General features: G+C 35.4%; 2 protein-coding genes across 2 annotated transcripts; one reads left to right on the top strand and one right to left on the bottom strand.

Moving 5' to 3' along the window:
• Nucleotides 1-13,516: 13,516 nt before the first annotated feature.
• On the top strand, nucleotides 13,517-19,151 carry rnf223 (ring finger protein 223). The gene is made up of 2 exons (XM_073822572.1): nucleotides 13,517-14,491; nucleotides 17,751-19,151. Exon 2 carries the CDS (start codon nucleotides 17,785-17,787, stop codon nucleotides 18,427-18,429), a length of 645 nt encoding a protein of 214 aa, XP_073678673.1. The 5' UTR covers nucleotides 13,517-14,491; nucleotides 17,751-17,784; the 3' UTR covers nucleotides 18,430-19,151.
• A 151-nt stretch (nucleotides 19,152-19,302) lies between these two features.
• ptpn11b (protein tyrosine phosphatase non-receptor type 11b) lies at nucleotides 19,303-55,698 on the bottom strand. Its single transcript, XM_073822571.1, has 16 exons — nucleotides 55,627-55,698; nucleotides 49,050-49,172; nucleotides 34,998-35,192; nucleotides 32,992-33,184; nucleotides 32,783-32,899; nucleotides 31,716-31,829; nucleotides 31,254-31,350; nucleotides 31,048-31,127; nucleotides 30,737-30,892; nucleotides 28,318-28,449; nucleotides 27,974-28,128; nucleotides 27,745-27,812; nucleotides 27,517-27,668; nucleotides 26,011-26,111; nucleotides 25,525-25,639; nucleotides 19,303-23,630 (listed from the first exon to the last, which is right to left on the bottom strand). Exons 1-15 carry the CDS (start codon nucleotides 55,632-55,634, stop codon nucleotides 25,558-25,560), a joined length of 1,773 nt encoding a protein of 590 aa, XP_073678672.1. The 5' UTR covers nucleotides 55,635-55,698; the 3' UTR covers nucleotides 19,303-23,630; nucleotides 25,525-25,557.
• Between the last annotated feature and the right edge of the window lie 2,817 nt (nucleotides 55,699-58,515).

Below are 58,515 nucleotides of genomic sequence, written 5' to 3'. Positions count from 1 at the left end.
AACTCGTCGGCCAGCTCCACCTGCGATCCCCCACGATCTCAGCCGCCGGGCAGCCTCAGCTGCCGCGGGGCCAGAGCCGCATGGGGCAGATGGATGTCCCAATCCCCTCGAGAAAAGGGACAAACGAGAACGTAGTTTCTTCATGGAGAAACTATCACAGTGCGGGCACTCTGTCCCCTCAAGGACAGAGCGCGCGTGCTCTTCACCCAAACAAAACACACATAGGTCGTGTGCGTCATCAGGTGTCAGATTTCTCTGACACGGATCCGTGTGATGACGTCATAGGCTGGCGCCGGCCAATGTCAAAGTTCATTGTCGTTGTTCGATAACAGCTTCAGAACCGGTCATGCTGAAGGCAGTTCTCATAGTGTCCACCAGGACGCAGCGTTGAGTTCCCTCCGGAAGGGAACGATGCATACTTGAACAAACCAATACATAGTTGAGCAAACCAGTATATCTAAACCAATATATACTTGAATAAATCAATGTATAAATACACGAACCAATATATACAGACCAATGTATACTTGAATAAACCAATGTATACTAACCAATATATAGTTGAGGAAACCGGTATATCTAAACCAATATATACTTGAATAAACCCATATATACTAACCAATACATAGTTGAGAAAACCGATGTATCTAGACCAATATATACTTGAACAAACCAATATATACTAACCAATACATAGTTCAGGAAACCAGTATATCTAAACCAATATATACTTGAATAAACCAATATATAAATACACAAACCAATATATTCCTGAAGAAACCAATATATACAGACCAATATATACTTGAATAAAGCAATATATATATACACAAACCAATATGTTCCTGAAGAAACCAATATATACAGACCAAGGTATACTTGAATAAACCAATATATAATAACCAATACACAGTTGAGGAAACCGATATATCTAAGCCAATATTTAATTGAAGAAAACAATATAAGCTTAAGTAAACCAATGTATCTAAACCAATCTACAGCTGAACAAACCAATGTATACTTGAGCTAACCAATGTATCTAAACCATAATATACTTGAAGAAAACAATATACATACAAACCAATGTATACTTGAGGAAACCGATTTATCTCAACCAATACATAGTTGAGGAAACCATTGCATTATTGAGAAGCCCAATGTTTACTTGAACGAACCAACGTATACAGGAGCAAACCCATGTGCATGTGATCAGACCGATGTATCTAAACCAATACATGTCTGGTTATACCAATGTATTATGAACGAATGCATTTGTGATTAAACCATACATTCAACCAGTGAACCAATCCATATTCACACAATACACATGAATTTTTTCCTGAACGGCTTGCCATAGCTGTGACTCACATTACTGAGGGCTGGTACAGGTATCAGATGACATCTTGGTTTACTGTACCAGAATGTCGATGACTTTTTCAGTTGAGGGCGAATCAGCGAGGACGACACGACAACGCCACCCTGTTCAAACTCCAGGTGCCATTGTCATTACTCGGCAACAGCGCCTTCTTCTGGAACCTATTGACACAACAGCTAATAGTGCCATACGTCAATTACATTTATTCTTGCATGTCACCCAATAAATTCCGTAGTCCACAAATGTGACTCTGAACCACAAAACCAGTTTTAAGTAGCGCGGGTATATTTGTAGCAATAGCCAAAAATACATTGTATGGGTCAAATCGATTTTTCTTTTTTTCCCAAAATCATTAGAATAATAGGGCTAAGTAAAGATATTTTGTACATTTCATACCGTAAATATATCAAAACTTAATTTTTGATTAGTAATATGCATTGCTAAGAACTTCCTTTGGACAAATTTAAAGGCAGCTTTGTCAATATGTTGATTTTTTTGCACCCTCAGATCCAGATTTTCAAATAGTTGTATCTCTGCCAAATATTGTCCTATCCTAACAAACCGTACATCAAATAGAAAACTTATTTATTCAGCATATTTTGTGGTCCAGGGTCACAAATGTCACATAGCTAGCTATATATTTTTTAATTAAGTATTAAATTTACTGTGCTACATTAAGGTGATATTTCGCTTTCCTATATCGCCACCGTGTAAGGTTCTGTCTGTAGGCTACAGAACCTAGAACCTTTTTCAAATAAAAAGTCCCAAAATATACACAACTTTAAAAAAAAAAATCACATCATGTAAATAAGAATAAGACTATGTGAATAATTACATTTTTACAAAAATGAACTTTAGAATTACAAGGTGACATATATTAGATTTTCGTATTAGCTTTGATATAAATGGACGTTGAAATTGTTCCTAAATACCCACATTCCTGTGCAAAAGGACAATTCTAGAATAAAAAGCTTCACTTTAAAGACAGGACCTCAAACAAGGTGTATCAGTTTTATTTATACATTTTTATTTATAAATTACTATTTTTTTAAACAAATAAATAAATGAATAAATAATTAATAAAAAAACATTTGACAGGTACAAGCCATTTCTTTATTTTATTTTATTACTTTATTTTTTTGGTAAGAAGAAAATAGGGTGTGAAAATTATACCTTAGAAAAAATATACCAATATTTTACTCTCAGGATTTGAGTTTTTGTGAGGCTCCAACCTTTCTAAATGTTAATACATTAAAGCAGATATAATTTAAAATCAATATGATGCAACAAGAAGCAAAAGTGGGAGACTGTTTTTAATCGTCTTTGCTGCAGTTGAAATGCTACAAATTTTAGAGCAGTGTTCTGGTATGTAAAATGAACAAAAAAAAAAAAAAAAAACATCTGTGCCTCTTCGGTAAATTATTAAAAAACACGTCAGTTTATGGTAGTACTTAAAAAAAAATTACATACACTGTGGTCTACCAGCCCTAATCAGATTAATACAGTTCTACCAGGTCACCTTTTTTTGTGAGCAGTAAACTTTTAATAAAGTAATAATGATGACGGAACTTATGTTTAGTCGACGTCCCTGATCCTAGAGTTAGAAAAGCGCATCTTAGCCTTCTGTTGCTATGGTTACCTTACTAAAATCTACTGTACTTCTGTTCAAGAGTGTCTATTTAACACATTCTTAGTACGTTTGATTACGTGTGATTACATAAATTTGTTTGAAATTTGTGTTGAAACATGTGCCTATCGTTAGACTCGTTAGAATAAGCTAGGTTATTAAATATATTTCATGTTCTGATATTTAAATGGAAATCGATCATGAAACGATGTAAAGCGTGTAAATCATTATATTAGCCTAATTAAAAAGATAAATAAATCAGAATTACTCTTTCAGGACGAGGGGGAAAACGTGATAACAGAACTTTAACACAACCTCTCAAAAATATAGGCTAACACATGACCTCGAGTTATGGCACTATAGAAAACGAAATACTAGTTTCGAGTAGATCACTTTATTACAACCTCATTGCACTAGTCAAATCAAAGTTATTAATATGTTTAAATGACAAACTGCTGTATTAGTCCTTGATTGCATCAATGCTCCATGACCGACAGAGGGCGCTCTGACTGTTAGTGTTCATACAGGTGAGAAGGTGATCTGCCTGACGAGCATGAATTTTGGTACAATTTGTTTATTCTTTACATGTTTGGCCTCTTGCCACATACTAATTTGAATAAATATAAAACATTTACATGGCAGGTGAGTGTATGATAACTAATTCTAATTCACAGAGCCCATGGATTGCTCTTTTCAGAGGTGACTGAAGGACACCTGCATTTAAACGGGTTTGTCTTGTTTTCTTGAGCCTGGTCTGAATGCAGCGAGTGATCTTCTGAAAACTGAACATAAAAGAAAAAAACAAGGAAATAATGCTCTAATACTGGTGGTAGAGCCACTAATCAAACGATAGATGTTTCCATCTCACCATGATGAGTTTTGAAGCATTTTGAGCCAAACTGATTTGGTCCAGGAACAATCACTCATTGGTCTCAAGTAGTTTTCCTAAATATTAATCCTTCCTGGCAACCAAGATCTTCCTGTCTTGAAGTACAGAGCCAAAAGAAGATCTCACTGTTCACATAACAGCAGACACAAGCATTTTACTCTATTAGGACTAAATGTTTTTTGGAGAGAGCAGTTCCCAGCGAACAACAAAGAAATGCCTTCTAAGAATGATTCCCTAAAGTTCCCAGTAAGTTATGAAAACATGATGTGCTCTGAAAGTTTAAACCATCCAGGGTTTAACATACATTTGAAGTCATTAAGCAAACATGCCACTGTATCACTTCATCATCGAACATGATGGAATACCTTTGAATGTTCTCTGAATGCTCCTGAAACAAATAGTGAGTAACGTTTAAAAAACATTAGACTAATGTTTTAAAAACATTTGGACTTACGCCATTGTGCTATAATGTTGCTGGAAGAAAGTTTTGTTCATAACTTTGACAGAACCTTGTCAGAATGTTAGTTAAAGTTCCCTGTTAGCTTGATTGTCAGCTGCGCTGCTTAGCTGCAATAGAAGTGAATTTATGAATTTTAACATGCATTAATGGTTGTGAAAGATGTGTGCACAGCACACTACCAGGGTCTTGATTATTATTAACCAGAATATTTTATGCAAAGTGACTTCCTGACTCAGAGTTAGAAATGATCCAGGCTTATGTTCAAAAATTACACAAAAAAGTGACATTCTAATGGTTCACATATTTCAGATGTGCAACTGCAAAACCTGAAAACAACAAATTAAAATGTATTGTGAAGTTTGACAGAGCTGTTTATTATGCATTCTGTCCTCATACTGCATAGATATAGTTTATATGTAATATTATTTTTATTTCAATTGATATAAAAACATACAAAACTATATGATATGTGTATACAGTTAAGGTCAAAAGTTTACATACACCTTGCAGAATCTGCAAAATGTTAATTGTTTGATCAAAATAAGAGGGATCATACAAAAGGCATGTTATTTTTTATTTAATACTGACCTGAATAAGATATTTCACATAAAATATGTCCATATGCTTGATTCTTAATACTGTGTTGTTACCTGAATGACCCAGGTTTTGTTTAGTGATAGTTGTTCACGAGTATATTGTTTGTCCTAAACAGTTAAACTGCCTGCTGTTCTTCAGAAAAATCCTTCAGGTCCCACAAATTCTTTGGATTCAGCATTTTTGTGCATTTGAACCCTTTCCAACAATGACTGAATTTGAGATGCATCTTTTCACACTGAGGACAGCTGATGAGCTCATATGCAACTATTACAGAAGTTTTAAATGCTCACTGATGCTCCAGAAGAAAAATCGATGCATTAAGAGCCAGGGGTGTAAACTTTTAAAAATATATGCATTTTTTTTTTTTTTTTTTTTTTTGCCTAAATATAATATTTTTACATTTAGTACTGAAGCTACAAAAGATACTTACATGTTTCCCAAAAGACAAAATAAGTAAAATTTTCCCTATCTTCAAATTGCAAAAGTTTTCACTCCCTAGGCTTTTGATGCATAGTGTTTTCTTCTGAAGCATCAATGAGCGTTTGAACCTTCTGCAATAGTTGCATATGAGTCCTTCAGTTGTCCTCAGATGGATCTCAAAAATATACAGTCATTGCTGGAAAGAATTTATGGGACCTAAAATATTTTCATGAAGAACAGCAGTCAGTTTAACTGTTCAGGAGGACAAACAAGGGACTCATGAGCAACTATCACTGGACTACTGTATATGTAAACATCTTTTATTTGAAATATCTTAATCAAGCCAGAACTAAATAAAAATAACATGCATTTTATATGACCCCCCTTTTATTTTAGTAAAATAATTAACATTTTGCAGATTTTGCGAGTTGTGTCATCTTTTGACCTCAACTGTATGTATGCATGTGTAAAATGCACTTCAATGCCAAAATAAATGCCAAGGGTGTCTGTTTTGCCCCACTATAGCAAAACTAATTTTGTTGAATTCTACTTGTGCGCCACTCACACAAGTTTTTCCCAGAATACAATAGGTATTGAACCCTCCACAACCGTTTGGTTTCTAGTCTAGCCCAGATATTCAGGTTATACCACCCTTTACAGGCCATACCTGTGGTTGAGGTGTCCGTCCCCCTGCAGGTATAGCTACTAGACCAGTTTGTGGAGAAGTTTTCAAAAACTGTCAAAACTGTACCTGGTAATGCTGGAACTCATGTGCAACTGAACATGCAAAATATATATATATATATTTTACACATAAAGTGTCCCATGTTCATGTAGTCCATAAGCTGTCATTAACATGAAAGGCTAGTCAACAGCCAAAGAAATAGGTTGCAGAAGTGGTACATCTAAAAAAACAAGTACACACCAAGTACACACTTTTCAGAATACTTTTAGAATACTGATTACTTTAGTGAACCGTAAATGCCTATACAAGCATTTTTGTTTATATAGTTAGTCTGTTTAAATATTGTGAATGTGCAATCACTGTGACAGACCTAAGTGAAATCAAATATTACTTTACCAAATAAAAAAAAACGGCTTCGCTTTTTAAATACTTATTAAAGATTGTACAGTTAGAACTATTATGATTAATAAATAGTTATTCTAGATTTTATTATTTATCAATAATGAATACTCTTTCTTTGTCGTCTTAGATCTGTGCCAGAAATGAATACAATCTACAACTTCCTTCTTTAAAAACAACATCCTGGCAGCAGGGTGTTGCTTGAATTTGACCTTTTACTTAAGAACAGTATGTCTGTATTTGTTAATGAACTCTGGGTGTAAAGCTGGTTAATGTTGAAAATGCTCCAGGTGCACGTGGATATAGAGAGTCATAATGTCAGAACACGGAAGACTTTGCCACTGTTTTTTTCCGAGATTTTCCTGTGGAGGTTTATTATGTTTTTTTTTTTTAATTTATGGGTAAAATAAAGTCTTTGGTAAACATAATTTGACAATACTTCCACAATACTGTTCCACAACACAAACTGCACACTCTTACACCCCAAAGTGTCATATCTAGTTGCTTATTACAAACATACGTTTTTAAAAATAAACATAACTGCCTAAAAATTAGCATTTTTGGTATGCATGTGTGCAGTTTACATTGTAGAACAAAACATCTAAGTATCTTCATATTTACCACACACTTTCTTATACTCATAAATTTAAAAAAAGCCCAATATAAAACCCCATAGGAAAAATTTGTCTTCCAGATTCTTACGTCATACCTACAGTCGTGGCCAAAAGTTTTGAGAATGACACAAATATTAGTTTTCACAAAGTTTGCTGCTCAACTGCTTTTAGATCTTTGTTTCAGTTGTTTCTGTGATGTACTAAAATATAATTACAAGCACTTCATACGTTTCAAAGGCTTTTATCGACAATTACATGACATTTATGCAAAGAGTCAGTATTTGCAGTGTTGGCCCTTCTTTTTCAGGACCTCTGCAATTCGACTGGGCATGCTCTCAATCAACTTCTGGGCCAAATCCTGACTGATAGCAACCCATTCTTTCATAATCACTTCTTGGAGTTTGTCAGAATTAGTGGGTTTTTGTTTGTCCACCCGCCTCTTGAGGATTGACCACAAGTTCTCAATGGTATTAAGATCTGGGGAGTTTCCAGGCCATGGACCCAAAATTTCAACGTTTTGGTCCCCGAGCCACTTAGTTATCACTTTTGCCTTATGGCACGGTGCTCCATCATGCTGGAAAATGCATTGTTCTTCACCAAACTGTTGTTGGATTGTTGGAAGAAGTTGCTGTTGGAGGGTGTTTTGGTACCATTCTTTATTCATGGCTGTGTTTTTGGGCAAAATTGTGAGTGAGCCCACTCCCTTGGATGAGAAGCAACCCCACACATGAATGGTCTCAGGATGCTTTACTGTTGGCATGACACAGGACTGATGGTAGTGCTTACCTTTTCTTCTCCGGACAAGACTTTTTCCAGATGCCCCAAACAATCGGAAAGAGGCTTCATCGGAGAATATGACTTTGCCCCAGTCCTCAGTCCATTCACCATACTTTTTGCAGAAGATCAATCTGTCCCTGATGTTTTTTTTTTGGAGAGAAGTGGCTTCTTTGCTGCCCTTCTTGACACCAGGCCATCTTCCAAAAGTCTTGGCCTCACTGTGCGTGCAGATGCGCTCACACCTGCCTGCTGCCATTCCTGAGCAAGCTCTGCACTGGTGGCACTCCGATCCCGCAGCTGAATCCTCTTTAGGAGACGATCCTGGCGCTTGCTGGACTTTCTTGGACGCCCTGAAGCCTTCTTAACAATGCAGTGGAATGTTTTTTTTCGGGATTAAGTTAATTTTCATGGAAAAGAAGGACTATGCAATTCATCTGATCACTCTTCATAACATTCTGGAGTATATGCAAATTGCTATTATAAAAACTTAAGCAGCAACTTTTCTAATTTCCAATATTTATGTAATTCTCAAAACTTTTGGCCACGACTGTACTTTATTTTTCCCTCGCACATTCACAGAAAACAGCTTACTTTCACAGTGAAAAATAAGGTTAAATAAACGTTACATTAATTAATTAATGAACAACATATTTATAGACTAGAACAGAAGTTTCCAAACGTGATTTCCAGCAAGTATGTAATAAAATATAAAAAACTTTGACCCTGAACTATTTTATGAAAGTTTTTTTGATTATTCATCAATAAATCAAATTAGCTCTAGGTCACATGTCCACAAATCCAAAGGTCACATGTGTTCTCACACATCTCTAGTCTAGTTAGTAGATATCCCAGTGAGGAACTGAGCTAGTTTAAGCTGGTGATAAAAGCAGTTATACCTGTCCTCTGCTGTCAGGGGCATCAAGGGCATCTTAACGGAAATCTTGATCGGCGTCCATAATTATGTGGAGTTTCCGTAGAAGTGTGGGGCAGGGTGACAGTGTAGTTTTATTGTTCCAGTAAAGACTCACGTCAGAATCTGTTACAATAAACATCATGCAAACACACACACACACACACACACACACACACACACACACACACACACACACACACACACACACACACACACACACACACACACACACACACACACACACACACACACACGTTGGGTTTACATGTTTTATGGGGACATTCCATAGGCGTAATGGTTTTTATACTGTACAAACCGTACTTTCTATCGCCCTACACCTACCCTACACCTAAACCTAGCCCTCACAGGAGATTGTGCACACTTTTACTTCCTCAAAAAAACTTATTGTGCATGATTTATAAGCCTGTTTCCTCATGGGGACCTGAGAAATGTCCCCACAAGGTCAAAATCTACTGGTATTCCTATCCTTGTGGGGACATTTGGTCCCCACAACGTGATGAATACCAGGTACACACACACACACACACACACACACACACGTTGGGTTTACATGTTTTATGGGGACATTCCATAGGAATAATGGTTTTCATACTGTACAAACCGTATTTTCTATCACCCTACACCTACCCTACACCTAAACCTAGCCCTCACAGGAGAATGTGCACACCTTTACTTCCTAAAAAAAAAACTCATTGTGCATTATTTATAAGCCTGTTTCCTCATGGGGACCTAAGAAATGTCCCCACAAGGTCAAAATCTACTGCTATTCCTATCCTTGTGGGGACATTTGGTCCCCATAACGTGATGAATACCAGGTACACACACACACACACACACACACACACACACACACACACACACACACACACACACACACACACACACACACACACACACACACACACACACACACACACACACTCTCTCTCTCTCTCTCTCTCTCTCTCTACCCCTTGACTCTGAAGCTGTTGAGCCACATGCTGTTGTTGGTTAGATGCATATTCACAGATAACAGACACAGATAAACAAGTGGGCCATAAATATTTTTCTCCATATTATTAGATTGGCTTACAAATAATAATGTGGATCAGTGGATCACAAGACATGTCAAACATGCACTGTTCACACACTGAAAAACATTTGGAGAGCAGAGAGCTTAGCTTTGGACCCCAGGGGACATGTTCAACAAGTGTATTAATTTTGGTAATTAATTGTGAAATGAATTACTACGTGGAAAGGATAATTCATCCTCATAAGAGTGAGAAGGGCTTTTCCCAAGCAGTTTTTCTATTCATGAAAGAAAAAGTGCACTAATTGTTAAAGGGATAGTTTACCCAAAAATGCCAATTCTGTAATTCAATACTCACCCTCATGTCGTTCCAAACCAGTAAGACCTTCGTTCATCTTCAGAACACAAATTAAGATATTTTTGATGAAATGTGGTAGTTGCATTGCTGCCTATGCAGGGTCAGAAAGCTCTCGGATTTCATTAAAAAAAATCTTAATTTGTGCTCTGAAGATCAACAAAGGTATTACAGGTTTGGAACGTCATGAGGCTTAGTAATTAATGATAGATATTTCATTTTTGGGTAAACTATCTCTTTAAAGAAGTAGTTTACTTCCAGAACACCTTTTTGTCATCCAAGATACTCAAGTCTTTCTTTCTTTAGTTGTAAAGAAATTATGTTTTTTGAGGAAAACACTTCAGTATTTCTGTCCATATAGTGGACTTCTATGGTGCTCCCGAGTTTGAACTTCCAAAATGCAGTTTAAATGCAGCTTCAAAGGGCTATAAACAATCCCAGTCGAGGATGAACGGTCTTATCTAGTGAAACTATCATTTATTTTCTAAAGAAAAATACCATTTATATACTTTTTAACCTCAAACGCTCGTCTTGTCTAGCTCTGCAGGAACTCTGTGTATTCTGGTTCAAGACTGTTAGGGTACACTCTTAAAAATTAAGGTGCTTCACAATGCCATAGAAGAACCTTTTTTGTCTGAATGGTTCAATAAAAACCTTTAACATTTGAAGAACCTTTCTGTTTCACAAAATGAAGGTTCTTCAGATTATAAAAAGGTAAGAAAGAGATGGTTCTTTAAAGAACCTTTGGCTGAATGGTTCTTTGTGGAACCAAAATGGTTCTTCTATGGCATCACTGCGAAGAACCTTTTGAAGCACCTTTATTTTTAAGAGTGTATGTCGAAAAACTCCCATCCCATTTTCTCCTCCAACTTCAAAATCGCCCTACATAGCTGCAGAAATACTGGCCCAGTGTTTACAAAGAAAGTCAAACGCCCTAAAACAACAATGTAGGACGATTTTTAAGTTGGATTTTAAAGATTATGATTTTAAAGTTAAAATTTATTTATGACTGAAGAAAGAAAACACGAACATCTTGGATGACAAGGGGGTGAGTACATTATCTTTACATTTTTGCTCTGTAAGTGAACTACTGATTTAATAGCCATTGATAGCTAATTAGCTGTTGATTGCTATTTTTAAAGTATTTTTTATATCAAAGTCCCTTTAAGGCAAGTCATGTCACTCGGCGGCCATCTTTGAAACGCCTCTCGGGCAGGCAAGTGCTGCTCACATCTCTTTGAATGGGAAAACATCAAATTCTCGAAAACTGTTCACCAAGCTGAAGATTAAATATCATATTTTAAATTACCTAAGAAATCTGACAAGAACTGCCTCATAAATATGATTCCTTGTGCTCCTATAGCATTAAAAAAACGCTTATTTTTCAGGCTAGATCAGCCAGTGCGCATGCGAAGTACTGAGCTCACGTCTTAGAGCGCAGATTTTCTATAGAAACCGGGACTTCTAACTGCATCTGCAGTGATGATCTGACTTTACTAATCAACGATTGGCTCTTTCACTAAGAAGACGGGGTTTTGCGGCCATAATGAGCATTGCATTTTTCCCCATTCAAAACTATAGGAGTGACAAGTCTTGTGTATTCTATAGTCTTTGTTTATATTTAGGTCCAGATAGCTACTTCTTATCTCATCTTTCAGTATCTTGATAGTAAATCGAGAGCAGATACTGTCTGAATTTTTTTTTTTTTTCAAAAAAAGAATAATTTAACACAGAATACACAAATATATACATAAATCCACAATAATCTATGAACTGAATCCATAACTCGTTTAGAGGGGTTGTTTCAGGTGACTGAGGATTTAAATAACAAGATATTATTGCAAACAATTCTAAGAAAGAATATGTTGTTGATGTTACTCATCACTGGTTTAACGTCAGCAACAGAGCCTTTATTTAGCCCCATCAGTGTTTCACAGGTAATTGGGCAAGCATTGTTGTGTGATCATGTGAGACCATCAGAGAAGTATCGGTCATGCATTCTCTACATTCCTGCAGAATGAGATGCAGAGGAATGACAAGAGTCTAAAAGTGGAGGACTTGATATTGACTATTGGGGATTAGGTTATATTAGATGAACAGATTACCATCAGTTTGGCTCACTCTAAGTACTTTGTTGTCATTGTCTGTTTACTTCCTACAGATTGACTCACATTATAGTATAAATAGATAAAAAGTAGTTCATGAATTGAGTAGTTCATTGCTCTCTGTGATTGTTTTTATTATTGTCGTTTCATTTTTATTATTGTCAACTGTTTGGCTTCCTTATGTTTTCATGTATATAGGTGTGTGCTCGGTGTGTATTTTTATTTATTTTTTTGGTCATCTAATTTTTATTATTGTCAGCTGTCTGCCTTCCTTATGGTGTGGCATTAAACTAAACATAAACTTAACCTTTTTGCCATAAACAGATATTGTACTTTGGAATAGTTCACTTTCAGAATAAAAAAATCCTGATCATTTACTTATCTCTCTGTTTTTTTTTTTTCAGTCAAAAAGATTTTTTTCAAAGGTTTTTGAGAAAAACATTCCATGATTTTTCTTTATATAGTGGATTTCAATGGTGCCCAACAGGTTGAAGGTCCAAAGTGCAGTTTCAATGCCGCTTTAAAGGGCTCTACATGATCCCAGCTGAGGAATGAGGGACTTATTTAGTAAAAAAAAAAAAAAAAAAATTGATATACTTTTTAACCACAAACGTTTATCTTGCACTAGCTCTGTGATGTGCATGTGCGCCCTTATGTGTTACATAATCACGCTGGAAAAGCCATGGTTGTCTCTTCCAAAATATAGGATAAATCTCATTTTCTCCTCCAACTTCAAAATCATCCGACACCGTTGTTTTACCATTTTTTGAAAGGGAATTTAACTTTCTTTGCATGTTTGCTTTGTAAACACTGGGTCAGTACTTCCACCTACGTCACATGTGGGTTATCATGTAATAACTGAGGTCAATGTAGGAAATTACTTATCTAAAGTTAAAGTCTACTTATCTTTAGCTAAATAATAATAATAATAAGACCCTTATTCCTTGGCTGGGATTGTGTAGAGTCCTTTGAAGCTGCAGTGAAACTCTACTTTAGACCTTCAACCCACTGATCCCCATTGAGGTCCACTATATGGAGAAAAATCCTGGAATGTTTTCTTCAAAAACCTTCATTTCTTTTGAATACCTTGGATGACATTAGGGTGAGTATATTATCAGGATTTTTTATTCTGGAGATGAACTAATCCTTTGAGCTGCCATATAACCAGTAAGAAATCAGCAGTTGCAGGTATTTCTGAAAATTGCCAACATCTCATAATGTCATAAAACCAGATATAAGCAAACAGCTTAGTTTAATGATGCATTATCAATTTATTCCATCTCTTCCTTATAACAGTGAAACTAAACATAGAGTGGCAAATCACAGTAAAAGCAAATGCTACCTGAAGATTTTATTGTTGTCATTGTATGTTTACCTATTGTTAACCATAACAAACCCTAGCTCATGAATATATCTGTAATATCTTACAGATGAGTTCATATAATAATCATGACAATAACCCTAATACAAAAAATGAGATGCTATTAGGCTACACACAGAAAACATTAATGTGTTGGCCTCCGCTAAGGCTACAATGTTTGCTTTGGCGCTTTTATTGTAGCTTGCTTATGTGCACACTGAATGGACCGACATTTAAAAATACCTACCTAACTAGCTTCAAATATTTTTAGGTTTTGACAACTTCAGACAACTTTCTGAATGCATGATGGCTGACCGGTAGTTTCAGTTGTGAAGATAAAATGTCAAAAAAGTAAACTGTAAGTAAGTTTTGGTACTTCCCGTAATTCCAGGAAAGAAATAATACAAACAAATCGAATTATATAAAAGTTTGCAACATGCTGGGAAATAGTTAAGGAAGACCAAACAACAGGGAAAGAAAAAGGAGGATGGGCCGATGAAGAAAATAGAAATGTTATACTATGAATATGCTTTCCTTATCCGAACCCTCCGCCTCCCCCATCTCTGGCACTCCCTCAAGGCCATGTTATTGTTCCTGCCTATCAGTGTCATTTCCATAGCGAGTGCTGAAAGAGAGTAGATAAATTGAGGCAGGTGAGAGTGGACACGAGACACTGAGAAGGAGCGCGGCAGGCATCTGCAGCCCACCTGCGTTCAGCTCCACTTTTAACAGACTCCGAAGAGGAGGACATTACATTATCAAGAGGATTGCTGACAGCTCCAGAGCTGATAATGCATTTGTGTCCTTAGGGAGGCGAAGTGATGAGAAGATAAAAGAGGAATCACTGGAACAGGAATAACACTAGAGCCCAAGTTATCAGAACAGGTAAGAACATGTGCGATACTTGTCTGCCACATGTGGAGGTACTTCGGCTGATATACAGAAGGGCAGCTGTTTGGAAATAGAACTGAAGGGAAGAAAAACTGGATGGGTTACTCAATGCCCAAAGGGATGTTAACTTTAACTGCCTATTGTGTGATTCTAATCTAGGTTGAGAAGACTGGAGAATAATATAAGTATGATTTAGAATATCGGAGAACGTAGTGAAATTGCTTCAAGTGAAAGTGGAGGACACAAAGTGTTCTCAGGAGTCTGATAAAACTTTTAGAGTGTACAATGCACAATATGCATAACAATACAAAGAACTATATATAAAAATATCATTTTCTTTAAATAAAATAATTTATTAAGTTTTATATATTACAGGTGAATTTAGGCATCTCTAAATGCATTTTGATTTTGCATTGATTTAAAGTGGATCAACGACTACATATCTGATATCTCAAATATTGACTAATAACTAGCTATATTGTGCATACTTAGTTTGAGGTTTATAAAGTTTTTATGACCAAATACAACACAATTGACAACAGATTCAAAAATGCTTTAAAAAATTTGAAATCCTCAGGGTATTTTCAGTATTGATGTCAAAACAGGCTGATGAAGCCATTTAGATGCAAATGAAACTAAGGAGACCAAAATCTAGGGGTCAACAGGGCTTCACCTAAACCGTTTATGACCTTTCCCAGCTAAAGCTATTAGCTTGCTAACTGCAATTTTGTCCTTGGGCTTCGACCTAGACATTAAATCAAATTAATGGAGCTTCTTGCAAACCCCTGCTTATCTTCCCTAATGGCTCTTATAATCAAACAGAGGGTCTGCAGATTTAAGTGTGTCATGTGAAAGTTCAAGCATCAGGGCCCGCTGCACATGGGGAAGGAGAATCAGGTCAAGAACACTGTCAGCCCTTAGTTTGTTTTGCCTGGGGAACAACGGAGGCGGTTGAGTTAATGAATAACCATGAACTCGTGCACTAATGGTAGTCAAACAGTTTTGCGTTGAGGCGTAGATCATAAGAGGAGATAGGACTCGGACCGCAGGTGTTCTTGAGGCCATGGCTCTGAGTCTGGGGGTTTTACACAGTGCTGAGAGACTGGCTGCCTGGGCACCAGCCTATTCTCTAGGAATGCCAAAGCCAGACCAATATAATGGAGAACAAACAGGAGCATTGTGCAGTGCAGGGATGGAGAAAGAAACACACACACACACACACACACACACACACACACACACACACACACACACACACACACACACAGGTCTGCCCTGCAGGGCTTGTGAACAGGCCATCTGCTCTCAGCCAAACCCCCACCTGAACCTGTGCAGACACAAAACCACTTAAAAGAGACACTGGATTAAATGCACATATTATTTAGCTCAGGATGGGCTCTGTGAAGTGTATTATACAACGTAGTGAGCTGTAGAGTCACCTTGTTGATAAAATTCTTCTTGGCTCCAAATGCCAGGACCAGTGGAGCGATGGCTTTTAGAGAGCCTGGAAGGGTTTCTGAAGGACAGTGGTGCTGACGTTGGCAGAACAAGGACAACAAAGCAGTCTGTGTCTTACTAACATTGTAAGCATGGATGTTTGATGTAGTCTTGACCTTTACTATACATATGGACATTTATAAAAATAGATTGTAATTAGAACTAAAAAGAGAACCTTAGAACATTATAAACGTTTTATTCTCTAGATATTCTGAAAACCAAGAACATTTCGACACTATAAATCAGCAAAAAATGGTTCTTAACAGGACAGTTCTTTGCTGAACCTGCTGTTTTAAAGAACTCAAATATCAATATGTTGATTTGAAGAACCAACAATGCAACATTCAAAAACACTCTTGGTTTTCAAAGAACCATTTATCAACTCAAGAACCATATAAACTCTTAAAAAGTTTCAATGTTTCAGTGATTCCACAGAACCACCAGTTGGGTTCTTCAAAGAACCTTACAATTCCTAAATGAACAATTTTTCTTGTGTGAAGATTCTCCTTCCCCAGTATGCAGCAGAACCATAGACACCAGTAAATGACATTTAAGGTTTGCAAAGAACCATCAAAGAATTTTTTGAAGAACTTTTCTATATTTTTAGAAAACACATTGTACTGGTGCATCAACCCAGAAACCAATATATTAATAAGAATTGCCCTGTTAAAAAAAACAGCATATGCTGGTTAGGTATGTTTAGAAGCATGGCTGCTGATTTGAGCTGGTTTAAACTGGTCCTTAGCTGGTTATTAGATGATCATGAGCTGGTTTAAGCTGGTCATTTGCTGGTCCTAAGCAACTAGCTCCTGCTGAGTACCAGCTTAAACCAACTCAAACCAGCAGCCATGCTTTGAAACATACCTACTCAGCATTTTTTAACAGGGTGTAATCGTCAAAGTATTGAATAGCAGTTTTAAAAACTATTAAAAGGCTACGAAGTACCACTGAAGAACCTTTACCTTTAATAGTGTGTGGCAGTGGTCAAACTCAATTCCTGGAGGGCCACAGCTCTGCAGGGTTTAGCTCCAACCAGCTCCAACTCACACCTGCTTCGGAGGTTTCTAGTAATTATGAAGACCTTGATTACCTGGATCAAGGGTGTTGTTTAGGGTTGGAGCAAAACTGTGCAGAGCTGTACTAGGAATTGAGTTTGAGAACACTGGCGTATGGTCTAAAGAAGGGATGGGCAACTTCAGTCCTGGAGGGCAGGTCTCCTGCAAAGTTTAGCCCCAACCCTAATCAAACACACCTGAAGAAGCTAATCAGTGTCTTCAAGATCTCTTAGAAAGTTACAGGCAGGTATGTTTGATTACAGTTGTAGCTAAACTCTGCAGGACATTGGCCCTCCAGGACCGAAGTTCCCCATCCCTGGTCTAAAGCGAGGTAATGTGGGAGGGCAAATGGTATGAAAAAAAAAACAAAAAAAAAAAAAACAAAGCAATGCAGTACTATTTGTAACAGTAAGGTACAAGTTCTTAGAACTGATGACCTACTTTGTAGACCTGATGAGCAACTCCCAAGTCACAGTTAAACTGCTTAAAGGGCATCAGATGATGACTTTGACTCCATCTTCTTGCACAGGCTTGTTCTGTGTACCATTTCTGTTTGCACTGTCATGTCCATACAAACATCTATTTTTAGTGTTGTCCACATGCAAACAATCATATGTCACCTGGCAGTAAATGTTTACCTCATAAACTGTGCCCTAGTTTTCCTAGAGGAGATTTTGAGATGTTTGTCTTGCTTGTTCCAGGGAGGAAGAAAGTGGAACACCATATTCCTGTGAGATGGAGCCAAGCCCTGTAGTGTGGCACACCCAGGTGGTCCAGCTAGAAACAGACCTGGAGCGAGTGAGCTCTCAACCTGAGTGCTCCATATGCTTCACCACCTATGACAACGTCTTCAAAACGCCAAAACTGTTGGACTGCACTCACACCTTCTGCCTTGAGTGCCTTTCCCGCATTATGGCCACCACCATGGACCCTCAAAACTCTAAAATCTCTTGCCCATTCTGCCGCCATCCCACTACCATTCCAAAAAAGGGGCCTCCGGGTTTGACCACCAGCCAGGAGGTGCTGTGTCGCCTGCCCGTCCACCTGCAGCATGAGGAGCCCGTGTGGCTGGACGGGGAGAGGCTGTGCTACCAGCGGCCAATAGACATTCCAGGCGTGCCAGGGTTCTGCATCTGTGTTGATATTGGGGCCAGTGGACGAAACACTGTATCTTCTTTCCAAACTCAACCGCGACTTGGGCTTCTGGAACGGCTGATGGATTGTAAGCGTTTGCTGCTCTTTATGTTCCTCATGTTGCTGCTGCTGGGGATCATTCTGTGGCCTTTGCAGTGTATCGTCACAACAGGCTCCTTGCGTTGTTCGTCCCAGGAATTGCAGATGCCTACTACCACACCTTCTACTACCACAGTCAATGGCTAAGTGAGATAGACAAGTCTAAATTGATATTAAATCAGGATGACCAGTGTCAGTTTACATCCATGCCTCCTTGTAAAGGCAAGCAGCGGGACTGCGGTAAAGACTGAAGAACAATATCAGTATCATCTCAGCTTATGTGAATGAGCATGACAAAACTGATCAAAACAACATTTTTACAAAACAAAAACGATACAGTCACGTTAGTAAAATTTTGGGGAGATTTTGCAGGCCAAAAAGGTATATTATCAATAGTGAATTTGTATTACCAACATGAACACGGGTGAAATCTGAAACTCCAGACTTTGTATATTTCTATTGAAATGACTGGATTTCCTCCGTGAGCAACAATAAATGTGACCACAACTTAATCCAAAGAACTTGTACATGTATGTATATTTTATTTGGTTGTATTACGTTCCATAAAGTGTATTTTGTTTACAAAAAATAAATACCTGTTGCTGTAAACCGCATAAGGAAGTTCTAGGAATGGTGTCACAGCATGTTTTTCAGTTTTATTAGGTACAATATTCGTGATATCACTGATAACCCAGGTCGGCAGACAAGGGAAAGGAAAAGCAAACAGATTCACGTGGCCCTAATTTATTCCTTCCTGCTCTAGGACGGTTAAACGAACACGCCTCAAAGAATAACCGTCTGAAACCTAAGCCCTGCGGCGACGCGTCCTCTGAACACACTCACACCCACGTAAACTGATCCACTGTCTGTTTAGGGATGAATTATCAGTTTCCTATGAAAAAACGACTGTCAAGTTGTTCGCTATTAAACCATAAATAGAAAAGGACATCATAAAAAGGGAAGAAAATGAAACATGGGTCAGCAACTTGAAGCAAGGTGAACTGAGTCAAAGACAATTAGTTGAGAGTTCCCAGTGTATGCTTTATTATGCAGTAACTAGTCCTGTATTGTCATTTGAGATGCAAGTCTTGACATCAGCTGTATGTTTCAGGGCAGAAGGCATTTTAGGCTGAACCAGTGCAAGAGGGAACACAGTCTTTATCACACGAGGACACTCAGCACGACACGACTCAAACCTACTGATCACCAACTGAGATTAAAAAAACCCACCAATTCAAGTAAATTTAAAAAGAAGACTTTAAAATTGTGACAACGCAAGCAGATAGCTTCAGAACTGTTGATGTTTTGTATAATAGCAGTAATAATAATAACAAATGTTAACATCATCCTAAAATAATATGCTAAACGGCTGTGAATCCATCACTGTATCAACAAACAAATGAAATGTACAATTTACAACAAATCAATAACTGACCAAAAAATAAATGAATGATCTATAACGCGAAAAAACACCACGCTGATGGCAAATCAACAAAAAATATTCATTATACTGTATACCTCCAAACAAAATGACATTCTGACAGCCATAAACACTACCTTGCAGCAGTTCAAATTGAATTTCAAGTCTTAGTATGCCATTACATTTTGACCCTTTACGCATTTTCACAGAGGTAAAACAAATAAAACAAATTTAAACAGCAGACAAACAGCTTCCCAGCTTTCAGATGCCAGTAGTACATTGCTGTGTACATAAATCACAAATTCATTCAATCAGTCAGTCATTCTAAAGACGGTGATTATCATATGCAGTGACAGTGCTTTAACTTCCTGGTCGGTCTAACATACTGGTTCTCTAGTATAAAATCCAAACATTTCATCCATTCAAGTGCAAAAAAGCAGACCCAGACCTTTCTCTGAACATGTACTGTAGCCCTTCAACTCACCACATCACGGATCCCCTCAAGTGGCCCAAACTAACACCACTTTCAGAGTCAGGTGCTGATTAATCACATACATTATGCCCTGCTTTATCTAAGCCAAGATGTACACTACTGTTCAAAAGTTTTGGGTCAGTAAGATTTATGTTTTTCACCAAGGCTGAATTTATGACCAAATATAGGCAGCATATATAATCTGATGTATCTGAGAGAAAATACAGACAAAATTAAAATACTGTGAACTATTAATACAATTTAAAACTAGAAAACTAGAACAAACTTTGAAGTTGGCTTGAGAAAGTTTGAAGCAACTGTAAAATCTTAAAGTTTGAAATTTTATAATAGATGGATTAGAGAGATGTCGCTAACATGCTGTTAACATAGTTTTAGCATGATAAGGATGTTGCTATTATGTTGTTAGCATGTTTTTAACATAACCCTGCAGAAAAAAAAAACAGCTAAAACCAGCCTAAGATGGTGGCTTGGTCTTAGCTGGAGTAAAAACCAGCTAATTTAGCAAAAAGGCAGTTAAAAAACAACTAAACCCAGCTGATTTAGCAAACAGCAGTTAACAACCAGCTAAAACCAGTTGTTTTATTTTTAAAAAATCATAAATAATAATAATTTTAGCTTTAAGGTGAAAATAGATGGTTTAGGCTTAGTTTTGCAGGTCTCCCAGCTTGACCATCTAGGACCCGCTTAACCAGCTAAAAAGTCCCTGCTAAAAAAAAGGGTTAAAACTAGTCTAAGCTGTTTGGATGGTTTTAGCTGGTCATCCAGCCTGGTCTTAGCTAGTTGGCAGGCTGGTTTTAAAAGGGTTTTGGCCACTTCCTTAGCTGGTCAAGCTTGGAAAACCAGCTGGAACAACCAGCTAAAACCAGTTACTTCCATCTTAAACCAGCTAAGACCAGCCAATCAGATTTTGTTTTAGCTGTTTTTCGTTTTCAGCAAGAGTGGCCAAAACCACCTTAGAACCATCCTAGGAGACCAACCAAAGCAGTCAATCAGCTTAGGCTGGTTTTAGCTGTTTTTCAGTAGGGTTAGTAGGGTTAGTAGCAGTTAAACTTTGTTATAGCAACATACATCTTAAATACACTATAGCTGTGTCTCATTTGGAAGGCTGCGCCCTCCGGAGGTCGAATGGAAAGAAAAAAAAAGGACAGTTGGAAAATGAAACACTCTCACACTACTTAAATGAAGGAAAATTATTTTTAAATTTGTAAAGTAATTTGAAAAAAAAAAAAGCTTTTACTTGTTTTATTTTATTCATTGTTTCAAGAGCTGCAGCATATCTGTTAGAGAAAAAAATAGGAGGATATTAAGAACAACCTTATCTGTTTTTACCTATTTAAATGATAAACACCACATCTTAGCTTGTGTACATCTGCCGGTGCCGGCATTTTTCAAATTAATGACAGTTGTTTACGGTGACGCAAAGAATTGTGGGTTATCTGTAGTAGCAAAGGATACATCTCATGCATCCTTCGAATTCCTGTGAAAGAAGGTTGCATTCGAAGGTCGCATTTGAAGTGTCCTACTTGCTTTTCTGAAATGAGACAGCCTCGATGACGTATGCAGCCTTCGAATGCGACCTCTGGAGGGCGCATCCTTCTAAATGAGACACAGCTTATAAGTCGAATTGTTCAAAAGTTTTTACTTCCTCAATGAAAGTCTATGGGATTTTTGGTGGTTTTAATAGTCAGGTTTATGAAAACTGTAAGTCGGATCAGTTGAGAAAGAGAGTCAGACCAGTCTGAAGGTCTAACCCGAGTTCGGTGGTTGTAGCTTGAAAGCTCTAGGAGGAGATAGGTGTTCAAATTTGGCTCAGAAGAAGAAAAATAAGTTTAAATAGTAGATCAGTAAGTTAATAACTGTTCTCTATTTTAATATACTTTATTTATTCCCGTGATGGCAAAGCAGCCATTACTCCAGTCTTCAGTATTATACTAATTTATCTTTTGATAAATTAATGTATCCTTGCTAAATAAAAGTCTTAATTTCTTACAAAAAAAAACCCTTACTGACCCCAAACCCTTACTGACCTGCTAGTGTATATATAACATCTTATGACATCACTGCTGACCTCACCTAATAATAGCTACGTGTGGATTACGGCCATGTTTTAAATTACTTTTTTCGCCGTACACAAATCTATTTCTTTAATCTTAGCTGCGGGCCATCTGGCCTGCCTTCTTTTTAGCTAAAGTCTCCACCGAAATGCCGATCACGTCAACGGCTCGGCCGACATCCCGACGTGCCCCCTCCCTTGTAGATAGATTTTTCACTCGAAGGCCTCCTCAGTGCAATCACAACCCGCTATTGACGTAAAGAGCTTTATCGGGCTATTTATAGCACCGCAATACACACATACCCTGTTCATATGTGATAAAAGAGCTTAATGCGTCTCTCAGGAGGAAAATGTGGAATAATAGTCAAAAATGCGAGAAATGCATTATATCAAAATAATACGCCAGGCCTAGAATTCAGAATCACATTCACGAATATCACAAGAAAAGAGAAAATTGCTCTAAAGGAATCATAGTTGCAAACAAAATGACTATTAACAAACAAACAAAACCCTACCAGCTTTAATAAAGGCTCACCTGATGTTTTCAGAACAATAAAGCCTACGCATAGAGGGAGGAGCCCGCTGACGAGGAGGCAGCCTGATTGGTTGATAAGCCTTTGACTGACAGTAGCACTTGACTCCCTCCAATGGTTCATTAGCCTGGAGGTAATGCTCAATAAAAAAAGCAAAAGCTTTTATGAATATGACGTACAGGCTGCTAATTGGCACATACTGTATAGATTCTACCACACTGTACCAAATCAGCCCATTTGAAACACCTACTTACATAAGGTATCCAAATCATTGACCAATCGCCTCTCTGAAAAGAAAAGGGGGGTTCTTGAGGCTGGACGGTGCACTTCTCTTCTTCGTATATCACCGTGCTACGAGCATCACTCAGCAGAGAGCAAATAACCGCTGCTTGTGAGATATATATCAAAGGTCTTTGGTTACAGTAGACGACATCCAGTAGACAAAGCAAGGTCTGGAAACAGCCGTAGACAGCATGGAAAGAGCGTAGCTTCATCCAAAGTTACGTCACTGAGTGTAAATATTCATATTTCATATATATTTCACACATATACAAACCATCATGTAGCTTAGTGCAGTGTAGAGAGGCTTGTCGGACTAGAAGTGGGGAGAGAAAGCACCAAGTCACGCGTACTTTGCAGGAACAATTTCGGCTGCTGTTTAGGCACTTGGTTTTGGAGTGTGAGTTTCTCAGACGTAGTCAGTCAGGAAATAAAGAGAGGAGCTGTTGGAGATTTCGGTGGAATCTCTAGCCAAGCAGCTGGACGGCTTCCTCAGCTGTGCCCCCTTCCAGTGCTGTAATCCAGTGTCGCTCCATGATCAGGTGCTTCTACACAGCACCTCTGCTGGAACTGCAAAGGCAAGGATGAGAACATTTAGGGATGCATTTTTATGAAACAGCTGTGCCACTTTCATACATGCTTTTTGTTTCTTTTGCAAATGATCAAATTTGATTCATCAGTTCAGGCGGTGGAGTCATATGGTGTATCTACTGTACACTGGTTGCTATAGTAATGATGTAGGCGTTTACAAGATGCCAAATGACTTTCTTTTATGAAGGCTGAGTGCCAAGCTGTCAGTATAGAAAGACAAGGAAAAACTGACATTTTATAGACACATCCTTTTGAGACTTTCCCCCCCAATATCTAGAGTAAAATTCTTAAAGACAAAAATGCATATTTAAACTGTTGTCTAACAAATAACTAAGTTTTAATTGAAATCCAAACCACATACTTTGCTATTCAGCTATTTAGCTTTGCTATTTAGTCCTACTAATAACCAGCTAAATTTCAGTCAGATTTAATTTAAAACAGATTTTTTATTTAAATATACACTACCAGTCAAAAGTTTTTGAACAGCAAGATTTTTAATGTTTTTAAAAGAAGTCACTTCTGCTCACCAAGCCTGTATTTATTTGATCCAAAGCAACGCAAAAACAGTAAAATTGTAAAAAAAGGTTAACTATTTAAAATAACTGTTTTCTATTTGAATATATTTTAAAATGTCATTTATTCCTGTGGTCAAAGCTAAAAATCAGTGTCACATGATCCTTCAGAAATCATTCTAATATGCTGCTCAAAAAACATTTATTATTATTATGTTGAAAACAGCTGAGTAGAATTTTTTTCAGGTTTATTTGATGAATAGAAAGTTCAGAAGAACGGCATTTATCTAAAATAAAAATCTCAGTATATTTTTTTGGGGTAAGAAATTATAGAAACTAATACTTTTATTTAGCAAGGATGCTTTAAATTGATTTTAAATTTTGATTATAATGTTTCAAAAGATTTCTATTTTAGATAAAAACTGTTCTTCTGAACTTTCTATTCATCAAAGAAACCTGAAAAAAATCTACTCAGCTGTTTTCAACATAAAAATAATAATAATGATAATAATAATAAATGTTTTTGAGAAGCAAATCAGAATATTATAAAGATATTTAGCTTTGAAATTACAGGAATTATTCTATTCAAATAGAAAACTTTTTGATATTTAATTTAAATAGTAAAAATATTTTAAAACATTTTACAGTTTTTGCTGAATTTTCAGCAGCCATTACTCCAGTCTTTAGCCTCACATGATCCTTCAAAAATCATTCTTATATGTGGATTTAGTTTCAGGTTAGATTTATGTATTATTATTAGAATTTGTTTGATGAATAGAAAGTTCAAAGAGCAGATTTGATTTTTCTTAAACAAACAAAAACACACTGTAAAAAAATAGTTGTTTTAACTTAAAGTAAGTGTTTGTGCTGCATTAAAATGTAAATTTTAATCAACATGAAATGTTAAGTTGTACTACGTAAAACGTGGATATTTGAGTCGAGTAAACTTAATTTTAAGGCAGCACGAACACTTATTTTTTAAGTTGAAACAACCTTTTTTTTAAACAAATTATTATTATTGTTCCACATTATTATATAGATTGTATTTTATGGATTTATTCTTTAATAAAGTTAATATTTAGAAAGTATACAATCTTTGAAAACATCAGCAGTTGTGCATATTCTTTGAATTATGGTGTTATTTTCGAGGCCATTTGGCAAACAGTGCTGTTCTGTAAGCTTATACTTTTTCTGATGGTGGGCTGCAACAAAGACACAATTCTCACCCCCATCTGTTCCTCACTGTCTTTCTCCTACTCATTCTGCTTTTGTCTCTCTACTCCAATAGCCTTGATGCAGGTGTGCGTGTGTGTGCACAAAAGCATGTGTAACACTGTGAGAGCGAGGGTGGAAAAACATACTCCCAGAGTCCCTGAGACAGCAGCCCACATGGCTTATCTCCTGGTGTTGCTGCTGGTGGAGCCCTTTGGATTTTTGATGTTCAAATTCTCATAAACGCCAGAGTCATCGTTCATTCTGTGGAGAAGTTGGAAAAAAAAGGATGTTAGTAAAATAAAGAGGACCGAAAATACATCTATTGGAGTATAGGGGTCAACATGGATGCTACAAAATTGAAAGTGACACAGTTATGAACACATTTTATGACTTGATGTACTGTATTAAGCTGCATAATGTGTTTATCGTTCTAGAACAACTGACTCACAGCAGCGTCAGAACACTTTTGACGGAAAATGATTCACTTACAACAAATACCTTTAGAACTGAGGAAGTGTAGGAGATTGTGAAGTTTACTTAAAGAAACTCATTACCTGTGTTCCAGTAACAACACTGTGTGGGCCATTTTTCAAAGTGTGTTTTTGCATGCACAACAGGAAATCAGCACTTACACAGATGAAGAGCGAGACGAGCTGATGTTTGGCTTGGCTCTGGCATTTGACATCTGTGGGTACTTGATGTTTGAGTACTCTCTCTCCTTTGTTTTATTCCTCTGGAAAGGTTAAACAACAAGGAATATCAAACTGACCCATTTAATTTGACATAAATAAGGACTGTCAAATATTTAAATCACTTTGTTAATCCAGATTAACAAAGTCAATTAAATGCTGCTTGGTTGGCATAAAAACATTCAAAAACAATCTGCAAAATGTTAATTATTTTACCAAAGTAAGAGGGATCATACAAAATGCATGTTATTTTTTTATTTAGTACTGAATAAGATATTTCATTTAAAAGATGTTTACATATAGTCCACAAGAAAAAATTGTAGTTGAATTTATAAAAAATTACCTCGTTCAAAAGTTTACATACACTTGTTTCTTAATACTGTGTTGTTACCTAAATGATCCACTGATTTTTTTTTGCTTTTTCTTTTTGTTTAGTGATAGTCGTATATGAGTCCCTTGTTTGTCGTGAACAGTTAAACTGCCTGCTGTTCTTCAGAAAAAATCCTTCAGGTCCCACAAATTCTTTGGTTTTACAGCATTTTTGTGTATTTGAACTCCTTCCAACAATGACTGTATCATTTTGAGATCCATCTTTTCACACTGAGGACAACTGTGGGACTCATATGCAACTATTACAAAAGGTTCAAAGGTTCACTGATACTGAAGAAGGAAACACGATGCATTAAGGGCATGAAAACTTTGAATTTAACTTATTTTTGTCTTCTGGGAAACATGCAAGTATCTTCTGTAGCTTTTGAAGGGCAGTACTAAATAAAAAAATATGATATTTAGGCAACATAAGAAAAATGTACACATCTTCATTCTGTTCAAAAGTTTACACCCCTGGTTCTTAACGCATCCTGTTTCCTTCTGAAGCATCAGTGAGCGTTTAGTTCTCCTCAGTGTGAAAAGATGGATCTCAAAATGATACAGTTATTGTTGGAAAGGGTTCAAATAAACAAAAATGCTGAAAAACCAAAGAATTTGTGGGACAGCTGTGGATCATTCAGGTAACAACAGAGAATTAAGAATGAAGTGTATGTAAACTTTTGAACGGGGTCATTTTTTTTTTAATAAATTCAACTATTATTTTCTTTTGTGGATTATATGTAAACGTCTTCTATGTGAAATATTTTATTCAGGTCAGTACTAAATAAAAAATAACATGCATTTTGTATGATCTCTTATTTCGGTAAAACAATTAACAATTGATTTTGCTAGGTGTATGTAAACTTTTGACTAACTGTATCAAATGGCACTGGATAAGCTACATTTATGCAGAAGTGCTCTTTACTTATCTAAGTTGCACAAAAAAGTTTGAATATTTCATTAACTCTTCAAATAATTATTTTTGATCAAATAACTTTGACAGTCCTAGAGCAGAATCCAAAAGAAGCCTTTCAATGAATATGTCACTTTATTATCAGGTGAAACGAAGTGTTTAAGTACCTGCTCCTCTTCCAGTCTCTTCTGAGCGGTGTCAATGTATTGCTGAACAGCCATGTAGATGAACTTGTACTGGGCCTCGGTCTGAACCATACCGGATCGTTGCTGGCGCACTCTCTGAATAGTCTTTGGGATGTCGATGTCACAGTCCAACCCTTAGAGAGTCAGTTCACTTGTGTTATTTTTTTTATCTTCAAGAGGCATAAAATTCAGAATTTTGTAAACAGTTACCTTGTCTGTTTATGATGTCGATAAGGATGTCAATCACAATAATTGTGCCTGTTCTTCCAATTCCTGCGCTAGAATGACAGTGACAAATGAGAGTTTAGACAACGAAGCACAGGATGAGGGAAAATGTTATATTTTTAAACAGCTATGTTGACATTTGATATAATCAACGCAGTTCAGCAATTCTTTATCATTACGGCACTCTCAAAACTACATTTTCAAAGAGATATACCTGCAGTGAACCACTATCGGTCCACTCTCTGGAATGGCGCTCTGGGTTCTGTTGACTTGCTCCAGGAAGCTCAAGACTCCTCCGGGTTCATTGGGAACACCGTGATCAGGCCAGCTCAGGTACTGATAGTGCCAGACACACCTGGGAGGCTCTCTCTTTATGACAGATGAAAAAACAAAATGGAATAGCACTGCATCTAAACTGGATTTGTACAGAAATGTAACATAACACGTCACTCGAGTAATAGAAAAGGTTCTCTCCAAGCTGCTACTGTAAACAAAAAGGTCAAAGGTCACGCCTGCCCTCCAGTACCATCATCTCAACTGTCATCAGAGTGCTCTTACCCTGTCTAGACGTGTGACTTCAAGCTCTCGCCGTATGTAGTCCTGAGCTGTGTGTTCCTCAATGTTCTTCACACACACCTTCCCAAACTCCTTCGTTGAATTCAAGTCCGGCCAGTACCGCACACACTTATTCTACAGATAGAATAATAGAATCATTTGTGTTATACATTTAGTGAAATAGTAATGTTTTGAAAATGGTGAACTAAACTTTTCAAATTAAGCATTAAGAATGTTTTCAAATTTTTAAATAGTTATTTTTTTAGCCAACTTTTTAAAAATAATTAATAAAAATTTACTTTTTTTTTACATTTTGCAATTATATGTGCTCTGTGTTTTTGATAATATCAGAGAAAATTATGAGATTATGTGAATTGTGAATTAAATCTCATAACTATGGAAGTCCCTTTCCACCACTGAATAAAAAAGGCTAATTCCGTGTTTTTATCTCGCAATTGCGAGTTTACATCTCGCAATTCTGACTTTTTTATCAGAATTGTGCAATACAAACTTGCAATTGTAAGATACAAATTCAGTTGACAGTAATAAAGTCAGAATTGCGAGTCATAAAGTCACAGCAGCGGGACACAAACTTGCATTTCTGATATTTTTCTTGCAAATGCAAATTGTGTTGTGTTTTTTCTGTCAATACTGACCTTTTCTTTCTGAATTTTGAGATATAAACTCGCAATTGTGAGTCCAATTCTGAGGAGAAAAAAGACTGATATGTTCTCATAACTTTGAGTTTATTTCTCACAATCATGACTTAGTAACTCACAATTGTGTGTTATAAAGTCAGAATTGCACGATATAATCTTAAGAAAAAAGAGAAAAAATGTCTGAATTGCGAAATAAAGTTGCAATTGGTAGATAATAAATTCTAAGTTTTTCTCGCAAGTGTGAGTTTTCTGTCAAAAAAAAGGTCAATTCTGACTTTTTTCTTAATTCTGACATTTTTCCCACAAATGCAAGTTTGTATGTTGTATGTTTTCTGGCAATTTTGACTTTTTTTTGCAATTGCGAGTTATAAAGTCGAATTCTGAGGGGAAAAAAAGACTGATATGTTCTCAGAATTGCAAGTTTATTTCTCGCAATTATGACTTTCACAATTGAGTGTGAAAGTCAGAATTGCGAAAGTTGCAATTGCGAGACAAATGATCAATTTTGAATTTTTCTCACAAATGCGAATGTGTATGTTGCAATTCTGATTTTTTTCTCGCAGTTCTGACATTTTTTTCTTGCAATTCTGAATTTTCTTCTCACAATTCTGACTTCTTCACAGAATTTACTCAATTGTGAGACAAAAACTTGCAATTTCTTGCAACTATGATTTTTTTTTTACAAATTTGAGATAAAATCGCAATTATGAGTCATAAAGTCACAATAGCGAGATACTAACTTGCAATTCTGACTTTTTCTAATTGCAATTGCGAGTTATAAAGTCCCAGTTGTGTTATAAAGTCAGAATTGCAAGATATGAACCTGCAATTCTGAGAGAATAAATTCGTAATTGTGAGTTATAAACAGTGTTGTTTTCGTCAACGATGACGAAATCATTTCGTTGATGCCACTTTTTTCCATGACGAAAACGAGACGATGACGAGATAAAAATGGCTCGTTGATGACTAAAACATGACGAGACGTGTGTGATTTTTCGTTGACGAGACGAGAATAGACGAAAATGTTAGTGGGTGGTCCGTCAGACGTTTAAAATGCATGACATTTCTGCTTATTGTGCATGCCAATTAAAACCGAAAAAAGTACCTGCTGCTATGGCAAGCCGTTTTAGCATTAAATGCTCTTTGCTATACTAGTATGGCAAGCCGTTTTAGCATTCCATCCTTGTTTGTCTTTTATGTTTTAAACATTCCTTCATTATTGTAATTATTGGTAAAAAATAGTCGATCCGGAAGCTCACATTGTGTTGAACTATAGATCTGCTATTTTCAGAACTTATAAGTGACACTACCCAACAGCAAAATACTTACTGACCTACATTAATTTGTTAAAAGACTACTTTTTCCCCCTTTTTTGACTAAAACTAGACTAAAACCTTTTTGACTTTTCGTCGACTAAAACTAGACTAAAACCTTGACTTTTCGTCGACTAAAATTGGACTAAAACTATCACATATAGAAGTGACTAAAATTTGACTAAAACTAATAACCATTTTAGTCCAAAAGACTAAGACTAAGACTAAATCTAAGATGGTTGTCAAAAACAACACTGGTTATAAACTCACAATTCTGACTTCCTCAGAATTGTGAGTTTATATCTCACAGTTATAAGAAAAAAGAAGTTTGAATTGTGAGATAAAATGTCATAATTACTTTTTTTTTAGAATTTTATTCAGTGGCGGAAAAGGGCTTCCATACATAACCAACAAATCTACAAAAAATACATGCTTTCATCCAGGGCTCACCCGTCCTCTCTCCATCTCCTTGGTTGTCATGACAATAACATGAGTGTTTTCCTGGTACACCATTTTCCAGAAGTCTAGGATGGTGTTCTGAAGGCAACCCTGAGTGGCGATGAACACTTTACCTTCATCCATATGACGACCTTCTTCATTCATGCTCTAAAATGAAAAAAAAAAAAAATCAATAAGGACAACACTCAGGATTATCAAGAACATGCAGTGTGTATAATTATTGATCACAGCTCCAGTAAGCCAGCAAAAGCTTGACATTTAGATTGACATGTAAGGACTATGAGTGAAGCCGGGGGGATTACTCGGATATAGTTAGCGTTGATGTAATCGGAGCCCGCAACGTCAGGATCCGCCTCCTTGATCTGCACTCGAGTGGTGTCAACTACAACAGAGAAAATGATGATCAAAGCAGGAAGATGAACCCTGGAGATCAACTGTTGCTCTATCATTCAATTCTGAAACATATCTATACATAATGAAAAATACTGCACATGAAAGAGTTACTTACATGGTAGTATGTTCTTGTATCTGTTCTTGTTTTTATTTTCTGGTCTCTGTCCCTCTTTCCTGGGGTAAAGGAGTTTACATTCTTGCTGCTGTAAAACCTACAGAACCACAAGAGACAAGATAAAGCTGAAAACATGGCTCCATGTACCAAGTAACGAACCCTTGAAAACTATTCATTCTAACTTCTGCTGTGTAATGAGATGTTATGTTAAGTCAGCACCCCCTGCAGGAATGTCCCATTTATCTGGACAGTTACCGCCCAACAGGAACTGCAGTTTAAGAGGTCAGCGAGCAGAGAGTCTTTTTATAAACAACTCTCATATCAAACACTCCTCTGAGGTTTAATGAGTGTACTACAGCGGAAAGTACGCTGTCTGTTCTTTCAAACAAAAACTGGACTGAATCATCACATCCCATGATGAACAGAAAATATGAGTAGAAGAAAGAATATAGACAGAAATACCTCAAATTCTTCCCAGAAGCCTTGCTTGGGTTTCTCGGAGTTGTCAGCTACTTTATTTAATTCTCGTACCCTGTTTTCAATGTTTGCTGCATTTATCCTTGTGGCATTAAATGGCTTGTACATATGGAAAAAAAAGACAAAAACAACCAAAAATGTTAAAAGGTAATTATAAAGGATAAAAAGGCATTTAATTAAAAGAACTAAAGCACAAACACACTTCAAGCTTAATATTTAAAACTCAATATTTATAAAGAATAAACAATGCAATATGTATTTACACTAATGCTCAAAAAATGTTTTTGAAAGAAGTCTCTTATGCTCACCAAAGCTGGATTTGATAATATGTGACCCTGGACCACAAAACCAGTCTTAAGTCGCTGGGGTATATTTGTAGCAATAGCCAAAAATACACTGTATGGGTCAAAATTATTGATTTTTCTTTTATGTCAAAAATCATTAGGAAATTAAGTAAAGATCATGTTACATTAAGATTTTTTTGTAAAATTCCTACTGTAAACCTATCAAAATGTAATTTTTCATTAGTAATATGCATTGTTAAGAACTTAATTTGGACAACTTTAAAGGTGATTTTCTCAGTATTTTGATTTTTTTGCACCCTTAGATTCCTGATTTTCAAATAGATGTATCTCGGCCAAATATTGTCCTATCCTAACAAACTATACATCAATAGAAAGCTTATATATTGAGCTTTCATATGATGTATATATCTCAGTTTTGTCAAATTTAACCTTATGACTGGTTTTGTGGTCCAGGGTCACATATATAGTAAAATATAACAATTTAAAACATTAAATGTAATTTATTTCCATTCTAATATGCTGATGTGCTGCTCAAGAAATATTTATCACTGTAAATAGAACAGATAGTTTAAAAATAAATAAATAACTGAAATATTTTGTAACATTCTAACATCACATCCTTGCTGAGTTAAATTATTAATTTCTTTAAAAAAAAAAAGGTACTGTATATTATTTTACATGTTTTTTGCATTTGTAATTCACTGTTTGTGTGGAACAACATATTCCTTTCAGGCTTGATTTACTCACCTGTTTAAGATGTACAACAATTCCACTCTTCTCAACCATGGGGTTTTTCTTATAATGCTCTACTAAATCTGCCAGTGTGTCAAACCTCTCCCCTCCTCCTACATCATATTTTCCATCCTGGTGAAAGAGATCAGATAAGAAATATCTCTTTTAAAAAAGGCTGAGCTTTCTTTTCTTGAGAACATGCTGAAGTTTTATTCCATATTTACCTGATAACGGATCATGACATGGGTGACTTTAGTCTTGCGGTCTACGTTTTCATGCTTTTCTTCATTAGTGAGAACAGAAAGCACAAAGTCTCCTGGTTTACTTTGGCTCTCTCTCACCAGGAAGCTGCCGGATTTACCCTTCTCCGTAAGGAGCTTTTCAGCATCTCGCCCTGAGAGATGCCCATGATACCACCTGAGAACAAGTAAAACACAACAATGAGGCATAGAAATGCAAACTGTATTTCTCGTAAATACACTGAAATCATTTTTTTATGCAAGGCGAATCTGAAATTTCAGCAGCTGTTACTCCAGTCTTCAAAGACACATGATCCATCAGAAATCATGAATTAACTCCTTTTGGAATAAATGATCTGTGTTTTGAAATCTACATTTTTACATCTACAGTGTTTCATCATTGCAATGTACACTACCAGTCAAAAGTTTTTGAACAGTGAGGTTTTTAATGTTTCTTCTGATTACCAAGCCTGCATTTATTTGATCTAAAGTACTACAAAACAGTACAATTCTGAAATATTTTTACTATTTCAAATAACCGTTTTCTATTTGAATATATTTTAAAATGTAATTTATTCCTGGGATTTCAAAGCTGTATTTTCAGCATCATTACTCCAGTCTTCAGTGTCACATGATCCTTTAAAAAAATCAATTTATTATGCTGATTTGGTGCTTAAAAACATTTATTCTTATTATAATTACGTTGAAAACAGCTCAGTAAATTTTTTCAGGTTTCTTTGATGAATAAAAAGTCCAGAATAACAGCATTAATCTAAAATAGAAATCTTCTTTATGTCTTTATCACCATTTTTTGATCAATTTAAAGCATCCTTGAAGCATCCAAAAAAAAATATATATATATTATATATATATATATATATATATATATATATATATATATATATATATATATATATATATACATACTGACTCCAAGCTTTTGAATGGTATAGTGTATAATGTTACAAAAACTTTTTATTTCAGATAAATACTGATCTTTGGATCTTTATCTTCATCAAAGAATCCTGAAAAAAAAAAAAAATTTAATATTAATAATAATAATAAATGTTTTTTGAACATCAAATCAGCATATCAGACTAATTTCTGAAGGATCATGTACTGAAGACTGGTGTAATGATGCTGAAAGTTTAGCTTTGATCAAAGGAATAAATTAAAATGTAAAATATATTCAATAGAAAGCAGTTATTTTAAATAGTAAAAATATTTCACAATATTACTGCTTTTGCTGGATTTTGGATCAAATTAATGCAGGCTTGTTGAGCAGAAGAGACTTCCTGTTCAAAAACTTTTGATTGGCAGCGTAAGTGATTAATAATACCGGCCCACACACACAAAAACGCCTACTTTTGATCGTCACCCGCAAAAACGTGCATGATTTTACTTGAGATGCACATTTCCAGCTTTCACTATAGAAACTATAGAGTAAACTATAGTTTGTGGTCGGAAAATGAGCAGGGGTGTTCGCCTTGCAAATGTAAAGACGTTGTGAGCTGTCATGATATGAGGATATGTGTGGGAGGCGCTCGCTCACAAACTGGAAAAACCACAAAAATGAACCACATATAATCTTTGAATGTAAATATGACGCTTTTAATCGATATTGTTTTTTGTATATACATATTTCACTTCGATTTCACCATCTACAGGATGTTGCACTATATAGACGCCATATAAACACCAAACCCAAATATGTTTAGGTGAAGGAAGTAGCACTAGACTCTAAACTGAGACTGGACCTCTAACACATAAACATCAAACACAAACATAATCAAGGAAGGACCTGTTCCACACTGCTAAAACAAACTGTTAGTCATGAAATCAAGATAAGCACATTCTAGTTCTGACAAACAAACCACAGCCTGACGTGCCATCAGTCTGCTTCTCTTCCTTCCAATCATCAAGGTTTAAACACTAGGGGGCAGGATTTCTTCTGTGCACATTAATGCCACTGTCGAGCTGCCGTACTGTACCTCTCAGACGTGGGGTCTTTGCAGTTGAGGGGGTATTTCAGCTCGATAACATCTCCATTGCGTTCCCGCAGGAGGTCGTGCTGCTCGGTGTAGTACTGGACCAATTCAGCCAGCGTAGCGAACTTCTCCCCGCCGTACAGGTCATAATAGTCCCCTGAGTTCTGGATTTTAATATGGGTGACCTCATCGTTCCTCCTGCCCAGAACAAACAGATGGGACACAACAGGGAAAAAGCAGGGAGGGAGGACATGAGGGATGACAGACAGGATGGAAAAGATGGAAAAGACAAATAATAGTTAGGATGTTGGCATTAAAAACTGACACTTTAAAACAGGGTAAATGCTGATGTAAATATTTTACAATGATACAAGTATTTAGCAGACATATATTAAACCAAAATAGCAAGAGTAACTAATACTGGTTTTAAAATGGTTTATTTGATTACTATTTAAATTGAATATAAAAAAATGTAAAGGATGAGCATTTTTCTTGGTACATATTGTGCAGTTTTTGTATTAATCAGAACAAAAATTTAATAAAAAAGAAAATGATGCTCAATTTAACTTACCAGTCGAAAGTATTTGAACAGTAAGATTTTAAATGTTTTTAAAGTCTTTTTGCACCAAGCCTGCATTCATTTATTCCAAAATACAGCAAAAACAGTAATATTTTGAAATATTTTTACTATTTAAAAAACTTTAAATGTCTTGATCAATTTAAAGCATCCTTGCTAAATAAAAGCATTACTTTCTATAACCCCCTCCCCCCATCATTTTTTTAAAATAAATTTAGATTAGATATATGGATCAAATAAACGCAGGCTTGGTGAGCAGAGGAGACTTCTTTAAAAAGCATTAAAATCTTACTGTTCAAAAACTTTTGACTGGTAGTGTATATTTAAGAAAAAATCTGAGATTGAACACATTCGTATCTGTTTAGAAAAATGACCTTAAAAAAAGTTTAAAATCGAGGGACAAAGTGTTTTGGAGCAACCAAAATCATAAACAGAATACACTTGATGGAAAATTACTCTTCAGGTATACTGTCATCAAAACTGTCAAAAACTGCTTTGCAGCTTTAAATGGTGCCGTATGGAAAAAGCAGAAAGGAACACCTGCATAGATATAATCGGCTGTGCTCAGGCACAAAACCACAACTTAACGCTTTGTGAGCAGATCAGACCTACAGCGATCCAGCTCAAACGCACACGTAAAACTACAGAAAAACAAAATCAAGCGAAAAACAGCAGCCGATCTAATATGAGAGCATGATTCCTCTCCCATTTAATTTCTCTGGCTTTCTCTAGGCATTCATCGCTCTATCCATCACTGGCCTGGCTCATGAAATTGCACTCTCCACTGTGTAATTGCATTATAGAGGTAACAGAGGAGGCAGAGCAGCACGGTCTCAGCAGTGTGGGGCTAATGGCTGCTGACTGCAGCAGATGAGCGACTCTGTGCTGTGGGTCCGGTTGGGCTACTAATGCAATCACACACACACACACACACACACACACACACACACACACACACACACACACACACACACACACACACATAGAAGAACATCTAAATTAAGTCATACTATACACTTTTATTGTTTTTCAAATAAAATAATCCTAATAAATCTACAGATAACATTTTATAGTAATAAAACAAAAAAAAAATCATAAAAATGTTATATAAAATGTAAAAAAAAAAAAAAACTATTTTTAAAAATATATATTTTTTATAAGTCAGATGTATCTGGATATCCCCAAAAGAGGTTGTTTTAGATCTAGCTGACTTCTGTGTGTGTACATTTGTAGAACTCTATCAGAATCGCAGAATCCAGTCATAAAAACTTACTGCATAACACAGAATGTCATGGAATTTGCCAAATTTAGGATGAATAAAATAAATGAAGGTCAGTACACCTAAATCAAAATACGATATAGACTAAAAAATTTATATGAATCCTGCGAGGTCTGTGTGTCTCTGTGTGAATGAATGGCGCAGATGCACGGTTTGGTTTACTACACAAGTACTGAATTGTGCGGGACACTTGCAGTGTTTTCTGTTTTTTGATGTAGTGATAGTACTACTAATAATAAAATGATTATTAAAATATTATTTTAAAGGAATATTTAGCAGATTTTATATATATATATATATATATATATATATATATATATATTTATTTATTTATTTATTTTATTTTATTTTTTTTAAATAAAATCATTTAATTACAGAAGCCTTTGATCATTAAAATTTAATGAAACCATTCAAATGGAATCCAGAAAAACTGAATACACAGAATTTGGTAAAAATAAAACTGAATTTGGAAAAAAAAATGCATTTCATAGGGACAATTTTTTTTCAGTAAACTTTCAGTAAATTGCTGCTAAATTGTGTAAGTTTCATGATTTCTATTAATTAGAGATGCTTTTTGATTAATATTATATTAAAACAGAGTCTAGAAAAATTTAAGGAAAAAAATAAAACAGATTTCATAGGGCACTATTACTGTAATGATAGCACTACTACTACTAATAAAATTGTTATTAAAACATTACTTTTTAAGGAATATTTACCAGAGAAATTGTCTACTAGAATTTATTTACCAGAAAAATATAAATATACAACACAGGATTATTGAAAAATAATAAATAAAACAATAATACATTTTTTAGATATTTTTTAAGATGATTTTGAGTATAAAAAATGTATGTAACCATTGAAATGAAATCCAGAAAATTTATAGAAAACAGAATTTGAGAAAAAAAAGGTATTTCATAGCGCCTTAAAATGTCATTTTTGTTAAACTTTTAATAAATTGCTGCTAAATTGCATTATTTTCATGATTTCAATTAATTAGACATGCTTTTAAATGTAATTATTAAAACAGTGTAAAAAAAAAAGGAATTTAGAAAAAATAAAATGGAAAAAATGGAATTTGGGAAAAAAATAAAATGGAACTTGAGAAAAAATAAAACATTTCATAGGGCCCTATTAATGTAATAATAGTAACACTACTACTAATAAAATTGTTATCAAAATGAATTAAAAACAGAATTTGAGAAAATAAAACTGAATTAATAATTTGCTGTTAAATTGTGTAACATTTAATGATTTCAATTAATTAAAAAAAGGAATCCAAAAAATTGGAAATTGGAATTTGGAAAAAAAAATAAAACAGAATTTGTTAAAAAATAAAACATATTTCATAGAACTCTACATTTGTGGAGACAACTACACTCCACTTCCCCTTTAATGTGCGCAAACGTAAAAACCTACTACCAATAAAATGATTATTAAAACATTATTTATAAGAAATATTTACCAGAATTTTGTTATTTATTTTAAAAAAGGAATAAATAAAATATATATTTAGAAATAAAATCATTTAATTGCAGAAGCCTTTGATTATTAAAATTTAATGAAAACAGAAAACACAGTATTTGTTAAAAATAAAACTGAATTTGAGGAATGAAAAAAAAAAAGATCAGATTTTATAGGACCTTAAAAATGTAATTTTTGTTATAACAGAGAATTTGAGAAGAATAAAACTGAATTTAAGAAAAAAAGGTATTTCATAAGGCCTTAAAATTTATTTTTGTTAATGAAACCATTCAAATGGAATCTGACAGAATTTGGTCCAAATTAAAACTGAATTTGAGAAAAAAATAAAACATTTTATAGAGCTTATTTTATTTTTATTTTTGTTAAACTTTCAATAAATTGCTGTTAAATTGTGTAAGTTCCATGATTTCGATTAATTAGACATGCTTTTTAATTCATATTTTTTCATGTAATTATTAAAAGTCTAGAACAATTAAAATGGAAAAATAACATTTTTAAGGCCCTATGAAATACCTTTTTTTCTCAAATTCAGTTTTCTATAAATGTTCTGGATTTCATTTGAATGGTTTCATAAAATTGTAATACTCAAAAGCATGTAATTAATTCATTTTATTATTTTTTTTTTCCATTTATATGTTGCAAACATAAAAGCCTTATCTTACTCTCATGCACATACTGAATTTGATAAATATCAAATATGCAAAACAGAAAGCACAATGAACTTTTTCTTTAGGTATCGCATAAAACAGGTGCACTAATTGCAATACACTCAATGCAACTGCCAACTTGCTGTTCTCCTGGTATTTTTATCGATTGTTTTAGCACCCCACAAATTCCTTCAACGCAAATGTAAATGTTGGGAATGTGTAAATGTGATTCAATCATTTGCATGAGGCTGTAACATGTTCAGAGTCAGACTATAATGACTGAGCTCTGGCTACAGTCGGATTCAAGGACGCCTGCTGACTAATTTTATCTTTGAGCATGAGTTCATCATTGATTTTCCTGCTAAAGCCAGCCTCTGCAGAAACCGAGAGAGAAACACAATACAGCTATTGAGCTCCTCTACATGTCCACGCTTAAAGGTGCAGTCTGTCACTGTAAAATCACTGTCACTGGAGTGACAAACGCTTACGAATGTGTCTATGGTGATCCTTCTTTGTTAGAGAGACTCAGGGATGAATTTGGCAGTGGTGTTCAGCTATTTTTTTTTTTACCATATTATACATCTTTCTCTAACACAATCAAGTGTTGCACACAGGGCCCAAAAATAACCCTCGCCAATTGCCAAATGCAAGTAAAATTGGCTTGGGTGAGTAAATGAAGTGAGTTACTCACCAGTAACTTCATCAGGAACTGCAACATAATACACGGTTTAAATCTAATTTTAAGTACGATAATCAGAATCTCACTGATGTAAGTAACACAAGACAAATTGACTACTTAGGAAAACATCTGTTGAGTCTTATAACAACTTTTACCTGGAGAATTTAGCGCTAGAAGTTCATCTAGGGTGTCTAAAGTGATTTTTTTTTCTCTATAACTCCATGTAATGGCACAATTTTTCACATTAGGCTCTTAAAACAAAAATAGATTTTATACAATTCCATAGACTTTCGCTTAATCTTCACTTCACTTTCTCTTCACACTGTGTCTGGATTGATCGTTATAGTCAGCTGCAAATATGGTTTGACCCCCAAAAAATTCTAACAAAAGGTTTCTCAGTGGTTTACAGTAGTATCAGATGTACTTAAAAACATACTAAAAGTTTACCAAAATGGCGGCCGTCAGGTCCTTAAAATGACCATTACTCCTTTGTATTCCTCCTAGACCAGGAATACTGGTGCCTGATACATGTTTTGGCCATGTAATATTTTAATTAGCATATTTGCATGATAGATACAGGTAAATTATAAAATTAAAATATAAATATCTGAATTAAAATGTCGTGGAAAAGTTAATTTATTTCAGTAATTCAACTCAAATTGTGAAGCTCGTGTATTAAAGGGGTCATCGGATGCCCATTTTCCACAAGTTCATATGATTCTTTAGGGTCTTAATGAAAAGTCTGTAGTATACTTTGGTTAAAAATTCTCAATAGTAGTAAAAAAACACCCTTTTACCTTGTCAAAATCAGCTCTGCAAAATATCAGCTCATTTTATCGCATGGGCCCTTTAAATGCAAATGAGCTCTGCTCGCCCCGCCCCTCTCTGCTGAGGGATTAGGATCTGTAATGTTTAGTTTAGCCATGTTTAGCTGCATTTAGCCGTGTTTATCGGCGAAACTTGCCAATGAGCACATTATTAAGATTCACACGAACAGAGACGCATATGTAGATCGGGATCGGCGCTTTCCTTTTAAAAACGAAAGTAACGTTGTCCTCTACCTCTTAAGCAGCTCAGATGTTGGGAGCAAATGACTACTGCTATGTTCATTATTACATCCAACAACAGAACACCTCAATCACTCAATTAGAGTCTTCCTCTGCACCTGATTCACACAATGGTGATCGGAGTCAGACTGTTTCAGCTCGGTGAGGGCGGGGCTAAGGTAAGACGCTCATGTCAATCTACCTCTATATCGTGGGAGTGCCCTCTGTTGGTGTTCCATCACAACGACAAGAAGCTGAGAATGACCCAATTTTAAAAAGGGGATATTACTTTTAAAGACTAAAAAAATACCACACGCCTTATTCAGCCAGCCGCCATTTTGAATCGAAAACGAGGCTGTGAGGGATAGCAGTCCAGCAGCGCCCACTGTGGCGTATTGTTGCGTATCGGGATGTAGATTGTATAACCGTAAAATAATACGTCATTTCACATTTTTCCACAGGACAAAGAACTCCAGAAAACGTGGATTGTTCGACAGGACATATAACCTAACTTTCAGGTAACAATATTGCATTTATTTAAGAAAATGACTGTGGAAAGACTGCTAATTTCTAATGTGAGCATGTTTATCTTCCTTTAAACGCTTATACAGAGTTTTTCAAATGATGTTATATAGATTAAAATGCTTAATGGTTTGTGTTAAGAGTCTGCAGCTAGGTCATAAGCGTCTTCCCGACCTTTATTATGAAATTACGATAAACATGACGTTTTCCTTGTCTAAAGCAAAACAGAAACAAAAAATAATGTTCTGAATATCATTTTGCGATTTTAAAAGGGGTTGACCCCAAACTCTACACGGCAAACTAATAAATAAATGTTATCTTTTGATCGCTTTGCATAAAAATAAACTTTCTACCCACTGTTTTTTGTATGACTTAACATGTTGTCTGAAAGAGGCTTACGATCTAACTGCAGGCTCTTAACACAAACTATTAAGCATGTTAATTTTTAAAACGTCATTTAAAAATAATATCTTTTTCATTTACGATCGCAAGGTTTTCTTTTCGTGAGGTCTTTGAGTTCAGGTAAACACAGACGGAGCTGAACCCTCCTTAAGCTTCCTAATTCCAGTCAGTGTTTTTGAAAAACAATCCTGAGTAAAACGTTGAGCACACTCTTGTGTTCTTTGTAATCTATACAAAATGGAGATATTTAGATTAGTTGTTGTAGTAAAACATAACATTTTAGCTCTGCGTAAACTTTTAAAGGAAGATAAACATGCTCACATTATAAATTAGCAATTAGCCAACCGGCTAGTTTCCACAGTCATTTTCTTAAATAAATACAATGTTGTTACCTGAAAGTTAGGTCCTATGTCCTGTCGAACTTTAATAATACACATTTTCAGAAGTTCTTTGTCCTGTGGAAATTAGTGAAATTATATTTTCTCTTTATTTTTATGACTAAACAATCTACGTCCCGGTACGCAACAATATGTCACAGTGGGCGCTGCTGGACTGCTATCCCTCACAGCCTCGTTTTCGATTCAAAATGGCGGCGGGCTGAATAAGGCGTACTGGGTGGATTTTTATCATTGTAGGGTGGTTGTGTACACAAACTGCCAACACACATTAATGTTCAAACAAAATCTAAAAGTTAGATTTGCGACTGATGACCCCTTTAAATAAATTCATTTCACACAGACTGAAGTAGTTTAAGTCTTTGGTTCTTTTAATCGTGATGATTTGGCTCACATTTAACAAAAACCCACCAATTCACTATCTCAACAAATTAGAATATGCTGACTTGCAAATCAGCTAATCAACTCAAAACACCTGCAAAAGTTTTCTGAGTCTTCAAAATGGTCTCTTAGCTTGGTTCACTAAGCTACACAATCATGGTGAAGATTGTTGATCTGACAGTTGTCCAGAACACAATCATTGACACCCTTCACAAGGAGGGTAAGCCACAAACATTCATTGCCAAAGAAGCTGGCTGTTCACAGAGTGCTGTATCCAAGCATGTTAACAGAAAGTTAAGTGGAAGGAAAAAGTGTGGAAGAAAAAGATGCATAACCAACCGAGAGAACCGCAGCCTTGAGAGGCTTGTGAAGCAAAATCGATTCAAGAATTTGGGTGAATTTCACAAGGAATAGACTGGACTTGCGTCAAGGCATCAAGAGCCACTACACACACAGATGTGTCAAGGAATTTGGCTACAGTTGACATATTCCTCTTGTTAAGCCACTCCTGAACCACAGACAACGTCAGAGTCGTCTTACCTGGGCCAAGGAGAAGAAGAAATGGACTGTTGCCCAGTGGTCCAAAGTCCTCTTTTCCGATGAGAGCAAGGTCCTGGACTACAGAGGAAGGGTGGAGAAGCTCATAGCCCAAGTTGCTTGAAGTCCAGTGTTAAGTTTCCACAGTCTGTGATGATTTGGGGTGCAATGTCATCTGCTGGTGTTGGTCCACTGTGTTTTTTTGAAAACCAAGTCACTGCACCCGTTTACCAAGAAATTTTAGAGCACTTCATGCTTTCTTCTGCTGACCAGCTTTTTAAAGATGCTGATTTCAATTTTCCAACAGGATTTGGCACCTGTCCACACTGTCAAAAGCACCAAAAGTTGGTTAAATGACCATGGTGTTAGTGTGCTTGACTGGCCAGCAAACTCACCAGACCTGAACCCCATAGAGAATCTACAGTATGGGGTATTGTCAAGAGGAAAACGAGAAACAAGAGACCAAAAAATGCAGATGAGCTGAAGGCCACTGTCAAAGAAACCTGGGCTTCCATACCACCTCAGCAGTGCCACAGACTGATCACCTCCATGCCACGCTGAATTGAGGCAGTAATTAAAGCAAAAGAAGTATTGAGTACATATACAGTAAATGGACATACTTTCCAGAAGGCCAACAATTCACTAAAAAGTTTTTTTTTATTAGTCTTATGAAGTATTCTAATTTGTTGAGATAGTGAATTGGTGGGTTTTAGTTAAATGTGAGCCAAATCATCACAATTAAAATAACCAAAGACTTAAACTACTTCAGTCTGTGTGCAGTGAATTTATTTAATACACAAGTTTCACAATTTAAGCTGAATTACTGAAATGAATGCACTTTTCCACAACATTCTAATTTATTGAGATGCACCTGAAAGTGATTACAAGTACAATTATATATTAAAGCAACTTGAAATAAGTGACCATTTTAGAGGGTTCACACACAGGCCTCTGTTCGGGCTAATTCAGAGGTTTTTTTTTATGATCAAAGTTATACAGCTCCAATTTAAGGAACTTTTGGGTGCCGTAACTTTTACATTGAATGTCAAGTCTGTGTTTTAGAAGAAAAAAAGAGCTGTATGTGTCCAAAAACATGTACTGAGTAGGAGTTACATGACATAGGCTAAATCGTTTAAAACTCTGGTTCACCCCAAACAAAGATAAAACCTTACAGTAATCTCACAACATCATGTATTCCATAAGTATGTAATCGTGTCTGTGCAATTTAGACGAGTCCAATTGATTCATAGACCCAGAAAACATTGGGTTAGACACCTAGATTACTTGGCTAGGTCAAATAATGAAGGAGTTAGGATATTTTAAGGGTTTTCTGCCCATCTTGGAAGCCATCTTGAAAATGACACCTTTCTTGTGGTCAAACTTTGGTAAAATTTTAGTATGTTATTAAGAACACCTAATACTACAAAAACAGCTGAGAAACCTTTTGTTAGAATTTTTTTGGGGTTAGGTGTTTTTTTTTTTCATATATGCAGCCGCCTATTACTAGAGTAAGTGTCAGAGTGAAAGTTTAACCCAAAAGTAGTGCGTCAGACTATGCTTTGTGAATGTGAAAACAGTTTCGGAGGGTCACTTCCTTTAGCCTGCTCCTGATAGCCATAACAGCCGGACAGGAAACATCGGCTGACACATTTCACCTGGCCCTGACACATCATATGTTACACTGCAGCGCAGCGATTCGGCTCCCAGCGTTCTGTCTGCTACTTAACGGTTAACAATAGAGCAGACGCTGAGCAATAGTTTCCACCCAGGAAAAATGGTGAGAGACAGATAAGAGAAACAGAAGCATGGAGGAGGGGAAGATAATGTGATGGAGTCCCTAGGTGTCCATTTGGCTGTATGACTCCTCCCTTTATCTAATAATGCATTTTAAGGGAAGACTTTTCCTCATAACTTTGTAATTATGCTCTTATCTGTCTGCATTAGGTCTGAGAGGCAGAATGGCATTGCAGTGAGATGGTTTGTTTTGCTTTCAGCTGATGTCTGCAAAACTCTCGTACTGATGCATTAGGTCAATTTTATGCTTCTTTATCTACACATTTGCTTGCTATATTCTAAACACATTTGCTGTGAAATATTATTTGATTGCTATTTGTTTATTTGTTTTACTGTGTCTACATACTGTAAGCCATGATATTTGTCATGGATTTGCTAGTTATTATTGCAAAATAAATCTTGACAGGGTAATCAGGACCTTGATATGAATATTAATTTTAGTGAGAAAAAAAAAATTAACCTCAAATGACGAACCAGTTGTTTGGACAATGGTCAGATATAATATTTAGCAGTAATTATACAAAAAATGATTCAAATTCAGAATGATGCAACTGACCAATAATTAACATGGGACAACTGTCATTTTTTTAATTTATTTTTTCTCTATGGTAAAACCACCATTTTTTGTATAAAGCAGAAAGCAAAATAAAGGTAAAAATTTGTGGTTTTACATAATAAATAAATATGCACAGAAAAGGTCAAGCAACTGATTTTTTAGACATTTTTGGAGCGTCTGAGATACAATGACCCCTACATAAATATGAATGTGAGCCAAAAACAAGATTAAATATTATGCAAAATAAACTTTTGACTGTTAATGAATAAATGAATTAATAAATGGTCAAGCAACTGACTTTTTTCGAGATAAATTTATTTTATATATAAAGTGACCCCTACTTAAATAAGAATGTGAGCCAAAAACAAGATTAAATATTCTGCAAAATAAACATTTGGATGCTTATAAATAAATAAATAAATAAATAAATAAATAAATAAAAACCAACTGACTTTTTTTTTTTTTTTTGGAGTGTCTGAGATACAGTGACCCCTACATAAATATGAATGTGAGCCAAAAACAAGATTAAATATTATGCAAAAACAAGCATTTGTCAATAAATAAATAAATAAATAAGATATCAAGCAACTGACTTTTTTTTAATCCATTTTTGGAGTGTTTGAGATGCAATGACCTCTACAAAAATATGAAAGTGGCCCAAAAACAAGATTAAATATTATGCAAAAATAAACATTTGACTGTGAATGAATGAATGAATGAATGAATGAATGAATGAATGAATGAATGAATGAATGAATGGTCAAGCAACTGACTTTTTTCAAGATAAATTTATTTTATATAAAGTGACCCCTACATAATTAAGAATGTGGGCCAAAAACAAGATTAAATATTCTGCAAAAATAAACATTTGGATGCTTATAAATAAATACATACATACATACATACATAAATAAAATAAAAAAACTTTTTTTTACATTTTTAGAGTGTCTGAGATACAGTGATCCCTACATAAATATGGATATGAGCCAAAAACAAGATGAAATATTATGCAAAAATAAGCATTTGTCAATAAATAAATAAATAAATAAATAAAATGTCAAGCAACTGCCTTTTTTAACAATTTTTGGAGTGTTTGTGTGGGCAAAAATGTGGGCCAAAAACAAGATTAAATATTATACAAAAATAAACATTTGACTGTTAATGAATGCATGAATGAATGGTAAAGCAACTGACCTTTTTCAAGATAAATTTATTTTATATAAAGTGACCCCTATATAAATAAGAATGAGGGCCAAAAACAAGATTAAATATTCTGCAAAAACAAACATTTGTCAGTAAATAAATAAATAAAATGCCAAGCAATTGACTTTAAACTATTTTTGTGGTGTTTAAAATACAGTGACCCCTACATAAATATGAATGCCAAAAATAAGACTACACATTATGCAAAAATAGACATTTGACTGTAAATAAATAAATAAATAAATAAGGTCATGCATCTTACTTTTGTGGACATTTTTGGAGTGTCTGAGATACAGCGACCCATGCATAAATATGAATGTGAGCCAAAAACAAGATTAAATATTATGTAAAAAAAAAATAAACATTTGTCAATAAATAAATAAATAAAATGTCTTTTTTGGACAACTTTTGGAGTGTTTGAGATACAGTAACCCCTACATAAATATGAATAAAAATAAATATTATGCAAAAATAGACATTTGGTTGTAAATAAATAAATAAGGTCAAGCAATTTTGGACATTTTTTTGGAGTGTTTGAGATAAAGTGCCCCCTGCATAAATATGAATGTGGGCCAAAAACGAAATTAAATATTATGCAAAAATAAACATTTGGCTGTAAATAAATAAATAAATAAATGGTCAAGCAAGTGACATTTTTTGACATTTTTTGGAGTGTTTGAGATATAGTGACCCCTACATAAATATGACTGTTGTCACAATTGGTGCCTCTGTGGCTCCATCCGATCATCACCAGCGGGAACCATCTCCCGAATACTGACTGTGAACTCCATTTCCCATAATCCCCGTACCTGGGCTGATCACCCGCACAGGTGTCTGCCATTACTCTCAGACTATTTATACTGGTCTCTCCATACACTCTTCGCGAAGTCTTGTTTTGCCGTGGCTAACATTTCTGAGCGTTCTCATCCTGTGTTATTGTTTTCCTGTTATCGACTTGGACTGTTTACTCTGTTTTGATTCTCCGCTGCCTGCCTATTCGACCACCCGCCTTGTTTTTGGAACTATCTGTCTGCCTGCCGTCTGCCCTCACATTCCTGCCTGTCCCTCGTTTACGATCTCTGATCTCCCTTCATTGTCCTGTTTGCCGTTGTCTGACCTCAGCCTGTTTGACCATTCTTTTCTCTTAATAAGGCTGCACATGGATCCCAACCTGCCTGAGCGTGCGTTACAACTGTGGGCCAAAAACTAAATTAAATATTATGAAAAAATAAACATTTGGCTGTAAATAAATACATAAATTAAATAAATAAATGAATTGTCAAGCAACTGACATTTTTGGAGTGTTTGAGATACAGTGACACCTATATAAATATAAATGTGGGCCAAAAACAAGATTAAATATTATACAAAAATCAAGTATGATTTCTCCATTAATTCTGAAAGTGGAGTTAATGCTATTCCATTGTTGAAAATGGTGGATGATTTCATTTAATACTGGTACATTTAAATAAAAATAAAGTCTGCTGATGTCAAACTCCAATAAAACCAAGTTAGACTTGCACTGCATTATTCGTGAGTTGCAACCTATGAATGTGCATTCCAAATTGTTCACTTATGATGTTTCGTGATAGTTACAAAGGCAGCTCCTTATGTAGGCAGTAAGGAGCTCACTAGGATCTGTGTACATTCCAGTAAAGCACAAAAATTAACAGCCTTCACTATTAACTTGTTTATATACCATGCATCTGATAATCAGAACAACCTGGCCTCATCGCTTCACAGCTGGCCAGATAAATCAGTCTACAGGCAGCTGAGCTTCGGCCCTGAAGGCTTGTGGTGGAGCTGAGCCACGTGGCCTGAGTTCTGGAGAACATTAGATACAGTGAGAGATCTTACCACCGTAACCACAAACAGCAGGTCTGGGGCTCTACAGCCTCCACATCTTAAAGCTATTACGAAAGCCTGTTTTTCTCTCTCTCTCCCTGTCCATCGACTCTCCAATCACTCATCAGACAAGCAGCTGCAATAGCTCACAGACCTGCCCACAAGCTGACACTGTAATCCTTAAGCACAGGCCCAGGGGTAACTTAAAAGCCCTGACGTTCTGGAAAAAAAGGGAGGGAAATTGCTGTCTATTATTGTAATCCATGTTCGAACATCTAATACTGATGGCAACCAGGAAAAATATCGCTGTAATCCTCAATATGCTTTGACACAATGCAATGTATTGTGTGACAATGGCAATGTTTTTACTATTTAGTGCTTGTATTTTATAAAGTAATCTCTTGAGTTTTCATTGCATGAAACAAATGTGGACTTGACGTAGAAATCTATGACACAAACAAGCATTTTAATGCTTTACCAAGCATGGAAACAGCCAGCTAGACTAACAAGTACACTTCTAAGAAATCAATAACGCGCAGATAAACATTTGACAGGAGAGATGCAATTCATGCTCAACTTCACAAACCGCAACAGGTCAAAACAACATAATGACCCACATAAGAGTCCTGTGGGGAAATTTAAGAGCAGAAGCGCAGTGGGGCAAGCGTGAAGAGAACACATGACAGGACAGTAAATATGCCGACCTGACAGAGAGAGTGAAATCTCCTGGGTTGCTCTTGCTGGGTCTCGCTAGAAAGCTGCCATGGACGCCCCGTGTCAGGAGCAGGTGTTCTGCCTCGATCCCAGTGATGTTGGGATGAAACCACCTGAAATGAAAGTAAAGTAACATTCTTAGCAAAGACATCAAGCCCTGATGATCAACAGCTAAGAAAGCATCTCATGATCATAAACTCATTAAAATATGCTAATACATCTTGTAAACAAAGTGGGAGTCAAAAGTCTGACAAAATCACTAGTACAACATTTCCTTTTGCATGTCTGACTTTTATCCTTCAATACTGTTGAAAAGATTGGGGTCAGGATTTTTTTTTCAAAGAAAGTATTACTTTTATTCAGCAATGTTTATAATATATATATATATTAGGGCTGTGCTTTATGATTCACGATTCACAATTCGATTCCATTCTGATTCACCAGCTTGCGATTCGATTTCTGACTTGATTTGATTCGATTTGATTCAACATCGATTATTTTGGATATGTATCACAAAGGAAAAAAATGTCTCATCTAATGCTATAAAATATACAAGATATATTACTATAACACTAAAGGTAAAAATGAACTGATTTGTATACAAATGCTTAAAGAACACGCTTAAAGAATTAAGTTTTTATAATAATAAAGTTACAATTATATTTTTATTTACATTATATTTTAAACATTTTTAAGTTACATTATATTTTAAACAGGATTCATACAGATACTGTAAAATAAAATTCCAGGACTTTCAAGGACTTCTCAAGCACTACTTTTTTGATTTGAGATCATTTGATCATTTGACAAATCAGTGATCTCACATATGGCTTGATGTTTTCTACTGTAAAAGAAAACTCCCTGAAATTCCTATCTAAAACAAAATATTTCAATTTCAGTTCTGATCTAAATTAAATGATTCGTAATAACGTTTAACCTAAATTAAACAAATTAGAACTCGGAGTGCGGATTGCGAATCATTCAATTTGAGTAATGATTCAAGAACCCGTTCCAAAGTCCCAATCTGCATCAAAGTTCCAATCTAAATCAAATTATTTGCTAAACATGACTTAAGGTTCCGAACTAAATCGGAATTCAGCTGATTCATGATACACCAAAGTTCTAATGTGAAATGATTTGCAAAGCCGCTCAAAAGTGCTGATCTAAATCCAATGATTTGTGATGGGCGATCTGAAGGCCCAATCTAAATCAAATGATTTGCGATATGAGATCCGATCTGAGTGCTTTGAAACAGTGAATCATGTTGCGATGCAATAATTTTTACATTATCATTATCAATCATTACAAGCAATGTCGAAATTCAAGAATGAATGGCTTTTAATTTGATCCGGGTTTTGCTAGTAAATGAAAAGTCACAAGTTTGAATCAATTGGAGCGGTTCCTGCTTAAATGACTCACTCAATTGATTTGTTTCATCTGTTCCTCTTTTTGCAACTTCAGCCATGTTTACACGATATTGTCAGTACTACTACTGGTTAACCGTGATCGTTTTATGACACTGAAATGAAAAAAAGATGATGTTTTTTATCAATTGCATGAAAAGATATGTGCTTACTAAAACATTTAACACTTATTACATAGATACATTGTTTATAATTATAATTTAAGCACTTTTCAAGGACCTCCTCAGAAATATTGCTATTTTCAAGGGTTTTCCAGGCCTTCGTTTTCAAAAAGTCAAATTCAAGTGCTTCAAGCACTTTAAGCACATTGTATGAATCCTGTTTAAAATATAAACATTTAAATTGTGGCTGTCATTAAAACTTGACTGATTTATTCAAACAAATTAAACACTTAAGAACAGTAAAAATTCAAATAATGTTACATGGTGCATATATTTAGCAAAATGCTCCTCTCCATAGTTCATTTTTCTAGCTAACTAACAAGTTTATGCTTACCGAATGTGTTTTTTTTTCTGAGGTAAATGTGGCGTTATGTGACATTGTTTACAAGCAATGTCTTTTTCGCGGTTGAAACTATTACATAAAGATAAAGATTTTGATAAGTTTTACTCTATCTTTTTAACATACCTTCGGACATTCATTCATGTTCAATTGTGCTTAAACTCATATTAAAGTGGAGGAGATGATCAGTTCATTACGTTTTGACGTACCGCTTCTCTTGAACTGAGGTGCTAAAGCGATCTCTCACTCCACATTAAACAGCGTCAAAACGATATTTATTGTTTGAATATTGTAACAAAATAGACAAAATTCGAAATCTGAGAAAGCACAAAGCTTATTACGATTTATTGCAAGGGAGGTGCGATACAATGTTTCATTCATTAACTGAAAACAGGTTAGAATAATCGATTCTGGGGATTTAAGAATCAATGTTGTTTTGTAAAAATAAGAATCGATTAAAATCAAGAAACATTTTTTTTTTACTCAGCTCTAATATATATATATATATATGTGACCCTGGACCACAAAACCAGTCTTAAGTCGCTGGGGTTTGTTTGTAGCAATAGCCAAAAATACATTGCATGGGTCAAAATTTTTGATTTTTCTTTTATGCCAAAAATCATCAAGAAATTAAGTAAAGTTAATGTTCCATGAAGATTTTTTGTAAAATTCCTACTGTAAACATATCAAAATGTAATTTTTGATTTGTAATATGCATTGTTAAGAACCTAATTTGGACAACTTTAAAGGTGATTTTCTCAGTCTTTTTGATTTTTTTGCATCCTCAGATTTCTGATTTCAAATAGATGTATCTCAGCCAAATATTGTCCTATCCTAACAAACCATACATCAATAGAAAGCTTATTTATTGAGCTTTCATGTGATGTATAAATCTCAGTTTTGTCAAATTTAACCTTATGACTGGTTTTGTGGTCCAGGGTCACACACATATATATATATATATATATATATATATATATATATATATATATATATATGTGCATTTCTGCATCCAATGACTTCCCAAACTCCCTCCCATTACCCTCCCATTCTAGTAATGTCATCAAGCAAGCTTATCCATATGTATATTTGTGTCCAATTTCATGGCGAATGCCAGTTCTAATCAGTTACGATTGCTGTGTTTGAAAAGTTATTTCCTAATCCTTCGGGGTTGATGGGGGTGTGTAAGGGGATGAGAGGTCATGTGTAATCTGGGCTAGTGTTGGGACCCAGCTGTCTGGCTGCCTCCAGCCCGTCTGTTCATACACCGGCTATCTCACGTGAGAAGGCTTTGTGAATGGCTGTCCAGGGGTCAGGAGTAATTTTATCTGTGCGCTGTTTCTAAGCGTGGCTGCCTGCTAGGGGCCCCATGTCTTAATCTCACTTTAAGTGACCGCACGTGGGTCACTTACTTTCATCTTGACAGAAATGGGTAAATCCTGACCACACTGTATGATTGCTATCATATAGATTACAGTTCAAAGGTTTGGGGACAGCAATTTTTTTTTTATCAAATAGTCTTTTCTGCTCACCAAGGCTGCATTTATCTGATAAAAAAACACAGTAAAACAGCAATATTGTGAAATATTACAACTGAAAAATGCTCTCTGTTTTAATACATTTGAAATGTAATTCATTCATGTGATGACAAATCTTAATTTTCACAGTCCTGGTGCACTACTGTGAACAACTCGAAGTGTTCTACAGAATGCCTCAAATGTTGTCTAAAGATTAACTTGTATTTAAAAGCAGAGGTCTTAATGAACAGATGTGCGTATTATGTCTTACGCTGATACTGTGAGTTTAAACTTGAACTCATTATTCTCCCTCCATCTTTCCATGCAAAGCAAACAAGCATCACTCACTTCCTCTAGTTCTTGACTGTAGAGGAAGTGTTGTAGCACCCTTGACGTTGTATTGTAGTGTGGAGGCTATACCTGTGAGCATTAGTAATCACTGTTTCACTGGTCAGAGTGGATGTTGAGAGTTCTGAATCTCTTTCCACCTCGTCATGACTCACTGCTTATGATTCTATGCTAGTCAAAAGGCCTATATTTTCCCCTCCTGTCACATCATCATTATGCATAGTCACTAACTTCCCTATCTTTTGTAAAGTTTGCAGCCGAAGCAAAAATATAAAAATGTATGTTGATTAATAATTCATTGACATTTCTGTCAGCACTTTTCCTCCTGACAGTGACTTTCAGAAAAGCAACTATAAGTCCAAGCAACTATATTATATATCATAAGGTTTTTAATGTATACATCAATAAATAAGCTTTCCATTGATGTATGGTTTGTTAGGATAGATAGGACAATATTTGTTTGAGATACAACTACTTGAATATATGGAATCTGAGGGTGAGAAAAATCTAAATATTGAGAAAATTGCCTTTAACGTTGTCCAAATGAAGTTCTTAGCAATGAAAATTAAGTTTTGATATATTTACAGTAGGAAATTTACAAAATATATTCATGGAACAATCTTAAAATCCTAATGATTTTGGCACTACTGAAAACACACATAATTATGCTGTACAAATGATGGGTTTTGTAAGTAAAATGTCTCAATTACCTTATAAATTGTGCTAAAATATGTGTAACATTCAAAAAGTCAAGATATGAATGTTTACTTTAAAATATTACTAAAGTTATCTTTATTATGTTTGTGTGCATAACAATGTGCGCTGTCTATACATGTTTATTAGTTTTTTTTTTAAAACTAATATATTCACATTTACACCAAACATATTGGGTTAAAAACAACCCAGTGATTGGGTTGTTTTGACCCAGAAGTTGGGTTAAATGTTTAACCCAACCTTCTGGGTGTTTTTATTTAACTATTTAACTATTGTTTAAACATTGCTATTTGGCTGACTTAAAATGAACCCAAAATTGGTTGGGAATTAAAAATCAGACACATAATTATGTTGTAAAAATCTTGTATATATATAAAAAGGTGAACATTTATTAATCAGCAATAAAAAAAAAGTTTATTATTTAATTATTTTTATTCAACTTATTCATAAATGTTTATTTATTGAACATATTAATACATTTTCATTCCCAACCTATTTTGGGATCATTTTAAGCAAGAAATATAGCAATATTAAGCAATAGTTTAGTTTAAAAAAAAAAAACTATCCAGAAGATTGGGTTAAACATTTAACCCAACTGCTGGGTCAAAACAACACAATCTTTGAGTCTGTCCATATTTCACCGCACTGGGTTGTTTTTAACCCAGCTTTTTTGTAGATTGTAAGACACAAAATTAATTCACCACAATAATATACTTTTTACCACCACCCTATGTGAGTTTATTTTTTAGAGGGATATCTATATCGATCTATATATACACACACACACACACACACACACACACACGTTGGGTTTACATGTTTTATGGGGACATTCCATAGGCGTAATGGTTTTCATACTGTACAAACCGTACTTTCTATGGCCCTACACCTACCCTACACCTAAACCTAGCCCTCACAGGAGATTGTGCACACTTTTACTTCCTCAAAAAAACTCATTGTGCATGATTTATAAGCCTGTTTCCTCATGGGGACCTGAGAAATGTCCCCACAAGGTCAAAATCTACTGGTATTCCTATCCTTGTGGGGACATTTGGTCCCCACAACGTGATGAATACCAGGTGCACACATACATACACACACACACACACACACACACACACACACACACACACACACACACACATATATAATGCCCAGTATCATAAACATGCCCTATATGTCATGAGGAACTAAAAGAAAGATATAGCAAACGTGGTCTGTTCTGTGTAGATAAACATGTTGTCATACATTTGCTGATAATACGTGGACTGTATATTATTTTTGCAACATTAAAGCAAAAGGCCAGAATGGCCAAAATATTCAGTTTTAGAATATTTAACTATAAAACAAGGCTAGACTTTTTTTGGAATATGAAAAATGTAGTAAACCACATTTTTTTATTTTAATCCAAAACTTGATTGAAGAAGTACTGCTCCTTATGTCTGTGTTGGGTCTATATCTTAGTAGATAATTGCAGGATTTAAGGGTCATCAGAAAATGCATAAATGAAATCTTCATTTTGCATTGTGTAAAACAGCAGGTGACACTAATCCCAGCTAAGCTCTTATGTATTTTCATAAAACAATGATAGTGGGCTTAGTGTGACCCCTTAACCTTTCTTTTCAGTTCCCAAAACTGCTATCGGCTCTTCACAAAATACATTCTCTGAAACTTTAGGAAGAGATAACAATAACTTCCCAATTTCACGATAATGAAATATAAAGTTTGCACATAGCAAAAAACACCAACTGGACAGGTTTCTCTTGTGATGGAGACCCAAACAGGTCTGTACAGATGCAGACATTCAGGCAAGGATCTGCACCCAGGAACAAATAGCTCCAGGTCACTTCTAAGCCTCACTGAGCTCCCGGCAACTCTCCAGGAGCTTTCCTCCAGCACAGCCACAACAAACCACAAACCATCCTGCAAAGTGCGCACACACACTCCTGCACAAACAGCGACAGCGAAAGAAACGCGTAGTGCAATCGCACGTGAATTCGGCCGTGAAAACGGCATAGTCTGGATACAAAATGATAACAGCAACTAATGCCTCATGTTCCTACCTCACCATTCTGTTCGGAGCCTGTCAGAGCCCCTACTTTGCTTCAGAGTTTGGTAATCCACGCTCAGTACAGTTACACAAGGAGGAAGAGAGGGGGCAGGGACTTGTAGGAGTGCTGCTGGTTGGAAAGAGAGGTGGGGGTGTTTAATCTGGGATTTGGATGCGTGTGAGCTGCCCTGATAGGAAAGCCAGCCAGTACAATCAGCTTTTGAGCAACTGTCCATCCCTCCTGCCCCCCCTCGCTTACTCTCTCAGTTTCTCTCTCTCTCTCTCTGAACGTGACGCAGCGTTGCCATGCTGCCTGACACACTCTTACACCCCTTATCTTTATCTTTGCTACCATTACCTTTAAATGGAGAGTGGCAGCTTTTGGAAAAAACAGCACTGATCAAATGATAGATCAAATGAAATGGTACAGTACAAAGTTATATAGAGCAGCTTAAAGCATAGACAAACTACGGACATTTTCATATTTGTATTGTTTTATGGCTTCAAATAATTATATATGCATTGCAACAAATTGGTATTTTGGTCTTATTTTCCAGTAAAAATACTAAACATGTCTGTAAACAAGGAATAGGTAATTCTTGCATTAGAAACTTTTAAAAGTTCGGGGTCAGTCAAATCTTTTATGCTTTTCGATGAAGATTCTTATGCTCACCAAGGTGTTATTTATTTGATCAAAGATACAGTAAGAGAAACATATTGTTAAATATGTTTTTACAATTTATTAAATTTATTTAGTTTTTTATGCTGTTTAAAGAACAGCATTTACATTTGAAGTCAAAAGTTTACATACACCTTGCAGAATCAGCAAATTGTTAATTATTAAGATAAGATAAGATACCTGAATAAGATATTTCACATAAAAAGAGTTTACATATAGTCCACAAGAGAAAATAATATTTGTTGAATTTTAGTTGAATTTATTAAAATGATTCTTAATTCTGTGTTGTTACCTGAATGATCCATAGCTGTATTTTTGGTTTAGTGACAGTTTTTCAAGAGTTCCTTGTTTGTCCTGAACAGTTAAACTGCCATGTAACAACACAGTATGAAGAATCAAGTGTATGTAAACTTTTGAACAGGGTAATTTTATAAATTTATCTATTATTTTGTTATTATGTTATGTGAAATACCTTATTTGGGTCAGTACTCAATTAAAAATAATATGCATTTTGTATGATCCCTCTTATTTTGGTAAAATAATTAACATCTAGCAGATTCTGCCAGGTGTATGTAAACTTTTGACTTCAACTGTATTTGAAATAGAAAGATTTTGTAATGCGATGGATGTCTATATTGACATTTTTACCAATTGAATGTGTGTTTGAATAAGACTATCAGATTCTTAGAAAAGCTAAAAAAAAATCTTACAGCAAAAACTTTTAAATTATATGAAATTAAGTTTTTTCTTGTTTTAAGCATACATCATAAAATTTTAACAGGAATTATGCTTAAACATTTAGCAATTGTGTAACCCAAATAAACTTAATTTCAATCATCTTACACAATTTTGCTTCTCAAGTAAAGTTATCATGTTTGAAGTATAGTTCAATATTGTTACTGGTAAACGAAACAGAGATAATGCTGTTTTTTCCATTTTATTATGAGATAAAGCTACCAAAAAAAGGACAATAACTAACTTTTTAAACATGTGGAAGTTTAAAAAAATGGTCTGTGCCTGCACTCAAGCGCTTCTAGCATGCACTTGCCAGCTTATGCAAACAGTATGCTCTGGTACTGTACGTTGCATAAGTAAAAATGCTTGCCAAGTAATGAAGTAATTGATTTTAAAAGAGACAGAGTATGCATGTGAATAAAATGTACGTATTAGGCTTATGAAGCTTTTTCTAATTACAGAGGAACTTTGGAATGAGTCACTATAGGACAGAGAGAATCAGGACAGACCTGAGCGCCAGAAAAAAAAAAAAAAAAAAAAAACAGAGCTGGACAAAATATCAGGAGTCCAAAATATTAAGAGTGAAATTGCAAAAAAATAATAGTAATAAAAGTTGGACAAACAGACAGCTCAGACGCTCCAAGTAACTCTTAAAGTAGGGCACAAAGTATTTTAAGGTCAAACACATTGTACACTTCAGCTTAAAAAGTCTTATCAATTCCCTTTAATGCTTCATCATGGAAGTGATATTGCCTTGTAACTTCCCTTTAAACCTTATAAAATCTCATAAGCACACAATAAATGTAATCTGAGGCCATTATAATGGTCAGATTAATGAATGCAAAGGAAGAGCGCTTCTGTTCTTTCAGCTTCCTCTTCGATAAAATAAATGCACGACTTTCTCCCCTGGTTTAATAATTAACAGCCATTGTCCAGCTTGCAGCCTGATATAAATAGCAATGTACTCTGGCAAAAAAAAAAAAAAAAATGCAACAAGATGGACAAACGCAACAGACGTATAATAAAATAATACAACAGTTTGAGAAATATGCAAATGAGATTCAAAATATCTCAAACAGGACTGGCCACACAATCCTCTTTTGTCACATCCATATTGGAACATACTGCTGAGTGACACCAGAGACTCTCTTGCTTATGATAACTCGGGGGCACAAACGGGTTGTACAGTGAGGGCCAGAAAGAGAGAGAGCGAGAGAGTGAGCGATATCAGGCAGAAAGTGCTGCAGCAGTGTTCTGACAGGGGAAACACACAGGCCCTCGTGCACACAGTGAGCTGCCTCTTCCCTCTTACATAATGTCTCAAGTTCAACACAGTTGGCTATTTAAAGCAGCAGGCTCGGTGACAAAAAGCGATATACATAGTACCCCCAACTCAGCTTCAAAGACCCTCTCGCGTCTATATTGGGGGCAGACGGGTCCCTGTGACTGGATTTTGGTACCGTTACTGATATTTTTAGAAAAGCTGAT

Source organism: Garra rufa, chromosome 18 (genome assembly GCF_049309525.1).
Source record: "Garra rufa chromosome 18, GarRuf1.0, whole genome shotgun sequence".
Lineage (NCBI taxonomy): Eukaryota > Metazoa > Chordata > Actinopteri > Cypriniformes > Cyprinidae > Garra > Garra rufa.
Note: the sequence above shows the minus strand (reverse complement) of the source record. Positions and strands in the feature narration are given on the sequence as shown.

Bases quoted from the DNA above. Each gene is read 5' to 3' on its own strand.
- ptpn11b (XM_073822571.1), bottom strand. The intron at 30,893-31,047 runs GTAATCCCCCCG...TTTTCATTTTAG, and splicing joins TCAACGCTAACTATATCCGA to AGCATGAATGAAGAAGGTCG. The intron at 26,112-27,516 runs GTACTTAAACAC...TAACCTTTCCAG, and splicing joins AGAGACTGGAAGAGGAGCAG to AGGAATAAAACAAAGGAGAG.
- rnf223 (XM_073822572.1), top strand. From the start codon at position 17,785: ATGGAGCCAAGCCCTGTAGTGTGGCACACCCAGGTGGTCCAGCTAGAA.